Raw genomic sequence first — 72,089 nt, 5'->3', positions numbered from 1 at the left:
ATTTTCGGACCCCGGGGGCTGCTAAATATGGCAAGTACTCAGGCCAGTACTCCTTAGTTAGAGCTTTGTATGGCAATTTACGGCATCAAAATCCGATTCGTATGACCCGTTTTAGCCTAGAACCAAATTTCCTAAAAATTGTCCGGGGAGGCACCGGGGGCCCGGGACTGTGTGGGAACAGGTCCCAGGCCACTCCAGATCAGCTTTAGCAGCTAGGGGGCGCCCTCTTGCTTTGTGGGAGTCTTGGGGAAGCTGCCAAGCCTGCAACTCAGTCTCTGAACCAGTTAACCAAGCCAACTTGACACTTGGTGGGCAGAGAACTGGACTTGCCATGCTTAACTGGAGGAGCTCCCAGATGCATTTAGCAACCCAGATCGATTTTCAGCCTGTAGGAGCCTATTTAAAGACCTGCATACACACACACACACACTTATGATCACACACACTCACACAGTGCATACACACACACCCACATACATTGGGGAGGTGCTGCCGAATCACACACCTATTGAAGAAGAAGCTAGGAGGGAGGTGCTGCCGAATTTTCATCTCAAGAGGCTCGATTAGATCAGAAAATCGAGAAGATTACTAGCTCTTAATCATAGTAACGACAGTTTAATTAATGCCACCTGAAAATCCCTTTCTCTACCATAAAAGTTTCTCGTACATTATGTCTATTCCTAACCGAAAATCTCTATGACTACTCTCTAAATTCTCCTTATTCGTACTCTATTATGTAATCATTATCCCATAGCTGAATTATCAGCCATTCTTCACTCTCGATTAATGATTAGAGCATAATTATCAGAATCTTCTCTCTCTAGATAGCATAGTAATTAATCGGTAAGCTAGTATTTGTGCAGATTGAAGAGAATCACTATTGTAATCACTCATTAACATTGAAGCTTAATTGAATTCATTTCTCTTATGCATTAAGACGTAATTAAGGAGAAATTAATCCGTCAATAAGTCTCTAAGAATTGGTTTTTCCTCACACATATGCATAGGGTAAATCTGCATCATCTAATTGCTAGGAAATAGTTTAATCATACTTAATCCAATTCTCTGGTAATTCCAATAGTGAAATCCTAATTATTCTTGATCATGTAAGCCGAATAATTATCTTAGAGCCAGTTCCCATAGGATTATGTGCCATCCTTAATCATTGCTTTATGAAAGAAATCTAGACTCTCATATAGGAGGGATTAATTGATGTCACTAATCTACCCATTGGACTGTTATGATGCTGTGAACCTTAGCTCTTTCCCCAAGCTAATCATTTAAAGTAGTGAGAAATGGCCCCGGTTAAGAGGACGCGCTTCGGTGGTGCCCATGATCGCGAAGCAAGAACGAGCAATGTCAACGGAAAGGGAAAGGCTCCCATGGACGAGCAAATACCGGCCATCTCACGGGCCATCGATGAAGAAGTGGAAGAGGTAGATCATTTTTTTTTTTCAAGCTGTTTAAATTAACATTGCATACGCTAGTTAGGAATGCTCATATCCCCAAACATGTTGGAGAAATCCGACGGAAACCTCGGCATTGAAATCATTATACATTAAGTTCTAAAGTAGGAAGGTAATGTTTGATGGGTATGCTGTTTGCAAGAGGAAAGAATGTCTGCTAGGAAAAATTTAGCTCGGCATGTTCATTTTATTTCCAATGTTGAATCAGTCCTGACCCCCCTACTGATCACAGGGGGTAGAGTTCCTCGTTAAGGGCTCTTGAATCCACGACTTTCTTTTTATGCGGTGGATACCCACGACTTGCTTTCTATGCAGTGGGAACCCACGTCTTGCTTTCTATGCGGTGGGAGTGTCCATGACGTGCTTTCTATGCGGTGGACATACCTAGTTGTATGGGCAGCTAGGCGACAACGGGAGGAGTGAACTCTCGCTGGAGGGGGGATGTTGTACCTCCAGAACATTGGAATTTTTATGAATAAGTTTGAGTAGAATTTTTACTAGAATTCTGTCTTGGTGTTGTTTGCAATACTGGTTGAAGGGCTGTTTTAATGAACCATGTGATTCGGAATTAAACAAGGAATATTTATGTTGAACAACCTTTGTGGTAGTAATTAGGTCACACGATGAAGTGTGAGTGTGGGGGTGGAAAGTGGGGGCTTGGCTCGGGTTGCCAATGCCTACGAGATGGGTGGTCCCGATTGGTCGGGAACTCTCTGTCCCCATAGTGCTTACTCGATATTAGTAATGCTCATTGCCCCTAGAGCGGGGAATTCTCGAGAGTACGTGCCTCTGAAACATGGGGAAAAAGGCACTCGGGGTTTCTCTCCTCTTGGAAGGTGGGTCTTAAGATCGCTAGATAGTTAAGTACGCTTCCCCTGCGAGGTGGAGCTAGATCTCGTTGCTAGTAGGCTCGAACTCGACTCACTTTGTGATGAGAGATCGTCCGCTAGTTGAAACCTGAACCATTTTGTTTGCTTCCGCTATAGATCTAGTGGCCACCAGGTTTACCATCAAATCCGTTGTTTGATACGACGGGGTGGGGACCTCACAGAGCCACAGGATTCAACTCACATGGGCCCGGTGACAAGTAAGAGCACAATTTACGTTTTGGCACCCATATTTGATCATTTCCTTTATAGTAGCCTTGGGCTTCCAATAGTTTTTTAGGAATCCAACGCAACATTTCTTCACATTCCTTGGGGCAAGTGGTACATTTCGTACCAGGCTCCTATCTTTAGCACTAGCTATGGTCGCTAAAGAAGCTTTAGGGACCCACTTGTATGTTTTCTTTGTTATATTAGGATGAGTCTTGTCAGAAGCTATATGAATTGCTTGTAGCATATTTAAGGGGAATTTCATCCCCCTCAGGTGTTATTCAGGTTGTCCCCCTATTTCCCCAAGTGTCTATGGTTGCTACTAGGTGGACCCAATCCACATTGTTCGTCTCAGTCATCCCAGGTAGAACATCCATATAAGGAGAATCTTCCCCAACATCAGTGTCCGCTTTACACGTGTAACAATATTGCAATGGGGCCAAGTGAACTGTGGTGTCAGATCTATGATCAATTATGAACCTATTTCCTAGAAGATGTGCTCGACCAATGAGAACCTTGTGGTAGAAATACATGTTAACAAGTTGGGACAATACTTTGAGGGTGATGAATCCAATGCGACCATACCAATCACTACTAAGGGATTAACTGTGAAGGACATCCTTGATGGTGGTGTTGGGGTTAGCATTGTGACTAAAAATTGCTGGGAAACTATGGGAAGACCTCACCTTGCGACCACAACCATAGTAGTGAAGATACCCAATGGGTCTATTGCTAAACCTATTGGGATGCTACAAGATCTCAAGGTCAAGGTCTTTGGACATAAAATAAGAGTTACCTTCATTGTTATGGATTTCTCCAAGAACACTATGGCATCGAAGATGATCTTAGGACGTCCTTTCATGAGGGAAGCAAAAATGGTGCATGACTGGTCTAAAAACCATGTCTACTTGTAGTTCCAAATTTCTGTTATTTGAGTAGATCTTTTAGGTTGGATTGTGGATCTAAGTGTTCCTCCTCTATTGGAATCTCCCCAGCTCCATCCATCTATGCAAATTGTGGCAGCCCAAACTTCAGTTCTCCATTGAGGAAGGCTCGAAGAGTTGAGACTACCTCAGGGTCTTTATATAGTTTGGACATGATGGTGGTTCTAACTTTTAAAGACATGAAATACATCAATTTGGAAATGTTTAACGACACCTTTTGGGCTTCAGTCCCTTGACGTGGGGAAGATGGGATCTCCATTTCTTTGATAGGACCAGGTAGTCCTCAGTAAACATTCTTTCCATCAAGAAGTGAGTACGTCCACTTTCCCATGACTTTAAGTCGCATTCTTCTTGGATGACACTAGGTATGGCTAAGGGTCTATGGACTTGGTGAGGTTGTTGTTGCATAGGGAACACGGTGTCTGTAATCTGGATCTGCCTAGGTGTTGGCTCTAGATCCCTTTGGGTATCATCTACCAAACTCCTTAATTGCTAGACTCGCTCAATCTCCTCTGTACGGTTTGGATAAGTTCCTATCTTCTTCTTAGATCCTGGCCATTGTGGCTCATGAAGGTCTTCCTTGTTGGTTTCTATCTTAGTGGTCGTTTTGGTCTCCATGGTTTCACCTGAATCAGAATCCTCTTTAGTGTCGTTCATGTATACGGGGTCGTCACCAGTCCCTATGTTGTTCTTTGAACTGGGGTCTAACTTTGCTACTTTTTGTCATCTCTTCCTTCGTGTTTTTTTTTTTTTGAGATTGGGCAATTGATGCGGTGTCTCTTTCCTCAAGAATATAATCTTGTTTTTGGAGCATTGATCGTGTGAGTACGTTTATTGGTACCACATGTGTACTTTGTGATGGCTCCTCGGTAACCTCAATCAAGTTTAGTGGCGTGATCTTCGGTGCATTTGGATTATTTGGACATTGGGCAATCAAATGATCTATGCCACATCGATTAAACATGAGTATGAGCATTGTAGACGTGCTCGCTTGATTGGTTTGCATTGGTGTTGCGTTCTTTTGTAGTCTAATAGGACACTCGGCCACACGATGCGGACCTCCACACTCATAGCATTGAAGAGGTGGTCTCTTAGTAGTGTAATTGATATTTTGGCCTCTTGCAGCAAGAGCAGCTACTTGATAGATAGGTTTGACTTGTCCCCAATAGTCCTCCATGTAGTATTGTGGACTTTCTTCAAGCACATCCATCCCATAGGAAATATTAGGATCTATATATTCCTCACAGCCTTCCAAACAAGCAATGGATGACTCACAACCCACTTGATTCACATAAATGATTCTTGGATGTGGTGGTTGCTGCCCTAGCAATGGAGGTGGTAAGGGTGTTGTTTGTACAGCATTTTAAGCCCTAGGAACCATGTGTTGTGACGTTTGTTCAAGAGGTGGGGCCGGCATCAATGCAGGCACGCGAGGTGTGTCTGTCCATGCTAAGGTTGGTCTATTGGCCATCAGGCGCTTAAATACTATGCAATCCTCAGCTTGATGAACATCCCTTCCACAGGCATTGCAGTTCCCATTGAATTTTACTCTAAAAGTAGGGCATTCATTGGTACTATGCGGTCCATAGCATACTGAGCACCAATGGTTGCTCCCTTCTTGGATTTTTTTGTGGAGCACGATTGTCTCTAAGACAAATGGGAGCTAATAGATTTAGGTTCAAGAGACACTCTTTCTCCTTGAATCATTAAAGTATCCTCCAATTGGATCGCATTGGTGGTGATTGCTTCCCAAGTGGTGATACCTCTAATGACTAGGCCATTGTAGATATCCTCATGTCGTAATCCCTTAATGAATCTATCAAGCAATTGATTATTATTGAAGCACTCATTTGAATTACAACAAGAATTCAAATGCTTCAAGCGACTAATAAAGTCTCTCACCGACTCTCCTTCCTCTCGTTGGGCTTTTTGGAGCTGAGAGGCTACACCCCAAAGCACTCCCTCTCGTATGTATTCTTTTAAGAACAATCTCCTAAGAGTAGGGTAAAGCATTTTTTTTTCCACTGTTAGGGTTCTATACCAATCCCCAGCCTTTCCACTTAAGGTTAGGCTTTACTCTTATGCAGGTCATTGTGTTCTCCTAGAGAATCGCATATTTGTTCAAATTCTTCGATATTCTTTCTCACATCTCCGCCTCCACTAAATTTTTGTGTGAGCTTGGCTATTTGCACTGCCTTACTTCTAGGCTCTCTATCAGGCCTGTTATGCATATTCTCAGCGATAGATCGATCGATAGCTTGAGCAAACGTTGCCAAGTCACCTAAGTGAGCAGGAACCGTGGGTGAAGGGGCTCTAGAGACTACATGTGGAGTAGGTATTGGCATTGGGATTGGGGCACTTGGGTTCCACATTTGGTACGGTGTTGTGCCATGTGGTGGCCCAAAGTTCATATGTGTGGCCCTAGGCATAGCAGACATCGGATGTGACATGCTAATGCTAGCCGGCCGGTATAGTCCCATGGAAATAAGAACTTGGGTGTTGTGGTTGTGGAGCATAGGTTGTTGAAACAATGGGAGGGGTAGGGACTACATGAGTGCGATGACCCATAGGTGCATACGATTGGTATACACTTGTAGGTACTGTTGCAAGCATTGAGCTACCATGTATTGGTGCTTTACTAACAAATGAGGTCCATGGCATTTTTCTTGGCATGCCCATCATTGGGGTAGGCATGGTAGCCGTGGTGTCATCAAGGGAAAGATGAGCTAGACTTGGAAAGGTAAAGCTATCACTTGTGGGCTCAGATTGCACTAAGACCCCTGGTAAAACAACATATGGAGGATCCATCGGACTTACCGAGGGAGTCTCCATTTGATATAAGGTGGGTTGTTTAGATTTTCCTGTATCCAAGAATCTCATGAGACTCGTTGAAGGCATATTTATCCCCTTGTTTTGACCCTATGGATGACCTCACAAACTCTTTGTTGTTGATCCTCCACTCTAGTAGCACCCATTGTGGATTGTAGGACATCTAACCAACCCACGTAATAGGTGTGACCTATGTATAGGTCGGTTAGAGTTTCCATTTGTAGTTCATACTCCCAATTCTCACTTAAGAACACTCCATCTAGTATTGAGGTGCTAGGGGTGTCCTTTGAGCTAGATGCAAGGTTGCTTTCTAGGGGTTGGATCTTAGCGGTTGCTAAGTCAGGAGCACTCGATTTCTCTCCTAGCAAGGATATTGACATAGGGGCTTTTGCTTTTTACTCTCTTCATTGCTCCACCTTGTGTAAGCTCTCAATTTACTTTTCCCTCACTGCAAGGATATACCGCTCAACCTCTTGCACTTCGGCAAGGCTTCTACCATCAGGTAATATAGCCTCGGAGGGAAATAGCTCTCAAGAGTTAGGGGGTGCAGTGAATGGAGTATTCATGTGTACACCCTCTAAGGCCATAGGGTCTACGTTGGTCATGAATGGAAAATTTACTTCCCCACCCCCCTCATTTACATCATTAGCTCCATGTTCTGGCGAGTGGCTCTACTAAAGGTTTCCTTTAGCACACTCGGCCCGGACCGTGGGTCCATGGCATGCATGTCTTGGTTTGAGCTATCAGAATTAGGCATTGGGAAACCCTCCATGACATCGTAGTCAGAGGAAGAGTCACTAGCCGCTATCTTTGGGTCTTGGTTTGTACTACCTTGGGTCCCCGCTGAGGGCCCGAAACCTAAGGTAGGTGGATAATGAGAACCCACGTAAGTCAAAATTCTCTCTAGTTGCTCCGACTCTAGCACATGACCAGAGCGCAGATGCATGTGCCTTTGACACCCTACAAGCCTCGGCGAATAACCTTGAAGGTTAACTGCTTACTTTTTTAGGCGTCCGTTTTCACTCGTATTTTGATGTTTTTTAATGATCGATTTTTTGATTAAAGTGTGTGATAGCTCAAAATGAGCGTATCACTCAGAGGATTGCGGTGTGCTGTACAGCACAATGTTCGGTCACCTAAAGCTCCGTTGTTCATCAAAAAGGTCAATTTTTAGCTACGTGCGAGGCTAAAATACGTAATTTTAAAGGGCGACTGAGGCCTAAGCTTGAGCGTGAGCTTGGGATTGGGTCTGGGAGATATTACCAATCCCGGTTCTACCTTTATTTATTAATTCTTATTATTATTCTTTTTTTTGGGATAAGGTCGCCGCAGCCGCGATGTGCGCGCGAGCACACACACACGCACACCTAACCTATCTACTTACCTCTAATACAGCTACTGTTACACACTAACACACTACTACAACAACTCACTAGCTAATAGAACTACTTACTGTACTTTACACAGAACTAACATTATGGATCTACAACCTCAATACTAACACCTTATCACCACAGAGAAAACACAGTACCTTTCAAAACCTTATTAACAAAGAAAACACATTACCTTCCAATTCCTTATTAACAAAATAATACACAGCAACAAAACAAACACCTTCTTCTCAACACACACACCTTCCTTCTCTACCTTTCCTACAATTGAAATTGCACCACAAAGTAGCACAAAGTGTCATTCAAGCTTAGTGTATGGCATTTCCCAGCAACGGTGCCAAAAATATGCGCGTCTGCCGCACGTGTCAATGCAAGGAACTTGCCAATACACTGTGTGCGAGCCACAAATGGCTCCAAGCATGCAACTAGCCTAAACTAGTAAGCTCAAAGATGACGATGGTGTGTCACTCGCTGCTCTACGATTGCTATCGCGAAGGATTCCTCGCCACGAAGAAGAGGGAGATGCCGCTACGTCGCGCTCAACTGCCTCGCCGCCATTGTGCCACCATCACAATTCTCGATCACATACACACTCTCTCTCTCTCTCTCTCTCACACACACACACACACACACACACACACAAGGAGATGATGAAGAAGAAGATAGAGTTGGAGCAAGAGCACTCTTCAATTGCACAAATGAAAGAATGAGTGAAATTTAGGTTTAGTTGACTTTTATATGAGCTCTCCCCATTCACACTTGGGCACCCATGCTTAGCCAACTAATCCCTTGAATGTTCGAGTTAGAGTGCGCCTCTCATCGGCGATCACTCTATCCTTTTTCTATTGGACTGACAAGCCCGGTACCTGACTCTACCAAATAAATAATACGACGTCCGTCTTAGGTGATAGGAATGTGCGTGAGGGTTAACAGTACCCCCAACATTTGGCACCGTTGTCAGGGACCGATGGTTTATGCTAATGTAATTATGGTACAATCAAATAGGTTCCCTCACTAATTTCTTTACAAATTTGATTTGCGTATTAATTGTTTTGTGAATTTTGGATGTATGTGGAAATATTAATGTGTATTCAATTTTCCCTAATTTGATACCATACCTATCTACTTGTAATTTCTCACTAACCACTTACTAATTTCACTAATTTTTGCAAACTTACACACTATTTATCTACTAATTGGACTAAGATTTGGTGCTTATACTTTAATATTTGTCTAATTTGAGGCTTGGATTGCATTCTAACAATGTCAATTTGTGCTAATCACATGACCATTGCTTGATTTTTTGAATGCAAGTTTAGGGCTTTGGTGCTTCAATGAAATTGACCCATGCATTGAGCGATCGGCAAATGTGCGGTGCCATTGGATTCAAGAAATCTGCGGCATAGGCGTTGTCAACTATGATTTTGGGCTTTTGATTTGTGGGTTTGCATGTCGTCGTAATGCCAAATTTTCCTAGAACCGAATGTGCATAAATTGGTGATTTTACTCGGTAATTTACATTGTTGATTTGCCAAATGTGTGCTTGCATGGTTTAATTATGATTGTGTACACTAAGATTAAGTGTGTGCACTAATTTGCCTTTGTGCATTTATTTAAAAAACAATGTGTAATTAGGGATTTGGCAAACATTATGGTTGATTTGTGACATGGACATGTCCAGCTAGACATTTGTGTATAGCCTGCTCGAAAATCCAAAAAATGTATCGAGAAGGCGTAAACGAATCCACCGGACAGTGAAAACCAAACGGCTAGAAAAGATCGCACAAACCTTGATTTTGTAGTAAAACTGGACCATTAGAACAACTGAAATGAAAACTACAAATAGAGGCTGAGTTTTGAGCTGCTTTTGGGGAAAACTAGCAAAATTCAAGTCTTAAAACTCGCCAAAGCTTCAAATTCTAACCTAAAAATTGAGGAATCCACTATAGTCGGTTTTCCATCATTTCAAAGAGCTAGAGTCAATTCTAACTCATGCGAGCTAGAGTGAGCCAACTCTTGTGACTATGGAAATCACTTAGTTGCAAAAAATTGCTTTGGCACAAGCAGTCTTGTCAACCCGAAGTAAGAAAATCCCATTGGACAATATCAAAATTTTCCAAATTACAAACCCAGCACAACATGGACTCAAGTTGAGCAAAAGATTCAAAGGTACTAGAGCCCACTAGTTGTTGCAATAACAACACATGCATAAGTGCAACATAGCAAATCTTATAGCTCTATGACTATAGTGAAGGAGGAAAAGTTTTATATGTTGATTTAGAAGGCTATGGCTATCTGATGAGTAGTAAAACCAACACAGGAGCCAAGATCCTACTGATAAAAGTTCAACGAGATGAAAGCCAAGTATTGTAAGCTCAATGACAAGGTGCAGATAGAAGTTCAAAAAATTATTGCAAGTAGCTATCCAGAAATTTGTACAAGACAACAAACCATACATTTGCCATATATGCAATCAGGGTCATTGTACTTGAACTACAATGCGTGAGTCTATAGTTGATAGTCACTGTTTAAAAACCCAATAGATCAGCCAATAGAAACAAGTCTTAATGGAGAACCAAGCTAAAGGTAGTATAGAGTTCAAGATAGAGTAGTATATAGGTTGATGCTAAGTGTTCTAAAAGAGGATACTGACAACTTGGTCGGCACAAAATAAGAAACTTCTCAACAAGACATTGACAAGGACAAGCAGATTGAGGTGCCACCCATTATGGTGTACAGTTCCAATTGTGGTAGAAAAGGAGGAAATTTTTAGAGGATTGTCCTAGGAACGTGGACAACAAGGACATAGCAACTGCAAAGCAAAGCACATAGCAAATTGGAAATGAAAATTTTGATGTAAGTGCATCTAACTCGTCATTGTTGATGCATTTAAATTCTCCCACATTACCATTAGAAACACTAGTAAAAGCACTACAACCAGAGAAACAACCATAGCAAGAGAAGTTATTACGAATCCCAAAAAAATCAAGTGAACGTCAATTTTTAAAATGGAGACAAACTGTTAAGAGAAGCAAAGCTATACTTTCAGCTAGACAAGAACCTCATGTTTTTTTTTTTGCATTTGGCAAAAATGTGGCCAATCGTAACTAGATGATGCTCTAGAATTCATTAGCATGTCTAGAGACAAACAAAAAGTAGAATGCTGGGAAATCATTTCCACCACCATTCAAGTAGAATCATAGATCCTCGAAGCTCAATTTCTTGTGATGATGGCAAAAGATGTACCAAACAACATTGTCTTGGGAATGTCAATAGCCCAAAAAGTTATAAAGATATAGATTTTGAATGAGATGCACTCTTTAGAGACAACCAAGAACAAAAAAGAACCAAAAAGTGTCACCGGTGGAAGACATCACAAGTTTTGCTAATATGATACAAGTGAAGAGAGATACCAAGCTAGAGTTTATTGAAGATGTTTCATCTCCACCTAATGGAAACCCAGCTGAGTTTGAAGCAAATCATGTAGTAATAAGTGTAGTTAAAACACAACAGATAGCAACCACGCAGGAGCTATTGAGAAGGAATTACCATCAAGGCAAGAAGCAAAGAATATTGTGATTGCAAAAAACTAGGAAAGAACATGAAATTTAAAGGTCTATTACTCAATAAAAATTGAGTCAACATATATAAGTCCTAATGGAAATAGAGTCTCAAATCACCTTCCATGGAAACCCAACAAGATCACCATGAGACCATACAAAAAGAAGGATATGAATCTTGGATAGAACCACCAACATGGATAGATATAATCCTTAGTAGTGCAAATGGAGCAAGTGTCAAATGCAATGCTCTACTGGATAGAGAAGCAAAGTTCAATATGGTTTCAAATAGCATCCAGAGAATACTGAAGATTACTCCACGCAAACAGGATAGTAAAGTAAGTATGGCTACAAGTCAAGGAGAAATGGCTGCTACTCTTAGCATCCAAAAGGTAAAATTTCAAGAGATGATTTCAAAAGAAATGCCTACAAATGTCATATTTGGTCATCAATGGTTAGACCAACCTCAAAACTACAAAGAAGATACAATGTATTACTCTCTTTTCAAGTGGCATAAGCAATTGTTATAGGTACCGCTAATATTGGAGTCATAATTCCAAATGTCACAAGGATCACCGACACATCTCACAAAAAAAGGTAAAGTTACATCGGACTGTCCACCGTCCATCATAAAGGATGTGACAACATATGTCTCTACGTCATTCACTTGAGAAATTCAAGCTTTCAAAACTCTCGCTGAACCAAACAAGAACTCAATGAATAATTACAAAAGAGCAAAGATATATCATCCCAAGTACTCATTAAAGCAAGTGTTTTCCCCGCATAGTCTAGTAAAAGTCTGTTGATCCATTGTGGATTGAAGATGAAAGATCAACACAAAAATACAAGCACATGGGATGGATAGCTTCATATTGTAGTTTGGAAGAACAAGGGTATTATAGAGGTAATAGACAAGTATGGGTACAAAGATCATATCATATGAAGTGCAATCAAGACCTTCCTGGAGAAGAAGGTCAAAAGGGTATCAACCTCATAAACATCTCAAGTTAGAGGAGGTTGTGCAACAAAACAACATCAAGTGCTGCTAAAATCTTCCAGAACCTTTAAGAAGAAACAAAATAGATATGGATTCCAAAGAATCATGTTCTTGTACAAGGATTCTACAAAGGATATATAACAATCTGGCTATTAGTCAACCAAAGGCCAACGGCACTTACAGACAAGCTGCATGAAGATCTCAAATGCTCAACAAGACCTCATGACAGACAAAGTCACCAAAGAAGTTACAAAGGTAATAGGAGGATTTAGGCTCCTTACAACAAGCTTAACTAGAGAATCAAACATACAATAAAGTCTTCACAATCACATAAGGACAACCGAACTGACATAGCTACAAACTCAAAGGTGATTAAACATGTATGGGAAAAAAATCCTGTAATGCCAACTTGGTCCTTCAATAATCCACTTTTTGAGGATGAAAGATTACTTGTACTAGAACAAATGTTTGTGGTAAGCACAAGAGTGCAAAAGTCAAGCCGCCACGGTACAAAAAACACTCTTTGGCATAATCAAATTTGGGGTGCCGAGTTGTAAAACAAGCAAATCATTAGTCCCAAAGCTTCAAGTCTTAATAAACTCTATGCTAAGAGTCTTAGTTCTTAGAATTACACTCAAGCTCGAAGAGTTGAGATTATTTAAGTCATGTCACTCATGCTGGAAGAGATAAGTATAAGAATCGAATTCTATTAACTTAATAATGGTGGAGTGGTGTAGAGTTCTACACTCACGCACAATGCACAATAAGATGAGAGCACATATTCTCAAAAACGAAAACCCTTCCTAAAGTTGTGCCAATTTGTAAAGCCATGCCATATGCTTTTATAACTACACCCTTTTTTTTAAGAACCCTTTACCAATCTTTCTTGCACAACACATTATTTTTCATGCATTTTTGCATATGCATATAGAATGTCCCATCATTGGACATATTCATTAGACACTCTTTTTTGATTCCACCTATGCACCTTGGGTGGACTACAACAAGCAAACCAACTTACCATATTGCTACCCTTAAATTTATTGCCATCTTATTCCTATGCACATCAACAAATAATCCCTTTAGTACTTTATCAAATATTTCCCATGCTAATAACTAATACAATAAAGCACATCCTAAAGAAACTTTTTCTCCAATGGGTCTTTTCCCTCTGGCCATTTAGGTATTAGACCCTAATTTAGATAGTCACTTCTCTAACTCTCTTGTACATACTCTCAATGAATAAAGAGCAAACCTTGCCATTATGTTGCTACAAAAGACAATGCAACATCATCATCTCACACCGCCAATCACTTGCATTGGTCTAGTGGCAACTAGTGTTCAAAAAGTTATAGGTATTCGCACCCCAAGCTTGGGTGGGCTTCTGGGTTACTGTATGATACATACAAGGCAATCAAAAGAGCAAAAAATCCCACTACTTAGTCCTCTAAAGTACTACCACAAGAAGCACTAACCCTTCATGCTAACCAGAAGTCCACCATCCCCATTACCCCTAATTTTCCCCTCAACCAGTTGTGCACCTCCCAAGTCACCCCCATCAATAAATTTCTTATCCCTTGTGTTACAGCAAGCTCCAATGCAATAAGCTCTTGCACAGACATCATGGAGGAGCTCACAAGCGTTCTAGCTAAGATGAATATTAAGTTCTCAACTTTCAAGGGTCTCTTCACAAAGAGTTCCAAAGACCATTCTTGATGGTTTGTTTCCCTCTACCAAGGTTGTGGCCTCAACTGAGAAGATGCCTACTTAGTACTCTTCCCATCCACCTTGGATGGCTTAACAGACAAGTGGTATAGTTAGTTTGCAAAAGACCACTTTAATCCTTGGGCCACATTGAGACAACAATTCAATGAAGCTTTTAGACCAGAGGACTTCCAAGAGAATGTTCTGGATGAGTTGGCTAACCTAGTGCTCCAGCCCAAAGAAACTCTTGCAAAGCTCATGACCAGAACAAAGTCTCTAGTTTCCAAGCTTCCTCAGCAATCAGGTGGATTCATGGTTAAGAAATGGGTAGATAAAGATCTTTCCAAAACATCCCTACAAAAAATTCGAGAGAGTCTTCAACCTGACACCACTCTAGAGGAGTTTGTCGCAGTTGCTACTTGGATAGAAGGAGCTAGGAAGCTGTTCACCGACTGTCCTCATGTAGAGACCACCTGAGTCTTTTTAGAAAGTCCCTCTAATCCTTTTACTTATTTACAAAGAGAACTAGAAGCCCTAAAGTTACAGTGAGCTCTTCAAGAGGAGAAATCATTCTCTCTTTGTTAAGAGAAGCTTCCACATCAAAAAGATTTGGACAATATTAAGCGCGAGCTTGAGGATCTCAAAGCTCATCAGAAGACTAAAGCTATGGTTGGTGTTCCTCTTGTTGTTCTTCCAGGAATCCTCCACAAGAATGCCCCCTCCAAACTTATTATCACTTCTGTGAGAAGTCCAACCATGACAAGGAGTGCTACTATATCTGAAGGGACTGCGACACCTACAAAAGAGCCTCACCCCGACCCCGGGGAGGTCACCCAATAAAAATGTAACCTATCACGCGAGTTCAACAGAAGGGTACTTAAAGTTCTTGAAAATTATAGAAATAAATATACAAAAGGGCATTATTTTTTCAAATTTGAAAACAAATTACAGATTTTAAAAGAAAAGGGTACTTTATATTCTTAACAAAATTCACAGATAAGGGGTTTTACAAACATGTCTTGAACGCACGTGATATGGTAGTTTTACACATAGTGAACCCCCCGAGGCCCCAACACTTCCAGAAAACTTGGCTCCTGCATTCCATATGGTTTCTCCTTATGGTCAACCAAACCAGATGCCACCCTTACTGAAAACTCCTCCCATTCCAGTGATGCAAGGTATGGAAAGCACCTTTCCATCTCAAATTTTTTTATCATGCTAGTGCCCCCTAAGGTCCATAGAGCCTCTACACCTCAGTTTCCACCCCTATGCAGCAAGAGCAAAGACCACCTCGTCCCCCACCTTGCCTATCCAATTGCCTCATTCTATGCTACAATTGTTGGGAGTATGGACATTATCAAATTAAGTGTCCCCTGTTGCCATTGTCTCGAGGCAAAAAGGTCATTATAGCAAAGATTGTCCAAAGCAACGAGCATCCACATTGCCCCTTGATGAAATCCATTGGCCTCAGTGAACCTATAACACATCATAGAAGGGGGAAGAAATCTCCTTTGCATGAGTTTACCAGTGTCACCCCTCTTCCCTTAGCTTCCTCCATGTCGGATTCCCAACCACGCAAATGCACTCTCTAGTATCCATCTATAAGGATCGACCCTTTAAGGAGCTTCCACCTGGATGGTTGCAAGAAGAGTATGCTGATTTCCACATCGACCAAACACCTACCCATGATGCCTCAGTTCTCCCAGAGATGACACAATATTCATCTTCTAATGCACCTCACCAGCTACACCTCTTGAGGGAGTTATAGAAGTCAACTTGGGTGGCCCTGAAGACCCTCAACACATCCTCTTAGCCTCTTGGTTATGGGATCATCGAGTGCTACTTGATCAGGTAGTCTCATTTATGCAATCCTTTAAAGATGTTTTTGCATGGTCGTACGAGAATTTGGAAGGAATCCCATGAGAATTGGGTGTCCATACTATCCCTCTAGTTGAAGGGGCTAAGCCAGTCAGAGGCCGAGCTTACAAGCTCAACACTATGTATGTAGAAGCTGCTAAGAAAGAGCTAGAAAAGATGAAAGAGGTAGAGATTACTGTACCAATGGAGCACTCTGAGTGGCTATCACCCATGGTTATAGCTGCTAAGAGGCAATCAAATAAAATTTGTATGTGCGTTGACTATCGTGCTTTGTGAAGGAGTACGAGCGGAAGTGCGACGCGAGAGAGAGTGTGAGAAGAAGAGCACGACAATATGGTGAACTCGCTCTACTGTAATGTGTAGAGCATAGTGAGTTCTTATTAGGTTTTTACAAAAGAATATGTGTGCATACCTGGCGGCTCGCCCACTTACCTGGGCAACCACATATTGGGCTTTATACCCCAACAACCTCCCACTTAAAGTCCAATGTGGTCCTTTAAGTGTGAGAGAAGCTACTATACAAGCTAATATACAAGAGATGTAGAGAAGTGATGTACTACCCTACACCTAACTGCTTGCGAAAATGCGCAAAGCTCTCTGAGGGAAGTCCTTTTGTAAGTAGATCAGCAGGATTTTCTGTGGTGTGAACTTTGACAAGCTGAAGTTGCTTATCCTCGAGCATTTCCCTGATGAAATGATACTTGACATCCACATGCTTTGTCTTTGAGTGATAAACTAGATTGCGAGCCAGTTGTATAGCACTTTGACTATCACAATATAACATAGGCATCTCTTCTTTGATTCCAAAATCTGTTACTAGTCGATTAAGCCAAATTGATTCTTTGCATGCCTCTGATGCTGCAACATATTCAGCCTCTGTAGTAGACTGAGTAACACAATCTTGTAATCTAGAACGCCATGATACTGCTCCACCAGCCAATGTAAAGACATACCTTGACGTAGACCTTTGGTTGTCTAAGGCACCTGCATAATCTGAGTCTGTAAAATCCTTTACACTTAGCTCCTGACTCCTATAGCATATGCACATACTCTTTGTAGCTTTCAGGTATCTCAATATTCCTTTCACTGCCTCCCAATGTTTCTTGCCTGGGTTTGACATGTATCGACTTACTACTCCCACTGCAAATGCAATGTCTGGGCGAGTAGCAATCATTGCATACATCAAACTACCCACTCCAGACGCATATGGAATCTTATCCATTTCAGCCTGTTCTTCCTCAGACACAGGACAATCTTGTTTGCTAAGTTTCACATATGGTGGCAAATGGAACACTCAATGCCTTCCCTTTCTCCATATTGAACAATGCAAACCCTTGTCAATATACTCTGTTTGAGATAACCAAATCAACTTCTTTGATCTGTCTCTCTCAATGCGCATATCAAGTATATGACTTGCCTCACCCATGTCTTTCATGTCAAACAATTTTTCCATCTTTGACTTCAAAGCTGAAATTTCTTCCAAGTGCTTGCCAGCAATCAACATGTCATCCACATACAAAATAAGGATCAGCCAACTGCCATCCTTAGCCTTCTTTGTATAGACAGTGATTGAACTCACTACGTTTGTAGCCTTGAGAAAGCATAAACTTGTGGAACTTATGGTACCATGCCCTCGGTGATTGTTTTAAGCCATAAAGACTCTGTAACAACTGGCATACCAAATCTTCCTTGCCTTTCTCAACAAACCCTTCTGGCTGCTGCATGAAAATTTCCACATCTAAATCACCATGCAAGAACGCTGTCTTGACATCCATTTGGCGCAACACCAAATCTAATATGGCAACCAATGCAAGAAAGCATCTCAATGTAGTCATCTTGAACACTGGAGAGAAGACTTCATCAAAGTCAATGCCTTGTTCTTGCTTAAAGACATTGGCAACAAGCCTTGCTTTGTACCTTGGCTGACTATCATGAGCGGTGATCTTATACCTGTAAACCCATTTACAAGGTAGAGCATTTTTGCCCTGTGGTAATTTAACTAGCTTCCATGTTTGGTTTTTATGCAGAGCTGTCATCTCTGACTGCATGGCCAATTGCCAATTCTTGGAGTCCTTCATTTGCACTGATTCCTTGTAACATGAAGTTCATAGATGGAACAAACCTATCAGGAGGTCGCATGATACGTCCAGATCTACACACAATAGGTGGCTCAGGCTCAGCCACAACCTGTGGTTCCACTCTATCTTGTCCTTGCTCCTCTTGAGCCCTGGCATTTTGTCTTGCATGTGCAGGTCCGTCCTCTTGGAAGACAACACTTCTAATCTCCTCAACCCTCTAGAATGATATTTGGCTTCATTAAAGTGAACATCATTGCTGCGGATAACCTTTCTGGATTCGGGATCCCAAAGTCTGTACCCCATCTCACCAGAATTACCATAGCCTAGAAAGATGCACTTTCTACTCTTTGGCTCAAGTTTGTTCCTAAATTCCTTTGGAACATGAGTATATGCCTCACAGCCAAAGACTCTGAGATGCTTGTATGAGGGCATTTTGCCTGACCATACCATCTCTGCCACTGAATCCTTCTGCAAAACCTTGCTAGGAGATCTATTTATAAGATGAATAGTTGTTGATACAGCTTCAGCCCAAAACCCATTTGGCAGTTGTGCATTAGACAACATACTTCTGACCTTCTCTTGTATGGTCCTATTGATCCTCTCAGCAACACCATTTTGAGGAGGATTGTAAGGAGCAGTAAGTTCACGTTTTATACCTTTTGACTCACAAAAGTCCTGAAAGGCCTTTGAAACATACTCTCCACCATTGTCAGTGCGTAAGCATTTAAGCTTCTTCCCACTCTGATTCTCCACAAGTGTCACAAACATTTTGAAAATAGTAAACGCTTCATCCTTGTGCTTGAGAAAGTTAACCCATACTTTCCTCGAGTAATCATCTATAAATGTCATAAAGTAAGAAGCTCCCCCTAGAGATAGGTTAGGCATAGGTCCACACAAATCACTATGAACAAGTGCCAACTGTGTATCTGTTTTACTGCTTCTATGCTTATGTGGCTGCTGTGTTTGCTTACCATACAGACAATGTTCACAGAATTCAAAATCATTAAATGACAAGCCAGGAAAATAACCAGAACGAGACAAGATTTCCATTCCCTTCTTGGACATATGTCCTAACCGGCTATGCCACAAAGAAACGTTCGGCTGCTTGGTTACATTGATTACATTTTTAGAGACATTTGATACATAAATCATGTAAAGTCCTCTAGACTTTACTCCATGTGCTACTGTCATAGAACCCTTGGATATCTTCCACATGTTCTGTCCAAAAGTGGTGATGTAGCCAGCATCATCAAGTAAACCTGTGCTGATCAAGCTCTTTGTAATTGCGGGAACATGTCTCACATTCTTCAGCGTGAAAGAAGAGCCATTCTGAAACTTCAATTGAACATCTCCAACACCTAAGATATCACATGTCTACCCATTGCCTAGCCGAACATGATCTTTAGTGGTCACATAAGAGGTAAACCACTCCTTGTTTGGAGACACATGAAGTGATGCCCCTGAGTCTATAATCCAGTCACTCAGTGCATTTCCATCAGATGCTGTAAGAAGAGCTGAGTCCATTGTATTCTTCAAGAAGTAGGTGTCTTCTGACACTAGACTGTCATCCTCTGCAACAGTGTTTGTCACATTTATTTCTTGAATCTTCACTGAGGACTTGTTCTTCTCACCATGGTCTTCAGCTTTCTCTTTGCCTTTTTCTGCTTTCCATTCTTCGCAGTCTCTTTTCATGTGACCCTTCTTGCCACAATGGTAGCATTCTATGTCACTCTTGCCTTTAGCACTGCGGGACTTGCTACGAGACTGATCCCTCTTTCCACCTTTGTACTTTTCTTTGGTCCTTCCCCTAACAACTAAGGCTGTTCCTTTGCCTTTGTCCATTGTCTTTCTGTTGGTTTCTTTAGTAAGTAGACTTCCTTCTACACTTGCTATGGTCAAAACATCTGGAGGTGCAGAAATACTTAAAGCTTTGCAAAAAGTGTCCCAACTTTCCGGCAATGTGATCAATAGGAACATAGCTCTAACAGGTTCATCAAACTTGACACCTTGAGCCGACAATTGATTGTAGATTGTGTTGAATTCATTCAAATGATTGGACATAGGTGTCCCTTCTTTCATCTTCAAGTCAACAAGCTTCTTAAGCCAGTATACCTGTGAAGCTGCACTCTGCTTCTCATAAAGATCCACTCTGCTTCTCATAAAGATCACTCAGCTTTAACCATGCTTGATAAGCCGACATCTCGTCTGCTACATTGAAGTAAACGCTTTCTGCCAAAGTCAGCATAATGGTAGAAAGTGTTAGGAAATAAGACGTAGCTAAATAGATTTTTGAGTAGATTACTTAATGGAGAGAGATAGATTTCACACACAAGAGATTATAGAGTAGAGAGAGAGAGAGAGAGAGAGAGAGAGAGAGAGAGAGAGAGAGAGAGAGAGAGAGAGAGTACACACGATATACGTGGTTCACCCAATGTGGGCTACGTCCACGGGAAAGCAGCCACTCAATGGCTTTAGCACTTCAAAAGAAGAAGTAGTTTACAAAGGGATTAAACCCTTGATAGAGCTCCTGCCTTGCTTCACTCTCACCACCTCACACTCACCTTGTTGCATCAACTTCACACTTTGAAATGTGTGTAGAAATGGCCTCCTTTTATAGGCCAAAAGGGCTGCCCTCTCTTATGAGAGATTGCCATGTGTAGCCGCCCTTTTGCGAATAACTCCAAATCGGACCCTCCAATCCGCCCATGTGTGGCCGCCCTTGAGAAGACAAGTCCGCTTTTGAATTCGGCCACCGGCCACCGGCCATTGACTTCCGACCACCGGTGATCGGCCATTGACTACCGGCCACCGACCAACCGACCGGTTGTTTTCCGACCACTTTCCGGCCGCCGGCCGGCCATAATATTCCGGCGAAAATTGCCCCTCTAAAGTTGCCCCTGATTCTTGTCCGTGAAAATTTTGGTTTCCGGTGAGTGATTTTCCTTCACGCATGATGGCTCTCCTCATAATGGGGGCCTTACATATGTGCGCTTTTACCACAGAAAATTACAAGGGTAAATCAGGCTCCATACTTAACAATCTCCCACTTGGAGACTGATCTCCAAACCAAACCTGTGACTGCTTTCCATTCTGGCTTCTTATCCTTGAATGCCGATTGAAGATGAGCAAAAGCTCAACTTCTCCTTGTTGACCACCTTTGTAAACATGTCTGCAGGATTTTCACTTGTATGCACCTTTCCTAGCTTTAGCTGTCCCTCTTCCAAAAGAGTGCGTATGAAGTGATATCTCACCTCAATGTGCTTTGTACTTGAATGAAAGGCTGAGTTCTTCGCAAGATGGATAGCGCTTTGGCTATCACTATACAAGACACAATTGTCTTCTTTGAATCCAAGCTCTGCTAAGAATCTGTGAAGCCACAAAATTTCTTTGCTTGCCTCCGTCATTGCTACATACTCTGCTTCCGTGGTAGAAAGTGAAACCACTTTCTACAGCTTTGAAGCCCAGCTTACTGCTGTGCCTCCAACCGTGAACACATAGCCAGTAGTGATCCTTCGAGTATCTTTGTCACCTGCCATATCTGCATCAGCATACCCTTCTAGAAAAATATCAGTTCCTCCAAAATACAAAGCATTTGTTGTTGTCCCTTTTAGATACCTAAGTATCCACTTCACAGCTTGCCAATGCTCTTTACCTGGGTTGTCCATGAACCTACTCACAACTCCCACTGCATGTGCAATGTCTGGCCTTGTCCAGACCATAGCATACATTAGAGAACCTACCGCTGCAGCATATGGAACTTTAGACATATAGGATAGCTCCTCTTGTGTCTTTGGACACATATCCTTCGTTAGTTTAAAATGACCAGCCAAAGGTGTAGAAATTGGTTTTGCATTTTGCATTGCAAACCTTTCTAGTACCTTCTTGATTTAATCTTCTTGAGATAGCTTCATTGTCTTCTTCGTCATGTCCCTTGATATTTTCATACCAAGTATCCTCTTTGCAACACCTAAATCTTTCATTGAAAAAGATTTAGACAACTCCTCTTTTAGGTCTTTGATGTCCTGCATGTTAGCACTTGCAATCAGCATGTCATCAACATACAACATTAGGATGATAAACTTCCCATGTCCCAAATTCTTCGTGTAGACGCAGTGATCCGAGTTGCATCTTGTGAATCCATGATCCAACATCCATTGATCAAACTTTAAGTACCATTGTCTTGATGCTTGCTTTAAACCATACAAGCTCTTCTTTAATCTACAAACCATTTTCTCTTTACCTTTTACTTCATACCCCTTTGGTTGAAGCATGTAGATTTCCTCCTCTAAGTCACCGTGAGGGAATGCTGTATTTACATCCATTTGCTCGAGATTTAAATCATGAGCAGCCACAAGGCTTAAGACAAGCCTAATTGAGTTCATTTTTACAACAGGAGAAAATATTTCATTGAAATCAATACCTTTCTTTTGAGAAAACCCTTTTACCACAACCCTAGACTTGTACCTTTTCTTCCCACCTTCTTCTTCCTTCAGCTTGTACACCCATTTGTTTTGAAGTGCCTGCTTACCTTTAGGCAACTCAACCAACTCCCATGTTTGGTTGCGATGTAGTGAGTTCATCTCCACTTGCATGCTCTTCGTCCATTCTTCTTTGGATTCATGTAGCATAGCTTCTTCGTATGATTCCGGCTCTCCAGAATCTGAGATCAAGAGATGGTTGAAGGAAGGAACAAACCTTTCTGGAGGTCTACTTGCTCTTGTAGATCTTCGGGAAATAGGTTGAGGCTCCTCATTTGGTTGACGTTGTTGCACATTGTCACCGTTTGCAGTCCTTGAGTCTTCACCGTCCTCAAGCTCCATGTACTCATCACCTGTTTCTTTTGTTTGTTTTCTTTCCAAGTAATCTTTGTATATGTTTTTGTCGTTAAAAATTACATCCCTACTCCTTAAGATTTTACCATCTTTATGATTCCATAGGCGATACCCAAAGTCACCTTCTCCATAGCCAATGAAGAAACACTTTTTGGACTTTGCATCTAGCTTTGATCTTAGGCTTCTATCTATGTGCATGAAAGCCTCACACCCAAACACATTGAGAAATGCATAATTCACCGGTTTACCTGTCCATGCCTCTTCTGGAACTCCCCCAGCCAATGTTGTTGAGGGTGACCAGTTGATTAAGTTCACAGACGTACTTACAGCTTCCGCCCAAAGCTCAAGCGGTAGGCCTGCATGTAGCCACATGTTTCGTGCTCACTCCATGATTGTCCTGTTCATCCTTTCCGAAATCCCATTTTGTTGAGGTGTCCTTGGGGTTGTCCTTTGCCTCCGAATGCCATTGCTAGCACAAAAGCTTTCAAAAGCTTGGCTGCAATATTCACCTACATTGTCGGATCTGAGGCATTTAACCTTGGTACCTGTTTCATTCTCCACAAAGGCTTTCCACCTTTGAAATATGGAAAATACATCGGATTTATTCTTCATGACATAAACCCATGTTTTTCCAGTCGCATCGTCTATGAATGTTACATAGTACAATGAGCCACCAAGTGATGGTGTACTTGCAGGACCCCAAACATCAGAATGAACCAACTCAAGTTTTTTATTTTTTCTTTCATTTCCTGATTTTTTAAATTTTACCCTCTTTTGTTTACCATAAACACAATCTTCACAGAACTCTAAGTCCACTTCTTTCAAACCTGGTAGAAGCTTCTTTGTTTGAAGGATTTGCATTCCTTTGGCACTCATATGCCCAAGTCGGTAGTGCCACACCGCATTGTCAACTTCTGTAGTTGCTGCACAAGGTGAAGGTTGCGTGCTAACAGTACACAAGTAAAGTGTACCGACTTTTTCTCCCTTGGAAACCACCAAAGATCCCTTTGAGATCTTCCACCGTTTGTTTCCGAATGCAATGTTGTGACCTTCATCGTCCAATTGTCCTGTACAGATTAAATTTTTGCGAAGAGACGGAACATGCCTAACATCTTTAAGCTTCCATTCATTTCCGTTAGCAGTTTTGACAGAAACTATACTTTTGCCAACAATCTCACAAGCTTCATCATCTCCCAAGTATACATACCCAAAATTACCTTTGGTGTAGTCTTGGAAATGTTTCTTGTGTGGTGTCGCATGGAATGAAGCCCCGAAATCTACTATCCAGGAATTAGACACATTGTCTAATGAGAGAATTAGAGCATCTTGCTCTACTTTACCTGCCACATTGGCCTCCGATGTTGGCTTGTTGTCTTGAGACTCAGTCTCCTTCTTCTTCTTGGACCAGCAATCCTTCTTGACGTAACGCTTCTTGCCACAGTTCCAACATTCAAGAACTGACTTTGTGCGTGACTTGCTCCGTCTTGAGTGATCACGACCCTTTTGGCTTTTGAACCTCTCCTTAGGCCTTCCTCTTGTTTCCAATGACAATGCAGCACTTGATGATTCTCCTGTGCTTCTCCTTCGTATTTCCTCGCTTAGGGGAACACCCACAACATCATCAAACTTCAGAGTATTTGTACCAGATATAGAATTACTTACAGCCATCACAAGGCTGTCCCAACTATCCGGTAGAGATGATAGTATGAGGAGAGCTCGCACTTCGTCATCGAAATTGATTTTCACCGATCGAAGTTGACTTATATTTGTGTTAAAGTCATTTAGGTGTTCTATAACTGAACCATTCTCTGCCATCTTTAGATTGAACAAGTGCTTCATAAGAAATACCTTATTGGATGCCGATGGTTTCTCGTAGAAGTCGTGAAGTGACTTCATCAAGTCCTCCGTGGTCTTCATCTCCGAAACATTGAAGGCCACCGTTGACGCCAAGCTTAACCGGATTGTTCCCAATGCCTTTCGATCAAGGACAATCCATGCTTCATCTGCCATTGTTGCGGGCTTCTTCGCAAGACCGCCTAGTGGCAAATAGAGGTTCTTCTGGTAGAGATAGTCTTCAATCTGCATCTTCCAATGTTGGTAGTTTTTGCCGTTGAACTTCTCAATCTTGAACTTCCCTTCCTCCGCCATAACTCCCACTCAATTCAAGGAATCCTTTCCTTGAGATAATTTAGCTACGAGAAAACCTTGCTCTGATACCAGTTGTTAGGAAATAAGACGTAGCTAAATAGATTTTTGAGTAGATTACTTAATGGAGAGAGATAGATTTCACACACAAGAGATTATAGAGTAGAGAGAGAGAGAGAGAGAGAGAGAGAGAGAGAGAGAGAGAGAGAGAGAGAGAGAGAGAGAGAGAGAGAGAGAGAGAGAGAGAGAGAGAGTACACACGATATACGTGGTTCACCCAATGTGGGCTACGTCCACGGGAAATCAGCCACTCAATGGCTTTAGCACTTCAAAAGAAGAAGTAGTTTACAAAGGGATTAAACCGTTGATAGAGCTCCCGCCTTGCTTCACTCTCACCACCTCACACTCACCTTGTTGCATCAACTTCACACTTTGAAATGTGTGTAGAAATGGCCTCCTTTTATAGGCCAAAAGGGCTGTCCTCTCTTATGAGAGACAGCCATGTGTAGCCGCCCTTGTGCGAATAACTCCAAATCGTACCCTCCAATCCGCCCATGTGTGGCCGCCCTTGAGAAGACAAGTCCGCTTTTGAATTTGGCCACTGGCCATTGAATTCGGTCACCGGCCACCGGCCATTGACTTCCGACCACCGGCCATCGGCCAACCGACCGGTTGTTTTCCGACCACTTTCCGACCGCCGGCCGGCCATAATGTTCTGGCGAAAAGGAATATTCTAGCGAAAAAAAAAGTCTCGGGGGCCTCCGCCCCCGAGGCCTCTAAAGTTGCCCTTGATTCTTGTCTGTGAAAATTTTGGTTTCCGGTGAGTGATTTTACCTTACGCATGATGGCTCTCCTCATAATAGGGGCCTTACAAATGTGCGCTTTTACCACAGAAAATTACAAGGGTAAATCAGGCTCCATACTTAACAGAAAGTGCCAATTGATCCATTTCGCTCCATTCATCTTCGTCCATATCTTGTGGTTTTATCCCCTTGAGCTTTATAGGTTTTATCTGCTCCTTTTGTACCAACACATGCCAAATCTGCTTCTTCCACAATGGGAAATTGGTTCCATCCAGCTTCTTGATATTGTAAAGAGCAGTGTCTTGTGATCCAGCCATAGCTACGCTTCACAGTAGTTTACTTTCCTGGGAAAAATTCGGCAAAGTTTCTCCTGTAAACTGACCTCTGAACCAATATCAACCTGTCAAATGAACCAATAAAGCTTCAGATTCTGCAGAAATTTTGGTAGAGTCTCCTTTGTAACATGGCTCTGTTGTACTCAAAAACAGACCAAAAACAGCTCAAAAAACCACTGTCTCTCTAACACTGTAAGCTGTGGGTAAACCTATCCTGCACCTGTACTGTCTGTCACTGTCCTGTCACTGTCCTGTAAGCCATTAGGCAAAATTTGGACTCACAAAGGGGCCCTTTAAGGAGTTTCACTTTACCTCTCTCTACCAAAACAGGCGCATGGATAATTTTTTGCAAATAAACTCTAAAGTTGGCGGAGGTTTGACAGTTAGAATGTCCTCTTCAAGCTCTATCTACTGATATATAGCACACCATGAGATTCCTCATATTTTAGAAGATTCTTTTTTTGATTCACTTAGATTCCGACAGAGTTGTCACATCATAGGTGAATCAAAAAAAGAATCTTCTAAAATATGAGGAATCTCATGGCGTGCTATATATCAGTAGATAGAGCTTGAAGAGGACATTCTAACTGTCAAACCTCTGCCAACTTTGGAGTTTATTTACAAAAATTTATCCATGCGCCCGTTTTGGTAGAGAGAGGTAAAGTCAAACTCCTTAAAGGGCCCCTTTGTGAGTCCTAATTTTGCCTAATGATAGACTACGACAATGCATCAACGGTAGTAAAGCAAAGATGCAATCCCAACTGTCTAACTCACAGTCAATACATCCTAGCTGCCTATCTAAGGGTGCTCGAGGGATCGCTCCAAGACCTGTATCACCGAAAGGATCTCAACATTCGAGAATCCCCCAGCTCATTAAAACCTCACTCGACCCTCAACAAAGGCTGCAATAAATCTGACAGTACATAGACTTCCCACAAAGTCATACATCCACAAATTTCCCACTGTATGCTGTAACCGCTGCGGCGGTTGTTTGCTGCGTGACTCACAGCCAGCAAACCCTCAACAGACATACATCATCTCTGACAATACATCCCATGTGGAAGTACCTGCAATGTCAGGATGAAATCTGGAATATTAAGCAGCAAACACAAGCTACCTGATGAACGGGTGGATGTCGCCTACAGTCTGTGTGTAGGTGCGCCTGTGTCGTATGTGACACGCCTCCAAGAACTGTAAGTCGTTCTTCGTTGTGTAGATAGCCACAAATCAGCACTCTGGAAGTGTAGATATCCTCAGCACTTGCAGTCGTAGGTCGAAACCCCAAAATTTCAGAGTCGGATCTGCATCCGCCAAGACCACGTAGTCGAAAATGGCCTATGCAGATCTTTTTCGAAGCCGAACGGTGGCCGAGATGACCTCAGAATGAAATTTTGAGTACACCAAGCCCTTCGAGCTTACCCACAAGAATTGGGGCCGTGTCTTCGCGTGTCGAATCTCACTCCAATCTGAGCAGGTGACTCTGGTTACCTACGAATGCTGCCCCGAGCCTCGATCTGAGCTCTAATACCAGTTGAAGGAGTACGAGCGGAAGTGCGACGCGAGAGAGAGTGCGACAAGAAGAGCACGACGATATGGTGAACTCGCGCTACTGTAATGTGTACAGCATAGTGAGTTCTTATTAGGTTTTTACAAAAGAATATGTGTACATACCTGGCGGCTCGCCCACTTACCTGGGCGACCACATATTGGGCTTTATACCCCAACACTCTTAACAAGGTAACTATACCAGATGGTTTCCCCACACTATTCACTAAGTGTGTACTTGAAGATGTGGCAAGGCATGTACTGTACAATTTCATGGATGGGTTTAGTGGGTATAATCAATTGGGCATCCATCCAGGTGATCAGATTAAAATGAAATTTGTGACTCCGTGGGGTATTTTCATTTACACCAGGATGTCTTCTGGGCTAACAAATGCTGCACCTTCTTTCAATCGCACAATATACCTCATCTTTTGTCCCTTGCTAACGGATCATCTTCACATATTCATGGAAGATTTTTCATCCTTCTCGCGTGCTCAATGGTCGACCCCAATGGAGAATCTAGAGGAGCACCTTTCTCAGCTCTTTGCCATCTTCCTTAGATGCAGGGAGCCATGTTTGAAGCTTAATCCAAACAAATGTCATTTTTTGGTCACTGAAGGTACATTGTTGGGCCATGTGGTGCCTACTAAAGGTTCAACACCGAAACGAGAGAAAATAGTCGCCATCTTGAGGTTATCCCTCCTATCAATCATGAAGGTGTTCAAAGCTTTGTAGGCCATACATGTTATCATTGCCGATTCATTAGGATGTATGTAGATGTTGCCCAACCTGTGACTCGCCCGACCAATGCTGCTGTACCATTTCAGTGGTCCACACTTGAAGCCCAAGCCTAAAAAAATGCATGATTGATCCCCCTATTTTAGTAGCCCCAGATTGGTCTCTAACTTTCCATGTAAATACTGCTAGTCAGATAGCTGTGGGTGCTGTCCTCGCTCAGCCTAGTAAAGAGTTCAATCTGGATCATCCCATTCATTATGCAAGCACATTTCTCACTAAAACTGAGCACAATTACAACACTATCAAGAGGGAAGGTTTGTCCATTGTTTATGCTCTTCAATTTTTTTCGGCACTATTTATTAGGGGTTAACTTTATAGTTATTACTGATCATCATGCTCTGCATTATTTGCTATATAAGCCACAAGTTCCAGGCAGGGTTTTTTGATGGCTCCTTTTGTTCCAAGAGTTTTATTTCAAAGTGTTACGTCATCTTGGTAAACATTACGTCATGGCTGTCCATCTATCTCACATTCACACGGGTAAAGAAGCCACCGGTATTGAGGACGACTTTCTAGATAGCAGTCTCTTTAAGGTGGATACCACTCCAGAGTGGCCCAACGATGTTTTGTATTTGTTATCCATTGGCATGTTCCCAAAAAATGCATCTCCATTGTAGAAAGAAGGTTACTGTTCAAATCTTGACCCTTCACTCTGATTGGCGATCAGCTCTGTAAGGCTGGACCAGATGGTGTTCTGAGAAGATGTGTCTCTCCCCATGAATGGAGCATATCTTAGAGGACACCCACAGTGGTCCCGGTGGTGGCGATTATCCTGGTCACATCACGGCTTAGAAAATTATACAGAGTGGCTTATGGTGGCTATATGTGTTTTGGGACACCATTGCTCATGTAAAAGTGTGTGATGTATGTCAGCGATGTGCACCTAAACCTAGTAAACACTCCAATTGTCTCCTTCAGGTAACCATGGCATGGTTGCATTTGAAATTTGGGATTTGTACTTTGTGGGTCCAATTTCTCCGCCGGATCAACCATGTAATTGAAAGTATCTCCTAGTGGCTACAGATTATGCAACCAAGTGGGTAGAAGTACTGGAAACAAGATATTGCACTAGCTTGACAGTAGCAAAGATCTTGTATGAGAATATACTTTACAGGGTTGGGTGCCCCTTGGAGATCACCAGTGATAGAGGTAGTCATTTTGTGAATGACTTGATCACCACATTGCTCGGCACCTACCAAATCTTCCATTGCAATTTGTGCTCTTACTATCCCAGAGAAAATGGCCAAGCAGAGAGCACCAAAAAAGTTCTCATTGCTCTACTTCATAAAGCTTGTCATCTATATCCAGCTTTGTGGGCTTAGGCAATCCTAGGCACTGTCTGGGCGTATGACACTTCCTACAAAGCAACAATGCTCTACACTCCTTTTCAATTAGATTTGTGTTTGGAAGGTATTGCTCCTTTTGAATTCAATTGTGGATCCTCTAGGGTGGGAATCCTTCGAGTCATAGCTGGACTACCTCGGCCAACCTCTCTTGGCTCTCCCTATTGGAAGAAAACCACAGACTAGCTTCTTAAGTGCTACAAGCAAAGCAGCTTCGTCAAAAAGCATGGCACGATCGCCACCATCACACGCCAAAAATAGGGCAAGAATCACTCGGGCTACTATATCAAGCTAGATATCAGAAAAAAGCAAAGAAGTTGGTCCAACATGGCAAGGACCATACATGGTACAGGGAACGATCCAGCTAGCGACTCTAGAAGGTGTTTCTTTGCTGCTAGTAAATGGCTCCAAGATCAAATGCTACCACATCTCACCATAAACCATCACCATAATCCATATGTCAATACTCTCTCCCGGCTAGTACTTAACCTGCAACGTGTCTTCTTACTCATTCAGTCTAGTATTAGACACAATGTGCTCCCTACCACCTGCTACTAATGATTCACCTCACCTCTCTCATTGTCTTCACCACAGTCTTTGCGTCTTTGCCTCACTTTTCTCCTAGCCCACTATTTCAACAACGTTCTTTTGATGATTACATCTGTCTTTTGCCTCACAAGTTTTTCAATTGATTCTCGCTGTTGTTAATAGACGGAGCGTGTTATCTCATGCAACATTCTCCCTTTTTGATACTGGATTTGTACCTTTATTCAGTAGCACTGAGGTCTCTATCTATTTAATAAGGTACTTCTCTCTTTTTTGTTTGTTTGCGTAGAGCCTTCTCATCTTAAACTAATTTGCCACTTCCCTTCCCTGATGTCCCTTTTTTAAGGAATATGCCTAGCCACTATTGTACTATTCTTTTCCAGATTTTGGTCTTCACTTCACATGCGAATTAAGTTTTTGTTTTTTCCCTTTGTGCAGATTGGAGTGTCTAATTCATCCGGGGAGGTCACCTAATAAAAAGTGTAACCTATCATGTGAGTTCAAGAGAAGGGTATTTAAAGTTCTTGAAACTTACAGAAATATATATACAGAAGGGCATTATTTTTTCAAATTTGAAAAAAACTTACAAATTTTAAAAGAAAAGGGTATATTATAATCCTTTAAAAAATACGCAGATAAGGGATTTTACAAACATGTCTTGAACACACGTGATATAGTAGTTTTACACATAGTGAACCCCCCGAGCTAATTCATTTGCCAAATTTTGTACCACGCCATCCATCTCTTAGAGTAAGTTCTATCCCCACATTAAGTCTGATATTCACTATACTATCTTCATCTCCTCCAAACTCAATATATCACTTCACCACATATGCAGCTATGCAGGGATCTCTGCGAGTTGCTGAGAGTGCCATCGTAGATCGGAATGCTACTATTTTTGCATTGCAACAAGACTTGAAGATAAAGTCCCAAATGATTGACGACCTTAAAGCACGTGTACAAGGATTTTGAGAAATTCTTTTGCACGGAGATAGGTCTACCTAGGCTCCTGTGGGCATGGGGTATGGATGGATTGGATAGGGACTCAGGTACAGCCTCCTATTGGGTATGCTACAATAGGTCCTTCTCTGCAATTTATGAGACCCTACACACAGACTCCATTCCAATACTATCCTCAATAGTATCATTATGGTTCTCAACCATTGGGCCATATGATACACATGCAGAGAGTTCCTTGCTGTGACGGTGTTACTGGTGCACACCACCATGGTTGTGTTACTAGGCATCCTCAATACACTACCAGATAGGTGCTCCCATCTGTCATGCAGCAAGTGGCTACTCCATACACAGGTGGTTAGTTTTTAGTCAACAGAACCCAACAACCTCTAGTCCAGCCGCAAAATCCCACCAATGATTTGATGGCTCCACCTTCAGAGACTGACACTTCGGGTGCGGCTCTGGAGACCACTCTTTCTCTTACATGACTGCATCCACTTGCAGTCCAGTCTTTTCAGCATGGTAGTGCAGTAGTGGTTTATTTTTGTAGTCTTAAGGTCTTTTAGCAGTTTCAGTTGTTTCTCTCACCGAGACGGTGAGTGGTCTTGTGGAAGACAACTTGTAGCATGGCTACAATGCCATTGGCACAAGACATGCAGTTAGTTACAGTTGGACCGGGTTTCGGATTGGATAGACTCTTTCGTCTGGTCAGTGACACGTGGCAGGGATATGGGTGGTGTTCCAATCGACACCATGGCTAGCGGAGCACCACCACAGTTTGAAGACTAACACTTTGGGTGCGGCTCTAGAGACTACTCTTTCTCTTGCATGACTGCATCCGCTTGCAATCCAGTCTTTTCACCATGGCAGTGCAATAGTGGTTTATTTTTGTAGTCTTAAGGTCTTTTAGCAGTTTCAATTGTTTCTCTCACTGAGACGGTGAGTGGTCTTGTGGTAGGCAACTTGTAGCACAACTACAATGTCATTGGCACAAGACATGCAATTAGTTACAGTTGGTTCGGGTTTCACATTGGACAGACTCTTTTGCATGGTCAGTGACATCTGGCAGGGATATGGGTGGTGGTCTAGTCGACACCGCGGCTAGTGTACCACCACCACAGTTCAAAGATAGGCTAATTTTAGCCTCATTGAGACTTGAATAAGGACCAACTAGAATATCCTAATCCTATTTTGTAGATTTAGTTGAACGAATGTGAGAAGTAATAGTGCGCTTTACAGATAGTGTAATTAATGAATGCCTATGCATCTCAAACATCCCGAGGAGACTACTTAGCTGTAGGTAAAACAGTTCTAGAAGTAGAAATCCTACCACCAAAACCTGCAACATCCTCAATAGAGGCTTGTATCCATAGAATTTAGATGTACATCAATGCCATGCACAACATTCCAAACGCCCTTTGACACAAGAACATGTTGCATCATGTAAGACAAAATTGGGGGTAGTTATCCCCATCCAATTTATCCTCACTAGAGAAAACATCTTGAAACCATCTGTGTTGTTGTCAACCATGGTGAGTAACTGCATCTGATGTGAAAATTGCCCAAAACTAGGGTAAACAAAGTAGGACCAACACGTGCTATATAGCACAAACCAAAGAAGACTGTGAGAGACCTATTCTACAGAAAATTGCACTGAAAGAAATTCTTCACAAAACCATGAAATTTCTTGCGTAGTGAATGTATGGAAATGGAGCCCAAATGAAGCCCTATGAGCTTTTCCCAATGTAATTTTTGACCTACTGATGCTCACCAGAACTCACCAAAATTGGAGAAAGTGAGTAAGCATGTGCTAGCAATGCTAACAACTATGCCCGGGGGGACACAATCTGCTCTAATACCAATTGTTAGAAATACGTTTGTAGGGAAACACACATAGCTTGGAGAAGAAGAAGCTCAAGGCACACAATAGAGAGTATATTTATTAGTGCATAAATGAAAGATAAGTTAGCTCTAGAATGGATAGGCGTATATACAATGCATGGGGAAAAAAACCTTCTAGTGAGGGGAGAAATTCCCTGACGGTCCTAAGTATGTTTGTGCACATCACCACCATATATGTATGGTAACAATTTCACTTCTCTCTATGAAGGAGGAAGCATGGTTACTACAGGTGGTCCTATGCAGCCTCATCTTATTCGTGTCCTATTTTTGAGTGTGTGGAGGAGTGAATGAGAGTATCTTCTCTCCAATTTTGCACTTGGGAGAGTCTATGGAAGTTCTAAGGTTTCCATGGATGTGTGTGTGCAAGGAATTGAGTGAAGAAGATGCAACTTTTTGTGAGACTATGTAACCCTATATTGGTTCTATTAGGGTTGAGGCTGCACCAAAGAGTCCAACAAAGTGGAGTTTGGTGAAGCTTCTGCAATGATTTGAGAGAGACCTTTTGGGGTTGGACTTTTTAAGTTTTTGATGGTTTTTTTAATATCTTTTGTTTGTCACCATCAAGTGTGATTTCAAGCCTTGATCAAATCAACTCACCTTGTAGTGTCTGCGAGCGAGTAGGCAAGGGCTTGTAGGTCAAGAATTTTGGAGCTTGAAGTGGGGTTGAGGGAAGAATTTTCATAGAGCTCTTGAGTGTTTGTGTGTCGGGAGAGGAAATTAAGTGGAAGGGTGTGAGAGTGTGAGAACAATGTCTTTTGCTCCATCATCCTTTGACGATCATGCTGGGGAACAAAACTTTTTGGCTTGTGTGATTAGGTAAAGTGGTTTTGTTGCAAAGTTTGAGAATCCTTGAAGAAAAGTGGTGGTGTGGTTGAAGCATAAGACTTCAAATTTTGTGGAACTACTCAAGCAAAGGAGAAGTGACTCCAAAGACATGGTATATAGCAGACCAGTGTTTACAGGAAAGTAGGATGTGAAGGATTGGATTGCTGACTTTGAGTGGCATATTCTTGGTATGCACATTGTAAATGATGAAGCAAAGATTCACGTATTTACTCTTTGCACTCAAAGGAAAGTCTTGTGAGTGGTTTGAAGGTTTGGAGGAAGACAAAAAGCTAACATGGCCGGAGCAGGTGAAGCAGACTATCTTTGACAGGTTTGGAAAGAGACCAACATGACAGAAGCAATGACAAAGTTGAGAGACTTGCAACAAGATATTCATGCTAACTTTTAAAATTTTTTGCAACACTTAAAAGGACTTTGGGTGAAATTAGAGGTGGCATCCCAAGTACCACAAAGGATTTCATCAAAGTACAATAGTTTATGAATTGTCTGTATTCAAGTGTAAGGGAGAGGTTGATCAAGAGGAGCCTACTACATTTGAAAGAGTGGTGGAAATTGTTGAGGCCAAGAGAAAAAAGGTAAAATGAAGGTGGGAGCAAAGTATGACACATGCTGAGTCACTGGTGGTGCAATCAATGGTTTCCTATGATAGCGGATGATAGAGTGGAGCAAGTGGTTCAAGGTCTTGATCGTGTTATTTCCAGGGCTTTGCCTTGGCTTTGCATGACCTTGGCAATCAGTTGCACGAATTAAGGATTAACATAATGGATAGAAATCAAATAGAAGAGCGGCTAGCTAGGAGATACAAGGGACGAAGGTTATAGGGAAGGTGCCACAGTTGCAATGAGGAGGGTCAAATGGATTAACATAATGGATAGAAATTAAAGAGAAGAGCGACCAGCTGAGAGAGACATGGGATGAAGGTTATAGGGAAGGTGCTACAATTGTGTTCAGGAGGGTCACTATGCCCCTGATTGTCCTGAACCACCAAGAGAGCAAGGAGGGATGCATCCCTTACATGGATGCAGTCAAGGAAGAGGAGAAGAAAATAATCAAGAGTGGGCACTAGAAGCACCACTACCCCAAAATCAACCTTAGCTATTGCATGAAAATGGAGAAGGTAGGTTATCAACATCATTGCCCTTAAGCAACAAGATGTGAATATTTTGGCCAACAAAAGAGCCATGCATGATAAGGAGAAAGAGATGAAAGAAGACAGGAAAACAATATCAAGGAAGGGGAAGGCTAAAGTAGAAGAGAAACCAGAGAGTAGCAAGAGGTGATGATGAAGGAAAATAGTTCCAAAGAGTCACCTCTTGGTCAAGGTGTAAAAGACTATGATATTGACAATGACATACAAAATCAAAAGGTTAATATATCTTTTGGTCAATTGGTGGCTTTAAATGCTAAATTGAGGAGGCAATGGAAAAAACATGTGAGTATGCAACTTACTTCCAAGAGAGAAAGCATCAAAGCATGGCCTCATCTTTGTGGGTTGGTCACCCTGTATATATGGTGCCAATAGTTGAAGCTATGTTGGGAAAGAAAACAGAAGTGCAGGATGGTAGGGTGCCCAAGTGTGTGTCATGACTAAGGCTATCATGAATGAAGCAGGTATCAAGATGTCAATAAATGGTTTGATCAGTATGAGAATGGCCAAACACAAAAAAACAAGGTGTCTTGGGATAGCTGAAGATGTCAAGATCTTGGGGATTGAGTGCTTGGTTGATTGCTAAGTGAGGCAAGTGGGTGAAAATGCTTATTTGATCATTTTAGGGAGGCCATGGCTTATAACACTTGGTGCTAAAGTAGGATTGGGGAATAGGCTTGATCACCATCCCCAACCAAGAGAAGGGAATGACAATAGTCAAAAACATGAAGACACACGAGCATCGAGAGCCATACACAACCTTTAGTGGAGATGCAAAATACAAATTCAACAAAAATTGCCTCATATGACAGTGATGCTTTGTCTATGTCATAAAAAGGCAACATGCAAGAACTAATGCAAATTCCCGCTGTTCCATTTCTATGTAGGAGTTTCCATTCTTCATCTTTCTCTCATAATAGAATGACATAATGTTTCTACCTAGCTTTTGTGAGAGGGCCAACCCAAAAGCAAATGATCCCACACTAATAGATACATAGAAAATAGATTCCAAGTCAAGAGGATTCACTATCAGTAAAGCACACAATACCTCCTTGATCACATCAAAAGCCTGATGCATATATTCATTCCACTCAAACACTTGAACTCTTTGGATCAATTTCTAGAGAGGATACACATATTGAGATAACCATGATATGTACTTGAGATTATGCACAAATGATGTCAAATCCTTTGTATTGCTTGGCAGATCCATAAGCAATAAGGCCTTAACTTTCTCGAGGTTAGCTTCTATTCCATTTTGGAAAAACACATGTCCCAGAAGATGAGCTCTAGCATGAGAAAACTTACATTTCTATGGGTTGAGTTTCCCACCCTCTTGTTGAAGTCTTTTGAAGCTCAACCTCAAATTCTTCAAATGTGTGATGTGAGAGCTATAACATCCAATGTCATCCATCAAAACTCACAAAACAACCCCAAGGATTGATGAAAGTAGTCCTCAATCGATCTCCAATTTCTATCAAGATCTAAAAGTAGCCAGAAAATTCATCCATGATTAGGTAGCATTCATGACCTGCAACGTGATTGAGGATCTCATCCTAGAAGAATAGTGGAATTGGTTTATTTTTGTGGAAAAGGCTTGAAATCAACACATACCCTAAATATTCCATTCTTCTTGGGTACAATAGGGTGTATGTATGATAAAGTGTACCCACTTTTAGCAGTTTTCCCTAACAGAACTGCCAAAAGCAGTCAGTCATTTGACACTACTATGTATATTTGACTTGCTTGCACGTACTTTGAAGAGGTAAGATTTGGTGGCCACATAAAACAGATAGTGTTTAACATTATGGAAAGTTTCGATCTTTGATTTTCCAAACCAAAATGGAAATTTGAGTGTCCAAGGACTACTCTGGTTCAACTTGTCATGCCTTGTCACAACATTGAGACCTTGATGAACAAATACCTATATCTTTATATGGACTTCTTCGCTTAACTTGACCTTTCAAACATGAAATTCACTTGACAGGCAATATAACTTGCTTTTTTGATAATTTTTTAGCTCTCTACTAAAATATTATTTTTTCTTTGCTGGGATTACTATTCACAAAGCCATAGTTTTTAACACCAGATATCGAATGATATAGAGATTATTTTGCAAGACCCAATGGTCATTTGATAGGTTATGACCCAAAGAATGTGACCATGCAAAAAAATGAAATCTTCAAAGGTTCATTTTTAAAATCTAGCTCAAAAAATAACAAAGAGTGCTTAGAGGATCTTGAGAGAGTTTTTTTTTCTAAATTCTAATAAATAGTGTACACTGCCACTCATTTTGATTTTCATGTATCTTATGACTCTTACTGTAAGGTTCTCATGGAAAAAAAATTGGGTTAATTTGAGTTAGGTCATGGAAGCTTGTAAGCCACTACACATGCCCTAAAACAGATAGTGTTTAACACTGTGGAAAGTTCCGATCTTTGATTTTCCAAACCAAAATGGAAATTTGCGTGTCCAAGGACTACTCTGGATCAACCTGTCATGCCTTGTCACAGCATTGAGACCTCGATGAACAAGTACCTATATCTTTATATGGACTTCTTCGCTTAACTTGCCCTTTTAAACATTAGATTCACTTGACAAATATAACTTGCTTTTTTGATAATTTTTAGCTCTCTACTAAAATATTATTTATTTTTCTTTGTTAGAATTACTATTCACAAAGCCATAGTTTTTAACACCAGATATCGAATGATATAGAGATTATTTTGCAAGATCCAACGGTCATTTGATAGATTATGACCCAAAGAATGTGACCATGCAAAAAAGTGAAATCTTAAATGGTTCATTTTTAAAATCTAGCTCAAAAAATAACAAAGATTGCATAGAGGATTTTGAGAGAGTTTTTTTTAATATTAATAAATAATGTACACTGCCACTCATTTTGATTTTCATGTATCTTATGTCTCTTACTGTAAGGTCCTCATGGAAAAAAAATTGAGTCAATTTGAGTTAGGGCACGGAAGCTTGGAAGCCACTACACATGCCCTAAAACAGACAGTGTTGAACACTGAGGAAAGTTTTGATCTTTGATTTTCCAAACCAAAATGGAAATTTGAGTGTCCAAGGACTACTCTGGTTCAACCTGTTATGCCTTGTCACAACACTGAGACCTTGATGAACAAATACCTATATCTTTATATGGACTTTTTCGTGTAACTTGCCCTTTTGCACATCAAATTCACTTGACAAGCAATATAACTTGATTTTTGATAATTTTCTAGCTCTCTACTAAAATATTATTTATTTTTCTTTGTTAGAATTACTATTCACAAAGCCGTAGTTTTACACACCAGATATTGAATGATATAGAGATTATTTTGCAAGATCCAACGGTCATTTGATAGATTATGACCCAAAGAATGTGACCATGCAAACAAGTGAAATCTTTAACGATTCATTTTTAAAGTCTAGCTCCAAAAATAACAAAGAGTGCTTAGAGGATCTTGAGAGAGTTTGTTTTAAAATTGTAATAAATAATGTACACTGCCACTCATTTTGATTTTCATGTATCTTATGAATCTTACTGTAAGGTCCTCATGGGAAAAAAATTGAGTCAATTTGAGTTAGGGCAAGGCACTTGTTCACTATTTAAATTTTTTCACTTGCATCATTCACTTAAAATGTCCCTCCTTAGGTTTGGTAAAGTGCCAAGCCTAGGAATTCTGACACTTGTCCATATACTATGCTTTGGTCTCTCTCTCCCAATCCTACTTGGCTAGTCCATCTCATACAAGGAGATTGCCACATCACCAAAAGTCCATGTCATCACCCATCTCACCTTCCACATCATCACAACTTAAAGCTAGACCTCAACATTTGGCTTGCCACATCAACCTAACTACCACCTTACCCACCACCCTCAAGTGCCACCTAACTTTAGATGCCATGTCATCCACCACCTCACGTGCCACTTGTCCATGGTGCTTCCATTGCTCATCACGTCGCTCACCACCTCACAAGCCCCTACACATGCCCCATCACCAACTCTCCAACTCACCATCTACCTTTTTGCCTCCTATGTTAAGTATGGAGCCTGATTTACCTGGTAATCTTCTGTGGTAAAAGCGCACATTTGTAAGGCCCCCATTATGAGGAGAAGCCATCGTGCGTGAAGGAAAATCACTCATCGGAAACCAAAATTTTCACGGACAAGAATCAGGGGCAACTTTAGGGGCCTCGGGGGCGGAGGCCCCCGAGACTTTTTTATCCCCTCGCCGGAATATTATGGCCGGAGAGCGGCCGGAAAGTGGTCGAAAAACAACCGGTCGGTTGGCCGGTGGCTGGTCGTCAATGGCTGGTGGCCGGTGGTCGGAAGTCAATGGCCGGTGGCCGGTGGCCGAATTCAATGGCCGGTGGCCGAATTCAAAAGCGGACTTGTCTTCTCAAGGGCGGCCACACATGGGCGGATTGGAGGGTCCGATTTGGACTTATTCGCACAAGGGCGGCTACACATGGCTGCCTCTCATAAGAGAGGGCAGCCCTTTTGGCCTATAAAAGGAGGCCATTTCTACACACATTTCATGGTGTGAAGTTGATGCAACAAGGTGAGTGTGAGGTGGTGAGAGTGAAGCAAGGCGGGAGGTCTATTAAGGGTTTAATCCCTTTGTAAACTACTTCTTCTTTTGAAGTGCTAAAGCCATTGAGTGGCTGCTTTCCCGTGGACGTAGCCCACATTGGGTGAACCACGTATATCGTGTGTACTCTCTCTCTCTCTCTCTCTCTCTACTCTATAATCTCTTGTGTGTGAAATCTATCTCTCTCCATTAAGTAATCTACTCAAAAATCTATTTAGCTACGTCTTATTTTCTAACAACTGGTATCAGAGCAAGGTTTGCTCGTAGCTAAATTATCTTAAGGAAAGGATTCCTTGAATTGAGTGGGAGTTATGGCGGAGGAAGGGAAGCTCAAGATTGAGAAGTTCAACAGCAAAAACTACCAACATTGGAAGATGCAGATTGAAGACTGTCTCTACCAGAAGGACCTCTATTTGCCACTAGGCGGTCTTGCAAAGAAGCCCGCAACAATGGCAGATGAAGCATGGATTATCCTTGATCGAAAGGGACTGGGAACAATCCGGTTAAGCTTGGCGTCAACGGTGGCCTTCAATGTTTCGGAGATGAAGACCACGGAGGACTTGATGAAGTCACTTGACGACTTCTACGAGAAACCATCAGCATCCAATAAGGTATTTCTTATGAAGCGCTTGTTCAATCTAAAGATGGCAGAGAATGGTTCAGTTGCAGAACACCTAAATGACTTTAACACAAATATAAGTCAACTTCGATCGGTGAAAATCAATTTCGATGACGAAGTGCGAGCTCTCCTCATACTATCATCTCTACCGGATAGTTGGGACAGCCTTGTGATGGCTGTAAGTAATTCTATATCTGGTACAAATACTCTGAAGTTTGATGATGTTGTGGGTGTTCCCCTAAGCGAGGAAATACGAAGGAGAAGCACAGGAGAATCATCAAGTGCTGCATTGTCATTGGAAACAAGAGGAAGGCCTAAGGAGAGGTTCAAAAGCCAAAAGGGTCGTGATCACTCAAGACGGAGCAAGTCACGCACAAAGTCAGTTCTTGAATGTTGGAACTGTGGCAAGAAGAGTTACGTCAAGAAGGATTGCTGGTCCAAGAAGAAGAAGGAGACTGAGTCTCAAGACAACAAGCCAACATCGGAGGCCAATGTGGCAGGTAAAGTAGAGCAAGATGCTCTAATTCTCTCATTAGACAATGTGTCTAATTCCTGGATAGTAGATTCCGGGGCTTCATTCCATGCGACACCACATAAGCAACATTTCCAAGATTACACCAAAGGTAATTTTGGGTATGTATACTTGGGAGATGATGAAGCTTGTGAGATTGTCGGCAAAGGTACAGTTTCTGTCAAAACTGCTAACGGAAATGAATGGAAGCTTAAAGATGTTAGGCATGTTCCTTCTCTTCGCAAAAATTTGATCTCTACAGGACAATTGGACGATGAAGGTCACAACATTGCATTCGAAAACAAACGGTGGAAGATCTCAAAGGGATCTTTGGTGGTTGCCAAGGGAGAAAAGGTCGGTACACTTTACTTGTGTACTGTTAGCACGCAACCTTCAGCTTGTGCAACAACTACAGAAGTTGATAGTGCGGTGTGACACTATCGACTTGGGCATATGAGTGCCAAAGGAATGCAAATCCTTCAAACAAAGAAGCTTCTACCAGGTTTGAAAGAAGTGGACTTAGAGTTCTGTGAAGATTGTGTTTATGGTAAACAAAAGAGGGTAAAATTTTAAAAATCAGGAAATGAAAGAAAAAAAAAAAACTTGAGTTGGTTCATTCTGATGTTTGGGGTCCTGCAAGTACACCATCACTTGGTGGCTCATTGTACTATGTAACATTCATAGACGAAGCGACTAGAAAAACATGGGTTTATGTCATGAAGAATAAATCCGATGTATTTTCCATATTTCAAAGGTGGAAAGCCTTTGTGGAGAATGAAACATGTACCAAGAATAAATGCCTCAGATCCGACAATGGAGGTGAATATTGCAGCCAAGCTTTTGAAAGCTTTTGTGCTAGCAATGGCATTCGGAGGCAAAGGACAACCCCAAGGACACCTCAACAAAATGGGATTTCGGAAAGGATGAACAGGATAATCATGGAGCGAGCACGAAGCATGCGGCTACATGCAGGCCTACCGCTTGAGCTTTGGGCGGAAGGTGTAAGTACGTCTGTGAACTTAATCAACTGGTCACCCTCAACAACATTGGCTGGGGGAGTTCCAGAAGAGGCATGGACAGGTAAACCGGTGAATTATGCATTTCTCAATGTGTTTGGGTGTGAGGCTTTCATGCACATAGATAGAAGCCTAAGATCAAAGCTAGATGCAAAGTCCAAAAAGTGTTTCTTCATTGGCTATGGAGAAGGTGACTTTGGGTATCGCCTATGGAATCCTGAAGATGGTAAAATCTTAAGGAGTAGGGATGTAATTTTTAACGACAAAAATATGTAAAAAGATTACTTGGAAAGAAAACAAACAAAAGAAACAGGTGATGAGTACATGGAGCTTGAGGACGGTGAAGACTCAAGGACTGCAAACAGTGACAATGTGCAACAACGTCAACCAAATGACGAGCCTCAACCTATTTCCCGAAGATCTACAATAGCAAGTAGACCTCCAGAAAGGTTTGTTTCTTCCTTCAACCATCTCTTGATCTCAGATTCTGAAGAGCCGGAATCATACGAAGAAGCTATGCAACATGAATCCAAAGAAGAATGGACGAAGAGCATGCAAGTGGAGATGGACTCACTACATCGCAACCAAACATGGGAGTAGGTAAGCGGGAACTTCAAAACAAATGGGTGTACAAGCTGAAGGAAGAACAAGGTGGGAAGAAAAGGTACAAGTCTAGGGTTGTGGTAAAAGGGTTTTCTCAAAAGAAAGGTATTGACTTCAATGAAATATTTTCTCCTGTTGTAAAAATGAACTCAATTAGGCTTGTCTTAAGCCTTGTGGCTGCTCATGATTTAAATCTCGAGCAAATGGATGTAAATAAGGCATTCCCTCACGGTGACTTAGAGGAGGAAATGTACATGCTTCAACCAAAGGGGTATGAAGTAAAAGGTAAGGAGAAAATGGTTTGCAGATTAAAGAAGAGCTTGTATGGTTTAAAGCAAGAATCAAGACAATGGTACTTGAAGTTTGATCGATGGATGTTGGATCATGGATTCACAAGATGCAACTCGGATCACTGCGTCTACACGAAGAATTTGCGAGATGGGAAGTTCATCATCCTAATGTTGTATGTTGATGACATGCTGATTGCAAGTGCTAACATGTAGGACATCAAAGACCTAAAAGAGGAGCTGTCTAAATGTTTTTCAATGAAAGATTTAGGTGCTGCAAAGAGGGTACTTGGTATGAAAATATCAAGGGACAGGACGAAGAAGACAATAAAGCTATCTCAAGAAGATTACATCAAGAAGGTACTAGAAAGGTTTGCAATGCAAAATGCAAAACCAGTTTCTACACCTTTGGATGGTCATTTTAAACTAACTAAGGATATGTGTCCAAAGACACAAGAGGAGATAGCCTATATGTCTAAAGTTTCATATGCTGCAGCGGTAGGTTCTCTAATGTATGCTATGGTCTGGACAAGGCCAGACATTGCACATGCAGTGGGAGTTGTGAGTAGGTTCATGGACAACCCAGGTAAAGAGCATTGGCAAGCTGTGAAGTGGATACTTAGGTATCTAAAAGGGACAACAACAAATGCTTTGTATTTTGGAGGAACTGATATTTTTCTGGAAGGGTATGTTGATGCAGATATGGCAGGTGATAAAGATACTCAAAGGAGCACTACTGGCTATGTGTTTACGGTTGGAGGCACAACAGTAAGCTGGGCTTCAAAGCTGCAGAAAGTGGTTTCACTCTCTACCACGAAAGCAGAGTATGTAGCAATGACGGAGGCAAGCAAAGAAATTATGTGGCTTCACAGATTCTTAGAAGAGCTTGGATTCAAACAAGACAATTGTGTCTTGTACAGTGATAGCCAAAGCGCTATCCATCTTGCGAAGAACTGAGCTTTTCATTCAAGGACAAAGCACATTGAGGTGAGATATCACTTCATACGCACTCTTTTGGAAGAGGGATAGCTAAAGCTAGGAAAGGTGCATACAAGTGAAAATCCTGCAGACATGTTTACAAAGGTGGTCAACAAGGAGAAGTTGAGCTTTTGCTCATCTTCAATCGGCATTCAAAGATAAGAAGCCAGGATGGAAAGCAGTTCACAGGTTTGGTTTTGAGATCAGCCTCCAAGTGGGAGATTGTTAAGTATGGAGCCTGATTTACCTTATAATCTTCTGTGGTAAAAGCGCACATTTGTAAGGCCCCCATTATGAGGAGAAGCCATCGTGCGTGAAGGAAAATCACTCACCGGAAACCAAAATTTTCACGGACAAGAATCAGGGGCAACTTTAGGGGCCTCGGGGGTGGAGGCCCCCAAGACTTTTTTATCCCCTCGCCGGAATATTCCTTTTCGCCGGAATATTATGGCCGGACAGCGGCCGAAAAGTGGTCGGAAAACAACCGATCGGTTGGCCGGTGGCCGGTAGTCAATGGCCAGTGGCCGGTGGTCGGGAGTCAATGGCCGGTGGCCTGTGGCCGAATTCAATGGCGGACTTGTCTTCTCAAGGGCGGCCACACATGGGCGGATTGGAGGGTCCGATTTGGACTTAGTCGCACAAGGGCGGCTACACATGACTGCCTCTCATAAGAGAGGGCAACCCTTTTGGCCTATAAAAGGAGGCCATTTCTACACACATTTCATGGTGTGAAGTTGATGCAACAAGGTGAGTGTGAGGTGGTGAGAGTGAAGCAAGGCGGGAGGTCTATTAAGGGTTTAATACCTTTGTAAACTACTTCTTCTTTTGAAGTGCTAAAGCCATTGAGTGGTTGCTTTCCCGTGGACGTAGCCCACATTGGGTGAACCCCGTATATCGTGTGTACTCTCTCTCTCTCTCTCTCTCTCTACTTTATAATCTCTTGTGTGTGAAATCTATCTCTCTCCATTAAGTAATCTACTCAAAAATCTATTTAGCTACGTCTTATTTCCTAACATCCTAAAGCTTCCATGTCACCATTTTGATATGTCATCATATGACATGGCAAATGAGTGGATGCCATCCGCCACATCATCTTGCCACCTATGTAGTCCATGTCATCAATCATCCACACCACCTCGTCACATAGACGACCATGTCATTCATGCATGGCCACCTCAACAACCATGTTATTTATTTTCAACCTTGAAAAAATACTATACATGAATAAAAAATAAAGATAATCTAGCATAAATATTTTTGTACCACTCATTATTTAATTATCTATTTTATAATATTATAAATTAATGTCAATATTTTATTTTTCTAAATTATTATTGGATGAGAAATAAAACATTATGATTTTTTCCAAAAAATTATTTTCTATTTACTTATGTCATATAACTCAAGAGATAATAGATATTTTATGTACCATGTGCATGTGACACTTCTTCTCTCTCTATCCCCTAACTATTCACCTTCATCCCCTTCCTCGGTCCTTGTACCATTGACTTCATCATCTATAATCCCATCAGTAGAGGCGGCATCCGTTGGCAAGCTCACACTTCCCGTAGTGGGTGCCTTTGGTGAGTCTCATATGGTATTGCAAGCTGCACATCATTTCAACAGTCCATCGATGTAGCGTAGTCGCCTCATTTATTTTAGTGGATCTCCCTTGCTTGCTCTTGGAGCATCCTTTGGAGTTGGCATGGAGCTGTATGTGGACCCTACTTTAGCTTTGGATCCTGGATGGGATGCTCACTTAGCGTGTCTGGTGCCAGATATCACGCAAGCATCATTGACGAGACCTACTTCAATGACATCAATCTTCCCTTATGTACTCAGGTGCTTGAGCATTTTTTTTGACACCCTTGTGTCATTGAGGACCGCACAACTATCGAGATCCATAGTCCGAGGACCCATTGGACTACGACAACAATTGTAGATAGTGCCAATGCTCTTACATTGCATTATCCCAATGAGGCTCCAGGGATCTGCTTGCATCTAATCGCACGCTACACACGCTCACCTTAGAGGTGGAAGCTACATATGCATTTGTCAAAGGTATTTATCGGGCCACTTCTTGTGTATTGTGTATTCATCGGTCCACCTTGCATGTTGGATGTCTTAAGAGATAGCGACTCGATTTGGGACATAGTGAGGAGCTTTGGGCAAGCAGTGAGCGTGTTGCATGATGATCACACATGCTGGATTCACGCATGAGAGAGCCCATAGGATAGTATTGGGAGGAAAATTCTATGCCTTGCAAGACTTAAAAAAGGAAATTTGACATAGAATTAGCCACCAAGCAATATATAGAGCATGGTGCTATGATTCTAGAGATTACACAAAGTCGGCTCTTTCATGCATTCTAGGATGTCCACCCATGATCGCCATTGGTCTGTGCTCCTTGGAGGCCTTCAAGCTGTGATAGGTGCGATTCATGTGCAAGAGAGAGACATGTTGTTGCAGATACCATGTGCAGTTTTAGATGATGTATGATGTGTTTTACCCTCTTTTAGGGAGTGCTAGAGAGGTCCCAATGGAACCACAAGACTTCATCCACTCTTTGTTGCGTGAGAATGTGGGTGGGGCCTCCTACAATCAAATGTTATGTCTGGAGGGAAAGTATGCCTAATGTGGGGATCTTTCATGACTTACACCCGTCTCGGGCGATGGTAATGCAGGTGAGATAGTTACATGGCAGGAGTATGATGAGAGAATGATTACCAAACATACACAGGGCTTTGAGGTGTTACATCTTGTAGGTTGCAGCTTACATCTCATAGTGCACCACATCCCTTCTTCATGCAGGATTTTAGGTCCTCTATGTATCCATATGTGCAACATGTGTATCACGCGAAGTGGTAGGATTGTCAGTTTTGTGCTTGCCTTGCCTCCTTCTCCATTAGCATTGTGGTCTCTATCGTGGATTTTGCAGAGAAATACACCTTTTCCCCACAGCAGAAGATCCAATCCAAACTCCACAACAAGACATCCAATCCAAACATTGCTTCTTTGAGTAGGTACAAATGATAATGGTTGGATAAATTTACATTCGCTTTGCATTTTTACCCACATGATGTAAAAGCATGATGTAAATATATTGTTTTATTTACTCTAATCTTTTTAAAGCCTCTTGAAGGTGGCATCGTTGTCCATATATCTTATTGTCATGTAGAGGCAACGATTGATGGGGTGCAGAGCTATGAGGACTTGCGAGTGATCATACACAAGTGTGCATTTTGTGCAACATTATTTCTAGTATCATGATATTTTCCATCATGAGCGTCATATATCATACTCATATTGCTATATTTGGTTGGATGGTTGTGACACAAAATTCAAAAGTGCACGTCAATTCGTTTGGTTGTACACATGGCACCATAGCAGTGGCATACATTGCATTTGGAGCTTCTTTGAGTCAGGGCATGGGAAGGGAGAGCATGATGGTGCAAGCACTTGTGTGAAGCACGCTCTTTGTCAATATCAGATTCGGTGGGACAACGAATGATTTAGAGATGCTAGACAAGTTGTGGGGTGGTGCTCATGACACATGGCATGTGACTCATTTGCACCTAGTGGATGCTCAATGAGGAGGTTCTTTTAGTGTGTGGATAGCCAGGATATAAATCTCTGTGACACTGTATCAAAGTTTCATGGGGCCATCCATTGTTTCCTTGTTGGTCATGCATGGCACAATTGCCAATTTTTTACTGCTGGACTCGCCAATTAGGGCCCAACGGCAAAAAAATGGCAATTGTGCCGTCCCTGACCATCAAGACAAAATGTGATGGCCATGAAACTTTGTAGGGAATTAGGAAAAATATGAATCCCAAAGGGCCTTGTAAGAGCAAAAAATCAATTTCAGTCAATAATGGGACACAAAAGGGGAGGCATGGATAACCCATATCTACGTAACTCAAAACTATATCATGTAGCATATCTATGGAAAGAGCTCGGCAACATGATCCAAATGGACTAGTAGGACCGTTGCCACAAGCCCATTTGGTGTATAGAGTATATTCCAAAAGAATATTTTAACCTAAAGGGCCCTTTTGGGATTCATATTTTCCCTAATGGGTGAGGGATAGGGTGCTTACCCCACCCTTGCAAAGTTTCATGGCCATCCGTTTCCGTCTCATCGGTCATGCATGTCACAATTTCAATTTTTTGCTATTAGGCTCGCCAAGGGCCCAACGGCAAAAAATTGGCAATTGTCTCATCCCTCACTATCGAGACAAATTGTGATGGGCATGAAACTTTGCATGGGTGGAGAGTATGGTTCTTCCTCCAAACGGCAAAAAATTGGCAATTGTGTCATCCCTCACTGTTGAGACGAATTGCGATGGCCATGAAACTTTTGCATGGGTGGAGAGTAGGGTTCTTCCTCCACCCCTAACATAGTTTCATTGAGATTCATTGCCTTCTTGTCGCTCAAGCCCTGCACAATCACCTTTTTCCATGGGACTCAACAAAGGCCCAACATTTTTTTTTGGCAAATGTGTCATCATTGACCATCGAGACGGACTCTGATGGCCATGAAGCTTTGTAGGGATGGGGAGTAGGGTGCTTCTTCCACCTTTGCAAATTTTCATGGCCATCTGTTGTTGTCTTTTTGGTCATGCGCGACACAATTGCCATTTTTTTGCAATGGCCATGAAGCTTTGCATGGGTGGGGAGTAGGGTGCTACCCAACCTCTATAGGGTGTTTCATGGCCATCCATTGCAGTCTCGTCGGTCATGTGCAACACAATTGCCAATTTTTTGTCGTAGGGCTCGCCAAGGACACAACCAAAAAAATTTGGCAATACGTCTTTGACTGTTGAGACAGATCGTGATGGCCATGAAACTTTGTAGGGTTGAGAGTAGGGTTCTTCCCCCACCCTTGGCAAAGTTTCATGGCCATCCATTTCCATCTTGTTGCTCATGCACTGCACAATCGCCAATTTTTGTGATTGAGCTCGCCAAGGGCCCAATGGAAAAAATTGGTGATGGTGCCATCCTTGACTGTTTGGTGGATACGGCGCATACAGGCGTATGCACACCAAACCCTGTGGACACTCTATTTAAAAAAAAAAAACCATGTAATTTAGCCTAAGATGAGTTGTAATCATGATGTGATTAGACAATACCCTCTTTATTTCTATGAGTCTACACCCTTGTAAGAGACCGGATGGCCATGGAAAAGCCCCCTAACTTTTAAAGTCAAAACCCTTAGTTTTGAGAAAGGAAGTATCATTAGCTGGAGGAAGTAAAAAACATGCACTGTGGAGGCTTCTTGTGACTACAACTTGTAATCTTCTTTTCTCCTGAGATGGTAATTAGAATTCTATTCCGAATAGCACATTGCATTCCTTGTCTCTTGCTCTACAATCTAAGTGTAATCATTTCCAATTCTGCTGATTCTTACCCCAAACGTGGAAGATCCATGGCCGAAGACTTGTGGGAAACAATTAGAAAGCTCAAAGATGGTAGTGCAACACGACGTACTGTTTGTGAGCTAAACGCATTGATTTGGGGGTTAAAATGGTTGTTTTTTGATGTTTTGACCATGGATAAGTATTTCTATGCTTAAGGAAGATCTTTCCAAGTACTTCTATTTCAGTTTTTTGCACATTTTTTGTGATGGATTGTGATTTATGTACCTTCTCAAATGGTGACATAACTTGGTAGGATTGAGCCCATAAGTGTTGTGATACCTCTCCTTAAGTTTCATGGCATTCCGGATTTGTTTGGATACCAAAAAGACGTGATGACGTTAAGTGGTTAGATTGGACGCATACTGATTGTCTGACTAGGAAGTGGTTGATTTGCTTTTGTCGTAGAACGAGTAGCCCCTGAGTTCACTTTGGTGAGATTGACACTCTCATTAAGTCTCCGTGCCCCATCCTGAGTCGCTTCCTTGCATATTGACATTATGTTAGTACAAAAGAGCTATGTTGCAATTGTCCGTCGCGGCGACCCGCTAACATTGGCGCCGCTGCCGAGGAAACCGATCCTTAGGTGGTGAGTGACTCAGTGTACAAATAAAACAAAAATTCTCCCTTCAAGATTTTGATACCCGTTTTTGCTTACCCATAGACAGTGAAGCAGCTAGACGTAGGTTTAGTGCTTGATAGAGACTGGAGTCCGATACTAGCCAGTGCTATTCCTTAAGAGCAAAGAAAGCTATGAGTGAAGTACAAGATATTATTTCGTTCTTTGATTTGTCACATGCTTGGAAAGGGCCATTCCACCACACATGTTGTTGTTACTTCCGTACTGTTAAGTTCAGTTATGTTTGCATATCCATTTCAGCTATAGGAGTAGGTTAGGAAACAAATTACACCATCATTTGTGGCCAAAAGGATCGCGGGAAAAACTATCAAAAACCTTATTTTGGTGTTGAAGACCATAACTCTGAAAAGTTGAAGAAGTGATGGGATGGTCAAAGCTTCAAAACTAGACCAAACCCAGTAAAACTTTCAAGAAGGCGATAAAAACACTTGTTGGACAAGACTGTGCCAAAAACTTCCAATTTGCCTGCTAAAATTATTTTCTTTGCTTAGAATAGGCTCTCAGGCATTAGAACCTTGAGTTTGGTGAGAAAAAGAGGGCTAGAAGATCATAAAAATCAAAAGATTGCGGTGAGCAGACCAAAACCTTGGAAAAAAGGGAAAACAGGGAAAAACTGAACTTTTATTTGCCCAATGTTGGGGTATAAAGCCCAATGTGGTCGCCCAGGTAAGTGGGCGGGCCGCCAGGTATGTACACATATTCTTTCGTGAAAACCTAATAAGAACTCACTATGCTTTACACATTACAGTAGAGCGAGTTCACCATATCGTCGTGCTCTTCTTTTCGCACTCTCTCTCGCGCGCACTTTCGCTCGTACTCCTTCAACTGGTATTAGAGCTCAGATCGAGGCTCGGGGCAGCACTGCAGGAGGCTAGAGTCACCAGCTCAGATTGGAGTGAAATTCGACAGGCAAAGACACGGCCCCAGATCTGAGGTCATCTCGGCCACCGTTCGGCTTCGACAAAGTTCTGTGCATGCCATTTTCGACTACGTGGTCTCAGTAGGTCCGACTCTGCAAATTTGGGGTTTTTGGCCTACGATTGTAGGTGCTGAGGATATAGACACTCCCAAAGTGTTGATTTGTGGCTGTCTACACATCGAAGGACGACTCACAGTTCTTGGAGGCGTGTCACATACGACACGGGCGCATCTACACACAGACTGTAGGCGACATTCACTAGTTCATCAGGTAGCTTGTGTTTGCTGCTTGATATTCCAGATTTCATCCTAACATTGCAGGTACTTCCACATGGGATGTATTGTCAGAGATGATGTATGTCTGTTGAGGGTTTTCTGGCTGTGAGTCACGCAGCAAACAACCGCCGCAACGGTTACAACATATAGTGGGAAATTTGCGGATGTCTGACTTTGTGGGAAGTCTATGTACTGTCAGATTTACTGCAGCCTTTGTTGAGGGTCGAGTGAGGTTTTATTGAGTTGGGGGATTCTCGAATGTTGAGATCCTTTGGGTGATACAGGTCTTGGAGCGATCCCTCGAGCACCCTTAGATAGGCAGCTAGGATGTATTGACTGTGAGTTAGACAGTTGGGATTGCATCTTTGCTTTACTACCGTTGAGGCATTGTCGCAGTCTATGTTTATAGGACAGTGACAGGACAGTGCAGGACAGTGAGAGACAGTACAGGTGCAAGATAGGTTTACCGACATCTTACAGTGTTAGAGAGATAGTGGTTTTTAAGTTGTTTTTTGGTCTGTTTTTGAGTACACCAGAGCCATTTTACAAAGGAGACTCTGCCAAAATTTATGCAGAATCTGAAGCTTTCTTGGTTCATTCGACAGGTTGATATTGGTTCAAAGGTCAGTTTACAGGGGAAACTCTGCCGAATTTTTCCCAGGAAAGTAAACTACTGTGAAGCTTAGCTATGGCTGGATCACAGGACACTGCTCTTTACAATATCAAGAAGCTGGATGGAACCAATGTCCCATTGTGGAAGAAGCAGATTTGGCACGTGTTGGTTAAAAAGAAGCAGATAAAACCTATAAAGCTCAAGGGGATAAAACCAGAAGATATGGACGAAGATGAATGGAGCGAAATGGATGAATCGGCACTTTCTACCATTATGCTGACTTTGGCAGAAAGCGTTTACTTCAATGTAGCAGACGAGATGTCGACTTATCAAGCATGGTTAAAGCTGAGTGATCTTTATGAGAAGCAGAGTGCAGCTTCACAGGTATACTGGCTTAAGAAGCTTGTTGACTTGAAGATGAAAGAAGGGACACCTATGTCCAATCATTTGAATGAATTCAACACAATCTATGGTCAGTTGTCAGCTCAAGGTGTCAAGTTTGATGAACCTGTTAGAGCTATGTTCCTGTTGATCACATTGCCGAAAAGTTGGGACACTTTTCGCACAGCTTTGAGTAATTCTGCACCTCCAGATGGTTTAAACATAGCAGGTGTAGAAGGAAGTCTGCTTACTGAAGAAACCAATAGAAGGACAATGGACAAAGGCAAAGGAACAACCTTAGTTGTCAGGGGAAGGACCAAAGAAAAGTACAAAGGTGGAAAGAGGAATCAGTCTCGTAGCAAGTCCCGCAGTGCTAAAGGCAAGAGTGACATAGAATGCTACCATTCTGGCAAGCAGGGTCACATGAGCAGAGAATGGAAAGCAGAAAAAGGCAAAGAGAAAATTGAAGACCATGGTGAGAAGAACAAGTCCTCATTGAAGATTCAAAAAATAAATGTGACAAACACTGTTGCAGAGGATGACAGTCTAGTGTCAGGAGACATCTACTTCTTGAAGAATACAATGGACTCAGCTCTTCTTACAGCATCTGATGGAAATGCATTGAGTGACTGGATTATAGACTCAGGGGCATCACTTCATATGTCTCCAAACAAGGAGTGGTTTACCTCTTATGTGACCACTAAAGATCATGTTCGGCTAGGCAATGGGCAGACATGTGAGATCTTAGGTGTTAGAGATGTTCAATTGAAGTTTTAGAATGGCTCTTCTTTCACGCTGAAGAATGTGAGACATGTTCCCGCAATTACAAAGAGCTTGATCAGCACAGGTTTACTTGATGATGCTGGCTACGTCACCACTTTTGGACAGAACATGTGGAAGATATCCAAGGGTTCTATGACAGTAGCACATGGAGTAAAGTTTGGAGGACTTTACATGATTTATGTATCAAATGTCTCTAAAAATGTAATCAATGTAACCGAGCAGCCGAACGTTTCTTTGTGGCATAGCCGGTTAGGACATATGTCCAAGAAGGGAATGGAAATCTTGTCTCGTTCTGGTTATTTTCCTGGCTTTTCATTTAATGATTTTGAATTCTGTGAACATTGTCTGTATGGTAAGCAAACACAGCAGCCACATAAGCATAGAAGCAGTAGAAGAGATACACAGTTGGCACTTGTTCATAGTGATTTGTGTGGACCTATGCCTAATCTATCTCTAGGGGGAGCTTCTTACTTTATGACACTTATAGATGATTGCTCGAGGAAAGTTTTGTGACACTTGTGGAGAATCAGAGTGGCAAGAAGCTTAAATGCTTACGCACTGACAATGGTGGAGAGTATGTTTCAAAGGCCTTTCAGGACTTTTGTGAGTCAAAAGGTATAAAACGTGAACTTACTGCTCCTTACAATCCTCCTCAAAATGGTGTTGCTGAGAGGATGAATAGGACCATACAAGAGAAGGTCAGAAGTATGTTGTCTAATGCACAGCTGCCAAATGGGTTTTGGGCTGAAGCTGTATCAACAGCTGTTCATCTTGTAAATAGATCTCCTAGCAAGGTTTTGCAGAAGGATTCAGTGCCAGAGATGGTATGGTCAGGCAAAATGCCCTCATACAAGCATCTCAGAGTCTTTGGCTGTGAGGCATATACTCACGTTCCAAAGGAATTTAGGAACAAACTTGAGCCAAAGAGTAGAAAGTGCATTTTTCTAGGCTATGGTAATTCTGGTGAGATGGGGTACAGAATTTGGGATCCCGAATCCAGAAAGGTTGTCCGCAACAATGATGTTCACTTTAATGAATCCAAATATCATTCTGAACCAGAGAGGGTTGAGGAGATTAGAAGAGTTGTCTTCCAAGAAGATGGACATGCACGTGCAAGACAAAATGTCAGGGCTCAAGAGGAGCAAGGACATGATAGATTGGAACCACAGGTTGTGGCTGAGCCTGAGCCACCTATTGTGCGTAGATCTGGACGTGTCACGCGACCTCCTGATAGGTTTTTTCCATCTATGAACTATGTCATGTTGACTGATTGCAATGAGCCTTCATGTTACAAGGAAGCAGTGCAAATGAAGGACTGCGGAAATTGGCAATTGGCCATGCAGTCAGAGATGATAGCTTTGTATAAAAACAAGAGATGGAAGCTAGTTAAATTACCACAGGGCAAAAAGGCTCTACCTTGTAAATGGGTTTACAGGTATAAGATCACCGCTCGTGATAGTCAACCAAAGTACAAAGCAAGGCTTGTTGCCAAGGGCTTTAAGCAAGAACAAGGCATTGACTTTGATGAAGTCTTCTCTCCGATGGTCAAGATGACTACATTGAGATGATTTCTTGCATTGGTTGCCATATTAGATTTAGTGTTGCACCAAATGGATGTCAAGACAACGTTCTTGCATGGTGATTTAGATGTGGAAATTTACATGCAGCAGCCACAAGGGTTTGTTGAGAAAGGCAAGGAAGATTGGGTATGCCAGTTGTTAAAGAGTCTTTATGGCTTAAAACAATCACCCAGGGCATGGTACCATAAATTCCACAAGTTTATGCTTTCTCAAGGCTACAAACGTAGTGAGTTCGATCACTGTCTATATACAAAGAAGGCTAAGGATGGCAGTTGGCTGATCCTTATTTTGTATGTGGATGACATGTTGATTGTTGGCAAGCACTTGGAAGAAATTTCAGCTTTGAAGTCAAAGATGGAAAAATCGTTTGACATGAAAGACATGGGTGAGGCAAGTCATATACTTGGTATGCGCATTGAGAGAGACAGATCAAAGAAGTTGATTTGGTTATCTCAAACAGAGTATATTGACAAGGTTTTGCAATGTTTCAATATGGAGAAGGGAAAGGCATTGAGTGTTCCATTGCCACCATATGTGAAACTTAGCAAACAAGATTGTCCTGTGTCTGAGGAAGAACAAGCTGAAATGGATAAGATTCCATATGCGTCTGCAGCGGGTAGTTTGATGTATGCAATGATTGCTACTCGCCCAGACATTGCATTTGCAGTGGGAGTAGTAAGTCGATACACGTCAAACCCAGGCAAGAAACATTGGGAGACAGTGAAAGGAATATTGAGATACCTGAAAGCTACAAAGAGTATGCGCATATGCTATGGGAGTCAGGAGCTAAGTGTAAAGGGTTTTACAGACTCAGATTATGCAGGTGACTTAGACAACCGAAGGTCTAGGTCAGGGTATGTCTTTACATTGGCTGGTGGAGCAGTATCATGGCGTTCTAGATCATTAGGAAAAATATGAACCCTCTAGGGGTCCTTTGGGATTAAGGTTAATTAGAGGCCAGCCAATAGGAAGAGGGTGGTGGACACACTCTATACCCTCAAAAAAGTAGGGGGACAAGGTAGCCTTACACCTCTTAATGGCCTCTTACCTAGTGAGAAGGTAAGGGAGGTGGCTAGGGGAAAGGGAAGGGGGGGGGGGGGGGGGGGGGGGGGGGGGGGGGGGGAAGGGGGGGGGACCACTTTGACCTTTTTTCCCCCACTTTTTGGCCCGGATTTAAAAATACACTAAAAATTTCAAATTTTCAAAAAATTTCAAATTTCAAGTTTTCCCTCCTTAAAAGGTCCCCTAACCTATTTCATGGTCAAAAAAGTATTTTTGACCTCCAAAAGTAAAAAACGTGCACTAAAAAATTTCAAAAAATTAAATTTTTTCAAATAAATTCAAAACATCATTTTCCACCCTCCAAAGTCTTTCCAAACCTATTCTATAGCTAAAAGTGATTTTCTCTCTCTACAAACCCTTTTCCAAGCACTCCATGGATGCAACAACCACATGCACCCCCTATAGTCCAACATTATCTCTCTACTAGCTTTCTCCCATCTCCATTGTAGCACCAAGCAAGCTTCTCCCCCATCTCTTCCCCTTGCCCACCACATAGTTCCACACCAAGCTAGCTCCTCTCCCTTCTCTCACCTCCATTACAGCATGAAACAAGATTCTCCTCCTTCTACTTTCATTCACTCGCACTACATGGAAACCTCTACTCCCGAAGGTGGAAAAAGCATCAACTCACATGACTTGCATACCACAAGAACAAGAAGTGTGAATAGTGCATGGGCATTGCAAGGATTCATCTCCAACATAAAGATAGAATGGTGAGAAAACTACCCTTGTAGCTTACATTCAGAGCTCAAGATCATATCCATCTTTAATTTTATAATGCTGGAGGGAATTAACCTCTTTATGGCTTTCAATGTTTAGGCTTCACACCTCATAACATTGGGTGGTGCTATTTTGTTGATGGCTTTGGTGCTCCATCTATAGTTTTGTAGCATGTGATTGAGTCTCACAATGTAAGTAAGTTGTGTTATCGATGGAGAGTCATCAAAGATTTTTCTTATAATTTATTCTTTGTATAGTTGTGTTGAGCCAGCAGAGGATCACACCCACATTTTTGCTCACACTCATCATTTTTGTAACCATTGATTGTAATAAATGTCTTTCCGACATTGATTTTGATTGGAGCCATTCATTAAGTACGGGACTCAATTGAGTTTCCAGCTTGTAATTCTCAAGTAATTTCACTTGCCGATGTAATTAGTTAGAGATGTTCTCACCTCCAAGGCTGAGGTATATAAGCCAAAGTTTTGTAACCTAAAGGATTCAGTTTTTTTAATCAAAGTGAGTTTTTGAGCGCCGTGACTGTATCTGAGAGAGAGAGTGAGAGAGAGAGAGTCTTATCTACTTGCTACACGAGCTACGGAGCCGCCATTGGAGAAGCGACACCGCCATTGTGTTAGCAACGGCGAGAGCTACGCACTGATACCAAGAGTGCGCGCTATCGGCTTCTATGTGTGGTAAGTTCCTATGAGCTTCGGTGTGAGTTTTCTTCCAACTCGTGTGTCGGAATAGAGCGTGCAACATATCTATAGAACCACAACGAGTAGAGCTACACATTAGTACCATCGGGGTCAAGTTTCGGTCACCTATATTTTTCGGCCTGTCTTCATACGCGTTTACCACACGGAGTGGTTATAGGTTGATTTTGCAGTTCAAGTCTTTAGGGTGTTGTTCTTACCTAGTGCATAGACTTCCCCTTGAGTTTGAGATCGATTCAATGATTCTAGATCCAGTTTCGTATAGCATTCGTTCGTAGTACGGATTTCAGTCACTTGCGTATTTTAAAACTTAGATTTGATTTCCTTAGTAGTGATTGTCATTAGAAGGTCGAGTAGGTGATTTGACACCCACCTAGTTGTTTCCATGCGCCTGCGGGTCAAGCTCCGTCCTCGTCTAACAAATTCTGTTGTTGGTTGAGTTCTCGCTATTTAGCTTCCGCTAGCGGTGTAACCGCCTTAACATTTGGCGCCGCTGCCGGGGACGATAGCCCTAAGTAGGTGACCTTAGACTAATCCTACGAGGTGAGTCATATAAACTACTTTGTATACTTTAGTTAGAAAAGATCTAGGAGTGGTGGACTCCGAAGATCTCGAGAGATACTAGGAAGTGGGTTATTCCTGGGTCTTCCGTGTTGACAGTATTTTTAGTTTAGCTCACTCAAAGAAACCCAAAAAGACAAGTCGGAGTCCAAGAAACGCAAAGAAAAGGAAATGTTGGATTCAGATCTTGTTTTTACATTCAAACCTGACAAAAACACTTGAAACTCAATTATAAACATTGGAGAAGGCTTAAAACCAAGAATAGTCAAAATCTGGGACAAAAGACATCATACGCGTATAATGTCTTTTAGCACATCCACTGCTTATTTTTGATATCTGACCTGACAAGATTGTTACAAACACTGTAGGAAGCATAAATATCAAGTTTTGACCCAAATTGATGAAAAAGACATCATACGCGTATGATGTCTTTGACCTAATTTTGGACATATTTTGATACTTTGCCAACACAGATCCATTGTAATAGCTGTCTAGAGGTTATATTTCAATTTTCATCCCATTTGGATCATAATTGACCCAAAACAAGTCAAAAGCGGAAAATTACCAAGAAAAGCCTAAATTAGCCATAACTTGCTCAAACAGAGTTCAAACTGAATTTTGTGAGTGGACAGAGCATAAGGGGGCTACTGAGAGTGAGCATAACCAAAATAGTCTAAATCTGTGAAAAAAAGACATCATACGCGTATAATGTCTTTTTCAGCATAACTGCAATAAAATTCTCACTTGATGAAACAGAAGTTGTCCAACTGACAAGATTAAACAATTGACCAAGTATCAGTCAGTTTGGATCAATTCTGACCACAAAAACTTGAGGAAAACAAATTGCCGAGACGGAAAAGTTAAAGTCCTTTAGGGGAATTGATGAATTTGAGATCGGGCAGGAACCTCCAGAATAACCAACCAAAACAAGGGGAACCAGCAAGTGTCATATCAACCGAGGGAAGTGTAAACCAAAGTTGGGTGCAACCATTAGAGCCGATCTTTGAAGGAAGTGTTTCTGATACTTCTTCGGAGAGATCTTACGAGATTTTCACTGAACACGTGGAACACCTGAACCTGAACAACAGAGAAAATATGGCAGCAGGATCATCAAACCCTTCCGCCACAATGAAGCTATTGTTCATAAAATATCAGTACGACAATGAGCAAGGTGCCAAGATCTACAAGGATGGAATGGACTGCTATTGTGTGAAGATAGAAGATAGACCTAGTGAGTTCAAGGACTTAGTGCCTGTGAGCTATAGTGGAGATAGATATCTAGATGACGAGGGTACCATGTACTTGGTAGTCCTAAACCCTAACATTGTGGACAAGTGGGGTTTAATGGGTACCAAAGCCAAAGTAGATGAAGAACTTGAGGAGAAAGCACCAATAATGAACTTCCCTGATGTGAGGTTAAGAAGAGAAAATGAAACTACAAGGATCAACACTGATAACATCTATGTGGGGCTATACAAATATAATAATGGGGAGAAGGATCTCTATTATAGATGTGAAGAACCCTACACTGGAGAGTTGACAGACCGAAAAAGACTTTATGTCTTTACCTACACAGAGGGATCGGAAGTGAAAATTGCCGCTTACGACAAGTATGGGAGGCAATACTCAACAATGGGCAAGAAAGAATTAGAAGGATATACATACTTTGGGGGACCACTACATCAGTATTATGTTACTTCTAGCTCACAAAGACCAGCACCAACAAATGGAGTGCAAAACTCAATGACAACAGGAGGACAAAGAACTCAGGTTGCTGACTCTTTCATCCAACCTCCGTACTCGAAGCTTGGACCAATGGGATCATTACATTCCAGAGAGTCAATGGATACGAATCGAGGTAGTGCAGTTCCAATCCACACATATACCACTCCAGGTCCAAGGTTCGAAGCGGAACCATCACATTTACCTCCTAGTAGTAGATTCAGGGCAGAGGAACCGACAAGGGTAACCCATGAAGTCCATAATGCTAGAGAAGGCTTTAGCCGGGACACAGGAGCAATGAGATTGGTAGCCGACCATAGACGTATGAGACCATCTCAAGTAGCGAAGTGTATGCCAAAGAAGTATGGTGGTTCAGGAGATCCGTATGCACATGTGTCACTCTTTAAGCAAGTCTTAAGAGCTGACCAGATAACAGATTTCCATACACAATACGAGGGATTTGGTCTTACTCTAGAAGGTACGGCATTGACATGGTTTCAACCACTGAACATAGGGGGATTCCATGACATTGACCATTTGCTAAGAGAGTTTGCTGAGGAATTCTCAAAACGAGGGATTAAGCACAATACGGTCTCACAAATATATGCTTTTAAACAGAGAGAACACGAAAAAGTGAAGGAAGCTTCACTTCGCTTCAAACAATACATTGAGAGATGTCAAGTACGTGAACGGCCACAAGATGACAGACTATTTGTTCTCTTTATTGAGGGACTGAGGAACGACACTCTCAAGAAGGACTTGCACTTGAAAGCTTGTACAAGTTTCGAGCAAGTAACGAGAGAAGCATTGTACTTAGTGGATAACTGTACGGTTTATGGAGAGGTGTCAGCGGATACAGATTTTGCATCCAGTAGCTCTTCCTCCGTAGCGAGTGAGACTACCACTAAAAAGAATGTTCAAACAAGAACCATGCCAAATGTAGAGAAAATGATAGAAGAGGCTCTAAAAAGGATGGCACCATACCAAAAACCATTGCCAAAACCGCTGAAATGGTGTGCTATTGAGCAAAAATGGACAAATCATCCAACAGAGGAGTGCTATTACAACAAAGGGTATGTAAGGGAGCGTCAGTATGCACCTCCTGCTCAATTAGCACCACCTCAGGTACATCCAGTACCTCGATACCCAACGGGAAATGTACCAGGACCTATGGGGATAGAAAGACCGCAACCGGTATTGGGACAATAACCACCTTTACCAGGAGCAAGACCAGTGGGCATTAGATATGCACCAACCTTAGAGAATCGGGAAGAACAAGCCTTAGTGCCTGTTCAAGCCTATTATGAAGAATCTGGTGCACACATGTCTCCAATTGTGTATTACCCACCAAAAGAACCCAAACAACCAGAACCATGGGGCATGATTGGGAATGTTGGAACACCAACAGTTACAAGTGCTTTTGATGAAGAGAGATACAATTTGGACGCAAGAACATTGATGTTCATAGCTCATGGAGGGTTAACAGGACAAAGACCATCCTATCCACAAAGGACGAATCAAGTGGGACCAAGACCAGCACTAGGACCCTGTTACAAGTGTGGAGGTGACCATCTGATCAACGCTTATTGCACTGAGTGTGGGGTTACTCACTTCATTGAGGATTGTTCAAAGAATCCAAACAAAGTGCAAAAGACAACATTGAATATGCTAGAAACTATTCCTACCAACAGTGGGTCTGAAAATGGAACTCTGATACCAACGCAAGTTGTTACTAGAGCTCAAGCTAAGAAAACCACTAGAGAACTTGAGAATGGAAAGTTAGTGACTGAAATGGTTAGTCAAGGACCGCGGAGTCAGAAAAACACATGGAAAGCTAGAAAAGCACGCATGAAGTTGAGAAAAGAACGTGAAGACGCTATTTTAGATGAGGAACTAAAGCGAACGAAAGATAGATTAGAAAAACTTGAGAGTCAAAACGGGAAACGAGAGATGAGCCCGGAAAGAACGAAACAAAAGAGTATCAAAGAAACAACGAGCTTAAGCTCAGGGGGATCAGTGCTAGTCGACAAAGTACACGAACCATTGGACGCACTGATGAAAGCTTACGAAGCTAGGTTAAAGAACAACCAAACACAAGAACAAAGGTGGATGACATACCCAAACGCGGAATTGGAAAAGCAGAGACTTGAAATGTGCCAGAGAATGATCGAGACTGCACAAGCCTTATTAGAACCACCAAGAGAAACAATGAATGGTGGAACGGAAAACCCAATTTAGCCGGAGACTATCATTTCACGGGTAGCTGAAAAGACTCCCAGTGCACAAAAGCCTGTAATACACACAAGGATGACCGCATAGTGTTGAACACAACTGATCAGGAGATAGAGAGTTTTCATCCAGTCATACAGAGGTCTTACGGAAGAGATGAGGATTGCAATGAATTTTGGAAACAAGTGAGAGAGGCAAACTTTGCAAACGAGCTAAGTTGCCAAGCTAATCAGACAAATTGGGAAAAGGACATCAGGAACCCTCCCATAGTGGAATTTGAGGCAGGATCTCAAGTGGACTTGGATCTGCAATCTTACTGGGGAGATGGGGGCTCTGTTAGAACAATGGAGAGCAAACCTCACTCACTGAAAATCTTACCTTCATACTTAGGAGAGTATGAAGCAAAATCCGAGATTAGAGCACTTCCCTCACGAAGAATTTCATCAGAAAAAGTCATGGACTCGCAAGGATTGATAGAGATCTTGTCAACACCAGTGACATGCACTATCACTCTAGCTGAGCTTTTGAGGCTAAGACCACATATGTGGACCACTGTAGGAAAATTCTTGGAGAAATTCGGGATAAAAGACCCAACATCGAGACTGAAAGAGGGTATACAAGAGCTGAGCAAACCACAAAAGAATGCTAAGCCTGTACCCTTAAACAAGGTCGGAGAGTATTGCGAAGGTGAAGAGGGGAATACAACCTTACCAGTTGAATTCCAAGGAGTAAACACAATGGCAATACTAGACAGCGGAGCTGGGGTAGCCATTGCTACAAAAGAAATCTGGAAAAAATGGGGAAAACCAGCAATAAGGAAGACTAGGTTGAAACTCCAATTAGCAGATGGACACATGGAGAAACCTATGGGGTTATTAGAGAAAGTTGTAGTGACTTCTTGCGGCATTGAATACGAACATACTTTTGCTATTGTCGATTTTGGCAAGGAGAATAACTATGATATCATACTGGGAAGACCATTCATGAGACAGTTGAAAATGGTCTAGGATTGGGGCTACGATCACATATACCTGAGAAATATGGAAACCACTACACGTGTGAACCTGAAAGACCATAGCTACAAAGATGTGAACCGAACACCGATGGAGGAGTTTGATTCAGCTACTTTGGCGGGATCCGAGTTTCCAGCTTGGTTAGGTAAACCCAAGGAGTTATGGATGTGTGGAGCTTCGAAATGTGGAAGTCTGAAATGAGAAGAATGTGTTTTAGAAAGGGGTATCGAAGACGAAACTTATATAGGAGAACCCTTTCCAGAGGACACGCTTGAACCATTAGAATGGACACACATTCTAGCAACCCTAGATGTTTGTGCAATTCCAGATGGTCCCACAACAAAATTTTGCGACAAGGACGGGTACGATGTGGTTCCGTACTTCATGTTGAGAACTGTACTCGAAAAAGAAACTGAAAAGAACGATACACTGGAAAAGGAAGATGAAGAAGAGGTGTTTCACGACATTCCCGATCATCCTGAGTAGGGAAATGAAGCAGACAACGAGTCAACGGACAATTCAAGCGGAAACGAAGAAACTATAACGGATGTCTGATTTTATGAATTTCCGAACCAAACTAAACAACGCCAGAAACGCTATAGAGCAAAGAGAAAAACAAAAGGGGTTAGAACCAATCCGATGCTTAGAATAAGAGGAAAAAATCAATTCCTAATGCTAGTAAAGGCGGAAGATTGTGTTAAGGACAAGGTTTCTGGAAGAATGAGAGGCAATGATCAAAAGAGCTTACGAAAAAACAAAAGAGGCTCAAGAAATCAAGTTCAAAGGAATGGAACGAAAACAGAAACAGAAAAATCAGAAAAGAACAAGCGCAACAGAGAACACACGAAGTCCAAGTTAGAACGTAGAAACAAGTACAGAGAGCTCAAGAAAACTCTGAAAGAAGTTTGGACGACAGAATTTGAGAGTGGAGAGGACGAAAACGCCAAAATCAAGGAAAACATGGATGTTCCCTCTCACTATAGGAAATTCACAATAGAGGATAGGAAGGTGGTATTAACCCAACCTATTCGAGAGAGAAGGGAGAACGAATCTTATGACGGACCGGAGGATGCAAAAAAAGTTGATTTAGCAGCTCCAGGTGAGACACCTAGACCGGTGTACATAGCCACATATTTGTCTCCAGGCGAGGAAGAGAGACTTTTGAGTCTTCTCAGAGAGTATAGGGATGTGTTTGCATGGTCTTATAAGGACTTAAAGGGAGTTGACCCATCGATATGCCAACACACAATCCCACTAAAACAAGACGCAAATCCTAGCAGACAGAGACCATACACATATAATGATACGTTTGCTAAGCGAATCAAAGAAGAGATAGATAAGCTAATGGAAGCTGAATTCATATACGAGATTGAACACACCGATTGGGTATCTCCAATTGTGGTAGTACCCAAGAAGAACGGAAAACTCCGAGTGTGTGTCAATTTAAAGAAAGTGAATGCTGCAACAATCAGGGACAATTATCCCCTGCCGATAATTGATCATGTTCTAGAGCGTGTATCAGGGAAAACAACATACTCTTTTCTTGATGGTTTTTCAGGATATAACCAGCTAGCCATAGCACTGGAAGATCAACATAAAACAACTTTTGCAACGGAGTGGGGAATTTATGCTTATCGGGTTATGCCTTTTGGTCTAACCAATGCTCCCGCAACCTTCCAGAGGCTGATGACGCATGCTTTCAAAGAATACTTAAGGTTGTTTCTAGAAATATACATGGATGACTTATGTGTACATTCTCTTCTGAGAGATGAGCATCTAGAACACCTAAGAAAAGTATTTGAGAAATGTAGGACATATCGCATTTGTCTTAATCTTGAGAAATGTGTGTTTATGGTCCGACAGGGCAGAATTCTGGGACATATTGTCTCACAAAACGGAATATCCACGGATTTAGAGAAGATAAAAGTTATAGTGGATATGCCTAGACCAACCAATGCGAAACAAGTACAGAGCTTTATGGGACATTGCAGATATTATAGACGATTCATTTACATGTACGCTATAATAGGCCAACCACTTTACAAGCTAATAGTGAACTTTGAATGGACAGAGGAGTGTGAGGAATCGTTCAAGAAATTGAAAGAGGCACTCATTACTGCTCCAGTCTTAAAATCACCAGATTGGGAGAAGATATTCCATGTGCATATAGATGCTTCGGCATATGCAATAGGATGCATTCTGGCTCAGCCAGAAGAAGGAAACATGGATTTTCCTATCTGTTACGCCACTCGACAGCTCAACAATGCAGAGAATAATTACGCCACAACAGAGTGAGAAGGATTAGGAATGATATATGCTGTGAAGAAATTTCGGCATTATCTTCTAGCCAACAAGTTTGTGTTTTTTACGGATCACCAAGCCTTGCTCTACCTGGTGAATAAACCATGCAATACCGGGAGAATAGTGAGATGGTTCATTATCTTACTAGAATTTGACTTCACGGTAGTAGTAAAGAAAGGAAAAACACATCTTAGAGCTGATCATCTTTCGCGATTGACGAATGGAGAAGACCCTATAGGAGTAGATGATGACATGCCAGACGCGTACTTGTTCAACATAGAAATGATACCGAAGTGGTCTCAAAATGTCGTTAACCTATTAACCTATGGAGGAGAGTTCGATAGAAGAGAATACAACCAGAAACATATTGCTATTCAGCAATCCAAGAATCTTCAATTGGTTGCAGGAAGGTTGTATCAATTGGGAAATGATCATGTTTTACGACTATGCATCAATCCTGAGGAATATAATATATATCTGCGCGAAGCACATGTTCAGGAATATGCATTTCATTGTTCAAGAAGGAACACATATAGGAATTTGTTACAATTGGGAGTCTATTGGCCAGGAATGAAAGAAAGCGTACATGAATATGTCACTGTATGTATTGTATGTTCATCAAAACCGCCAGTAGAGTATTCAACATTATATCAGATAATGATCGCTCCAGAATGGAGTCAGTATATTGTTGAATATCTCACAAATAGAACTTTCCCAGAAGGAACGTCAAAAAATCGTCAGAAATCTGTAGAGACAGAAGCTAGAGATTACGCTTTAATAGGAGATCAACTCTATAAGATAGGTAAAGACAACTAGCTTAGGATTTGCGCATCAGAGACTGAGTATGTGATAATACTAGAGCAAGCTCATGGAGAAGTAGGTGGAGGCCATTTCTCAGGTGATAAGACAGCAAAACTTGTCTTAGCCGCAGGAATATGGTGGCCAACATTACATATGGACGCTGAGGAATACGTTAAACGGTGCGATGACTGTCAGCGGACCAAAGTACCACTTAAAAGAGATGATATGCCACTTAGACCAATGATGGGGGCAAGAGCTTTTGCAAAATGGGGGATTGATTATGTCGGACCCATTTCACCTCCTGCATATAAGACTCATGCACAATACATCGTTGTGGCTACAGACTATCTAACAAAGTGGGTCGACGAAGCAAAGGCAACTCAAAAAGCAGATGCCAGGACCACGACACAATTTCTATATGAATACGTCTTTGTACGATATGGATTGCCAATAGAAATTGTGAGTGATCGAGGCACACATTTTATAAATGAAGTGATAGAGATCCTTCTAGATGAATTCATGGTAATCCATAGGAAATCAGCCCTGTATCATCCACAAGCAAACGGACAACTTGAAGCAACAAACAAAACCATATGCACGGTCCTTACGAAGATTGTATCTGAGTCGAGAACTGACTGGGACCAGAAGTTGCATTCAACATTATGGGCATATAGAGTAGCATATAAAACATCAATAGGAACGACCCCATATAACATGGTTTTTGGGCTAAATGCTATCTTACCAATAGAATTCTTGATTTCAACCTTAAGGGTGGCTAAGGATCTAGAGTGGACAGGGCACGAGCTTTCTGATAGAATAGATGACCTGGAAAAGCTAGATGAGCTTCGCCTAAAAGCAGTAGCTTCTATCTACGCTCAAAAAAGGCGACAAAAAGAACTTTTTGATAAGCATGTGCGGACTAAAGAGTTTAAGGTTGGGGACTATGTCCTAGTTTACACTCTGAAACAGCATGCTAAGAAGCTTAAAAAGCGAGGGATGGGACCTCTGGTGATTAAAGATCTATCACCAAGTGGAGCCGTCAAGCTTGCTACATTAGACGGAGAAGAAATGCCCAATTGGATTAGTGGATGCAGAGTGAAAAAGTATCTTTTGCCGCTAACCCAAGACATGCTTCTCAAAATACATCAAGAAAAGCTGCGTGTCCAGAAAAAGAAAAAGATTGTGGAGGAAGCGCAAGCCGAGGCGAAGGAAAGAATGGAGAAAAGAAGACTACTGCGTCAGAAAAAACGCAATGAAGGAGCAATACAAATAAACGCAGTCAGTATAACAGAAAGGGATAATGACAAAGAAGAACCCATCATTGAATGCAAAGTAGGAACCAACCAAATCAAAGCCAGAGCACTATTGGATTCAGGAGCTCAAGCTAACCTACTTTCACTCAGTTTGTATAGACAATTGACAAATGACACTAAACTACAAACTGCCAAGCAAGAGTTAAAGAGTTACTCTGAGAATTCAATCAAAACTGTCAGATGCACAATTTTACATATCCAGATTAACCAGTATCTGTATCCTCATATGTTTTACGTGGTTGAAGACCAAGCTACACAACATCCATTATTGCTAGGACAACCATGGCAGAAGCAATACAATGCAATGATTGACTGGAGTTCTGAATCAGTGCTTATCAAATACGGAGGTGAAAGTCAATCAGTTAAGTTCACCAAAGGAGCAGAGCCAACTCCAAAGGACGAATCCAAAGACGAAGGTAAACAACAACCAGAGAAAAAGAAGAAGCAATGGCAACCAAAAGTTTCTATACAACCGGATTACTCTTTGACGAGGAATTCTCAACAGTGGATAAGGAAGACAAGCAATAATATAACAGCTCAACCTTGGGAAAAAACGGAGTCAAAGTTGGTATGGAGACCAAAAAAGGTTGTGCCAGAGAACACAAAGGTGGAAAACAGAGTCTTCAATACCAGACAACAGAGTGATTCCAGACAATCAAGGACAGTGAAACAAATCTGGATTCCAAAGAAATTCATGACGGCACAAAGCCATAGCAAGCAAATTTGGATCCCAAAGATTTGTAAACAGGAACTCCCTTCAGTACAATCAACGGAAACTCCTAGGTATTTCAAGGCGAGGAAATCAACACAAAGAACAAAGCAGGTTTGGGTCGCAAAGAGTTTGTGGCAAGCACAAGTGAAGCGGAAGCAGATTTGGATTGTGAAAAAGAACAACAAAGTAAAGAAGAATCCATCTACTGATTCTACTACCGAAGTGCCAAAACCAACCCAAAACCCGACCACCAATCCTTCAATCAAACAAAGAGCAGCTTTATTGGAAAGACTGTTGTATCATCGCTCTACAATTGCATTGGGAACTTATGACCAAAACAACTACAATGCTTTGCCCACAGACACTTCATAGTCGTCCGGGAGGACTCGGACTAGGAGGGGGGGAGGTATACAGGTATACAGGAGCTACAAAGCAGCTACAAGCAAAAAAAAGAAAAAAAAAAAAAAAAAAAAAGAAAAAAAAAGAAAAAAAAAATTATATTACAAGGGCAGTGTCTTACATGATTTGGCAATTTTTATGTTTGATTGCGGATATTGATAATATTTATGCCCTTATATACCTTGTTTGCAACAAGAAGAGATCAAATGATGAATTTGGGTCTCTAGACGTGTAAATATCACTAAATAAGAGTGTTTTTGGAGCTAAAAAGTGGTAATCCAAGTCCAGAAATCACAAATAAGTGTATATTCATATACACAGGGTTACCAGCTATTTATTGTGTATGTTTGGAATTTTTTGGCTTCAATTTGCTATTTTCCTTTATTTTTTATGATTTTTTTAATAAAAGTAAAAGAAAAATAAAAAAGTAGGTGAAACGAGATCAGAAAAAAGAAAAGAATAGATGGTGATGATCCTAATGACAAGGGCAACCCATGGTAGAAATTGGGTACAATTCTGAAAAAGTTGCGGAAAGCCCGAAATGACAGAATTTTGGCAAAGTGAACAGATTTCTCAGAAACAGGTCAAACGGAGTCCAAATTGAGAAATTTCAAATCCTAAAGTGCATTTCACGACGAGATAGGAGCACATGTCAAATTTGGTAACAAGTGATCCGGGAAGCCCGAAGTTAAGTATTTTTCACATCACTTTCAAGCTCATTTCCACTATTACCTTCTTGGAGAGAGCAAAGAGCACACAAGAGCATCTGACCTTCTACCGCCTTCTACGACTGCTACGAGAGCTCAGAGGACACCAGACATGAGAGGTAGACTCGTTGCCATAAGCTTTTGATGCTTATCGTTAACTTTTGTGGCGAAAACTGACCAAAACCAAGAAACAAGAGCAGACGGGGAATGGGGAAGAACGCTAGGTAGGGGCACAACCGCCTAATCAAACCTTGCAAGAACTTATAGGTGGGTTACCCTAGTATAGAAGATGGGTTTCTAACACTCAAAGTTCGAGAAAGAACGACTTGAAAAACCCTAGGTCAACAGAGCCTGCAAAAGGTAAACAGGAAAAAGTTGTCGAAACGACACAAAACTTCTCAGGAAGCTTAACAACATCGAGGGCAATGCAACCATGGAGTATCTCCGGGTTTGGATCACCAAAAGTAGGTCGGAACAACCGATTCGGCTGCGGACACACAAAGCGTCATTTTGGCATAACGGCTAAAATTGACGACCAAATGACATGAAACTTCACAAGCAGCTTCAAATATACATGGATGACTTATGTTTGCAAGCAAAACCCAAAAGAAAGCTGATTCACTTACCGATGGTGAAAAAGATGCTTTCGGGCAACCAAATGGAGAAAGATGGAGAACGGGGAGCCAAAGTCAAGTTCAACCAAATAGGTGGCTTCACAACATATCCAATGAGCTGGAAATGCAACTCTCGAGAAGAAAAGTTGAAGAAATTCAACTCCAAGGCAAAAAGACGACTTCGGAGACTGAAATGCCTACAAGGGGGCTTTTTAGCTAAACTGATGACTTTTTAAGTTGAAAACTAGTTAGCAGGGCTTAGGGCACTAGCACAAAGCATTCTTTGCACAAAAAGACCAACATTTCAAGAAAAGACATCATACGCGTATGATGTCTCACAGCATGATTTTCACATCCATTTCAACATTTGAGTGCATAGCCTCATTCCACATGTTAATCACATCCTATGAACCAAGTATCATGAGAATTGGAGTTAGAAAACCCAAGGAAAACCAAAAAGACACAAAGTAGGCCATAAAATTGATTTTTGGTCCTAATTTTGTCAAAATAACTCCAAACTCATTGAAACTTTGTAGGATTGTTGATTAACACATCTACAAGCTATCTGGAACCAAAAAGCACCATTTTGACACAAAAGACATCATACGCGTATGATGTCTATTTGCACTTACAGAGCCAAAACTGCTCATTTGACATCATACATCCTATATATATATCTAATACATGCTACATATGAAGTTTGGAACCATTTGGTCAAGTGGATCACCCCATTAGCCCAATTGAGGGAAAATCCTTCATCCAAAGCCTATTTTAGCCCAAATCCAACATACTCAAGTCCAAACCAAGATTTGAGTAGGGACTGTCCTTCACTAGTACATGGGGAGTCCACAGAACCAATCCCATGAAAAATTGATGAAAAAGACATCATACGCGTATGATGTCTCCAGAGCCATTTTTAGCCCAAAATCTATCCAAACTTCATAAATCCACTGAATAAGCCTATCTAAAGCCAAATCCAAGCTTATAGAGAAATTTGGTCCAAAAATACACTAAAAGACATCATACGCGTATGATGTCTCACTATGTGATTTTGGCACCTCAGAGCTTCAACCACCAAACAGAAGTGATCTACATGCCATTTGAAGGTGAACCACCAAGTTTTATCCAATTTGGATCATAAAATCCAATTCCCTTTCAAAAATTTTCCAAGAGCCTGAACTGGACTAAACTGGCCAAAACTTGACCAAATGGGATCCAAACTCAAATCCAAGCATATGATACTCATGTATACACTATCAGCTACAAGCACAACCAATATGAAGTCATTTTGACACAAAAGACATCATACGCGTATGATGTCTCCAGCATGATTTTGAGCCCAGTTTGCATATTTTTTCACCTACCCTGCATCCTTAGGCCCTGAATAGCTCATGTTTCAATTTTCAAGTCATTTGAATAGTTAAAAGCTTCATTTCGGCTTTCAGTACTAAAAAGACGCTAACTTCTGAAATTGGACTTACAGGATCTATGGATTCCGCCAAGTCATCAGCAACAAAGAGAAAAAGACCGACAATCAAAGATGCTCTTGCAGAAGCAGAACCCTTTGACATTCCAGCAGAAACCCTCAAGCCAACCAAAACTTGGGTGGAGGAAGCAGTACTGGAACAAGAGGGAATAAAGATCTACCAGGGGATTTTCAGAGATCCTCAAGGGCAAGCGGTGGATATACCGATGATCCCACAAGAATTGGTGGATTATAGCAGGTCAGAGAACATCAGCAGGTACCTGGAAAGGGCAGACTTGCACAGATTCTTCACCTCGAGACCATCAGGTGTAGATACAAGAAGAGTGTATGAGTTAGCAACCTCCATTCAGAAGGATGGGAAAGCCACATTGACAGCAATAGATGGAGAGAAAGTAGAGGTACAGATCACTCCACAGCTCATTGCAGATGCATTGAAGCTGCACAACTGTAAGGTCTCTGACCCGATCACAAGAGCACCCTTGTACCACGAAATGAATACAATGAAATAAGTTACTATTTTTAGCAGTTTTTCAGATTCTGTCAGTGCCATGATGTTTAGAATGTTATAAAGCTTAAAAATGTGAATTAAAATAATTTTTGTGAAAAATTTCCAAAAATAGTAAGTTTTTGGTCACCCGACCCGTCCAGTCTTGACCGTCTCAAAAATCTGCACCCGTACCCCGAATTTGAAAAAAATGCATTTTCGGACCCCGGGGGCTGCTAAATATGGCAGGTACTCGGGCCAGTACGCCTTAGTTAGAGCTTTGTATGGCAATTTACGGCATCAAAATCCGATTCGTATGACCCGTTTTAGCCTAGAACCAAATTTCCTAAAAATTGTCCAGGGAGGCACCGGGGGCCCGGGACTGTGTGGGAACAGGTCCCAGGCCACTCCAGATCAGCTTTAGCAGCTAGGGGGTGCCCTCTTGCTTTGTGGGAGTCTTGGGGAAGCTGCCAAGCCTGCAACTCAGTCTCAGAACCAGTTAACCAAGCCAACCTGACACTTGGTGGGCAGAGAACTGGACTTGCCATGCTTAACTGGAGCAGCTCCCAGATGCATTTAGCAACCCAGATCGATTTTCAGCCTGTAGGAGCCTATTTAAAGACCTGCATACACACACACACACACACTTATGATCACACACACTCACACAGTGCATACACACACACCCACATACATTGGGGAGGTGCTGCCGAATCACACACCTATTGAAGAAGAAGCTAGGAGGGAGGTGCTGCCGAATTTTCATCTCAAGAGGCTCGATTAGATCAGAAAATCGAGAAGATTACCAGCTCTTAATCACGGTAACGACAGTTTAATTAATGCCATCTGAAAATCCCTTTCTCTACCATCAAAATTTCTCGTACATTATGTC

This window comes from Adiantum capillus-veneris, chromosome 21 (assembly GCF_014529385.1).
Source record: "Adiantum capillus-veneris isolate H3 chromosome 21, ASM1452938v2, whole genome shotgun sequence".
Classification (NCBI taxonomy): domain Eukaryota; kingdom Viridiplantae; phylum Streptophyta; class Polypodiopsida; order Polypodiales; family Pteridaceae; genus Adiantum; species Adiantum capillus-veneris.
The sequence above is the reverse complement of the archived record's forward strand: the minus strand, read 5'-3'. Positions refer to the sequence as shown.